Source organism: Loxodonta africana, chromosome 24 (assembly GCF_030014295.1).
Source record: "Loxodonta africana isolate mLoxAfr1 chromosome 24, mLoxAfr1.hap2, whole genome shotgun sequence".
Lineage (NCBI taxonomy): Eukaryota > Metazoa > Chordata > Mammalia > Proboscidea > Elephantidae > Loxodonta > Loxodonta africana.
Window position 1 is genome coordinate 16,031,219 of NC_087365.1, and position 72,089 is coordinate 16,103,307.

At 43.3% G+C, this 72,089-nt stretch overlaps 1 protein-coding gene across 1 annotated transcript; it reads right to left on the reverse strand.

Moving 5' to 3' along the window:
• Window positions 1-492: 492 nt before the first annotated feature.
• ISM1 (isthmin 1) lies at window positions 493-37,672 on the reverse strand. Its single transcript, XM_023549903.2, has 7 exons — window positions 37,612-37,672; window positions 36,231-36,454; window positions 30,107-30,346; window positions 20,040-20,304; window positions 14,699-14,842; window positions 11,485-11,574; window positions 493-2,283 (listed from the first exon to the last, which is right to left on the reverse strand). The coding sequence occupies exons 1-7, from the start codon at window positions 37,670-37,672 to the stop codon at window positions 1,766-1,768; spliced, it is 1,542 nt and encodes a 513-aa protein (XP_023405671.1). The 3' UTR covers window positions 493-1,765.
• Window positions 37,673-72,089: the final 34,417 nt, after the last annotated feature.

Genomic DNA, 72,089 nt, shown 5'->3' on the forward strand with positions numbered 1-72,089 from the left:
AAGAATACCAAAGACACCAGGAATATGAGGACACCAAAAATGTAGTAGAAAGAGCACTGGGCTAGGAAATGAAAGATGAGTTTCAATGTGATTTATGTTCTCTCAGCCTTGGTTTTCTCATCTGGAAAAGGAATAATCTGCACGATGCATAGTTTTACTTATTACCCTAATTGCAGAATTTTGTCTGGAAGTGGTCCCACTCACCTGGGCTGTCTTAAGCCTTTACTTTGGCTTCACTTTCTTAGTTCTGGGTGGGCAATGGGTCACACATGCGTCAATGGGCTCCAGCCTCTTTGGTGGATGCTCTTTGTGCCAAAGATGCTATGACCTACACCACCCACCATCATGTCAATCAATGAGTCCTTTATTCCCACCTGGTTTGAACCTTCCTTTCCCTGCCTAGAAGCCTTGCTTCATCAAGGCTATTTATGGTATTTGTGTCATAAATCAAGGATGCAGGCAACACATTTTATTATGAGTTTATTATATATTCTCTTTTCCTGGAGTTTTGCAAGTAAAATATTGAATAAGAACCAACTCTTTATTTGCCCCACGTTCCACGCTACAGAACCAGGTCATATTACAACTGCTTGATGCACAAGACCCAATGATTCAATAAATACTTTATAAAAATAATGCAGCTTTCTTCTTTCTTAAAACATAAAAAAAAATTAGGATTTCCCAGACTTTAGTCTTCCCTCCCCTTTTTATAGCATTTACTAGGAATATATCGGTGAAGGGAAAATTGTTACGATGGTATTAAAATAAAATAGATGAAATGAGGTCTAATTCTTTCTTTTTTCCTTTGGAAAAGTGCTATTCCCTGTTCTTATGCCTGAACTTTCTGTTGTTTTCTGAGCCTACATGAACAGAAATTCTGCCATTTTGCAGTTTTTTAGTAGAATCATAGCATTATGCAAATAAGAAATATTGCTCTTTTATTCTAAAGCCTTTTAATATGATTACAAAAACCAGACCTCAGATTTGCCCCTAAATTACTCATTTGCTCCCAAACCCTACCCAGTCGGGGGAAAAAAAAAAAAAAAAAGAGCCCCTTGCCATTGAGTCAATTCCAACTCATCGTGACCCAGTCTGAGGCAAGGGAATTTTGGATGGTCGAGACTTCAGCAAGGTGCCTTATGACTAAATAACCTTTGGTTTACAGTGGCTTTTTTGTTTGTTTGTTTGTTTCGCTACATTTCCATTGAGTTTCTTTTTTTTTAAAAGAACTCATTACTAAATTCCCTTTCTCTTCCACTTTTCTAAGCCCCTTCCTCTCTGTTTTCTCAGAGAAGTGATTAAATAGTTTCACAATAACAACTCCAGAGAAAAGTTTGCACTTAAGTCACATTCATATTAAATAAGTTATATATAAAAATTGCTGATAACGTTTACACCTTCAGTCTCTTGCCCACTTAGCTTCTCTTAGAAACACTGGATCAGGTGTGAATTGAGTCCCACCCACTATCCCCTCCAGGTCCTTTTGGCTGCTTTGCTGTCCCATGCACCTGCCTGCATTGTCCTAACAGGATATCCAAAAAGTCTGTAGGCATCTCAGAGGGTAAGCGTGGCTTCAGATGGCAGTCACCTGGGCTTGGCGCACACCTCTCATGTAATTTATGGAAAATGTTCGTGTAGTATATACAAATATACACATATGCAGGTAACGAGGATTCTGCTCCAGGTGAGTAGACCAGTGCAGCGTGTCTGTGTTACAAATGCCAGAGGTGGCACCCCCATCTCTGTCCACCTTATCCCCAGCCTCTTAATATTCCCTGGCCTCTTGGAACTGCTTGAAGTAATCTTCGTCTGAAGGGCTCTCTGTGCACTTCTGTCCATTGTTGGGAGGCCGAGCCTCATTATACCTGCTCCAGTCACCCTTGCAGATAATCCAGGGCAGAATGTCCACTTTGTAATGGAGCTCTGCAGAGAACTCAGTGCTGATGAGGTTGGGCGTCCCAGCCCCTTTGCCCCTGGTGATGAGCTGCATGTTGTCACCATAGCAACAGTGCTGGGCAGCCAGTGTGGTGCTCTCTAGTGACAGCATGGACCGGATGCAGTATCGGGCCGTTGGCTTGTAGATCTCCAACTTCTCCTTGGGCCCGCTGGCGTCCTTCCAGCGGAAGTCCTTCTGCTTGATGTGGTCAAAGATGTCTGCTGTGCTGTAGGCCACTTCGGTAGGATAGAAGCAGGGGCAGCTGGGCAGGTCGTTCATTACTTTGTGCATGTACTTCTTTAAGAACTCACTTTTGCAGCTCATCCATCGCTCACAACTGTCCATGTCTGAAAAAGGCCACAGAGACACCCTCTCACCATGTGCAAAACTAGTCTATGTTACAGTCAATACCTCCCTCCTTGAGCCCCAGTCCCCCACAGCTGCCTGGAGCCCCCAAACCACAGATGGCCACTCTCGTCTCTCTTGGACTTGGAGATGACTGAGAGTTTCTTTGTCCATAGGCTCCCCTCCCCCTTATATTATGAAAAAATTTAAATACATATAAAAGTAGAGAGAATAATACTTATATGACTGCCTATATACCATCATCTGGATTTAACCATCATTATATGGGGTTTTTATATTTGCTTCATCTTTTGTCTTTAATTTTGTGAAACTATGAAAAAAAATTTTTTTTATATGATATTATGACTCCTAAATTTAACTAGGAATCTATAAAAATACATAAACAAATAAAAGAGATTTTTCCTAGGTAATTATAATCTCATGAACACCCTTAACAAAATTAACAATAATTCACAGGACCATTCTGAATCGCCTCTCTAAACAAGGGGTGAGGCGGTAGAAATGCCTCTGAAAAACATTCAAAGGACTAAGTTTTATTTTGCCACTCGGTTTCTGGTTTAAACTAGGGCTAGTCTTTTAGCCTCTTAACCGTAGATGTGGTTTAGAGCTAGGAATGACTGCTAACCAAAAGGTCGGCAGTTGGAATCCACCAGCCGCTCCTTGGAAACACTATGGGGCAGTTCTACCCTGTTCTATAGGGTTGCTATGAGTCAGAACTGACTCAAAGGCAACAGACAACAACAAACAAGATAACAACCTTAGATATTTATCAATCATTGTATGTAAATCTATATAAAATGCCTCAGTGAGGAAAGGGAGGGGTGGTCCCTCCTTTTGGGGGACTTAACATTTAGGCTGGAGTCCCTGGGTGGTGCAAATGGCTAACGCATTTGACTGCTAACTGAAAGGTTGGAGGCTGGAGTCCACCCAGAGGTGCCTCAGAAAAAAAGGCTGGTAATCTACCTCTGAAAAACCAGCCATTGAACACCCTGACTCACAGGAGGTTGCCAAGAGTTGGAATGGACTCAATGACAACTTTTTTTGTTGTTGTTGTTAACATTTAGGCTAGAGGTCACTGGCCAGAATTTACCTGAGGAGATGTTCTGTTTAGTTATTACAGTAATAAAAAATTTTGAATTAGTTGTCAACATTTAAAAATAGGCAATTTCACTTATAAATGGGGATTCCTGGCTTCATTTGAAAAACCCAAAGATGTGTCTACACTGGTCCTGCATTTCTCCATGGGAACCACTGGCTGCTGTGAATAGGTGAACAGGGACCACTTCTTGGACAATGGTGCAGGTTCTCCAGACCACCCCAGTCCCTGCTGAGCCACCTGATTCATAGGCTTTTTTTGTCATCTGAGTTTGGGACCTCTGATTTACTTAATATCTTAGTTGGGGTACTCCCAGAAGTAGACCCTGAGATGAAGATTCCAGTGAAAATGGTTCTTTGGGTGATGATTCTAAAAAATGCCAGTAGGGAAGCAAGGAAGTGAGATAGGGAAGGAAGGCAGTCAATATAGAACCAAAAAAAAAAAAAAAACCAATCCAGTTGTAGTCAAGTTGACTTAGACTCATGGTGACCACAAGTGTGTCAGAGTAGAACTGTGCTCCACAGGGTTTTCAATGGCTGAGAGATCACCAGGCCTTTCCTCTGAGGCACCTCTAGATGGACTTGAACAGCCAACCTTCCATTAGCAGACGAATGTATTAGCTATTTGCACCACCCAGGGATTGCGGGCCAATATAGGGTGCATATTAAATAGGTTTTTTTTTTTTTAATTATTATTAAATAGATAATCACTTTTAACAGCTGGAGCTCATCTCTGTTGGGGAAACAGTGCAGAGGACACACCTCAGAGCTTTCCCATTCAAGGGGTGATGGATCTGGTTATTTACCCAACAGCTCCACACAACAACTGAAGGAGTGCTGCTTTTGGACTTTCCTGGCTGAGTCACTTCCAGCCACCACGCATTCATGGGCCTGTGAGCTCTGGAGACCAGAAAAAGCCTTCAGCAAAGAAACACAGGGGCCTCCATGTGGCGGTCGAGCTGGTGTGCAGGGACTTGGTGGGGACAAGGGGACATGGGCAGAGCAACCACAGCATCTGCCTCAGTGTGTTGCAGCGGATAAGCCAAGGTACACACCCTCTAAGGAAGCCAGCTGTGGTGGAATGTGGGGTGCAGTAAAGGAGGCAAAGGCAAAATGACCATGGGTGGGTGATGAAAAATTTTGGAAGTAGATGGTGGTGATGGTTATACCACATTGTAAATTAATGCCACTGAATCGGTTAAAATGGCAAACTTCATATTATATATACATTACCCAATAAAATAAAAATTATAAAGAAAAAAGCCTTGTGGATGTTCAAAAACACAATGCCATTTCCAGCAGGGATGTCAGGTGGGCTTCAAGAAGCATGTGACAACCACGCTGGCCCTAAGGCATGGTAGGGCGGTGTGGTGGCTGCTCTCAGCCAATGACTCAGCAAGGTGGGGGTATGGGAGTCAGTGCATTCCTACCCAATGCAGGACTCCTCCTACCAGTAGCCTGTGCTGGGGGTTCCTCACCACATGGTTGAGACTCTCCCAGAGGTATCCTGGGCTCTTCATTCCCGATCCTTCTTCCTTCCCTCTTCCTTCCACAGCAGTCAGACCTTCACCTCAGTCTGGAAGCTCTCCCTGCCTAGTCCTGCTCCCTTCCCCTTTATCCTTCACAGGCATTCCCCCAACAAATTGCAGGTCTATTCCCACCTGGGTACTTGCTTCTTGGAGGACGTGAACTGACATAGGCTGCAATAGCAGAGATGGGGGCAGGGTCAAGGGAGGGCATTCAAGGAAAATGTGAAGTGTGCAAACCAAAGTTTAGCAGAAAGACTCTGGTGGGGATGTTTAGGGGCTGGGGACTTGTTGAGTTTAACTGGAGCAGAGGATAGAGGGAAATAAGGTTGTTGGTGTCATATCATGGACGTCTCCAAAGCAGCTCAGGCTTATTAAGAAGGCACTGGGCAGACACTGAAGGTTTTTGAGTCATAGTGGATTATTACTCTTTTCCTGCTACTTATTTTTCAATTTTATTGTGTTTTCTTTGAAGGTTTGCACAGCAGTTTAGGTTCCCATTCAACAACTTCTACACAAGTTACTCAGTGACATTGGTTACATTCTTTACAATGTGTGAACATTCTCATTCTTTACATTCTGGTTGTTCTGATTCCATTAATCTGGTTTCCCTGCCCTCTTTACATTCTCATCTTTGTTTGAAAGTAATTGTTGACCTTTTGGTCTCATAGAAGTGGTTTTTTAAAGGTGCACAGTACTTATGGGTGATATTATTTTCTCAGCTGATTTGTTATTTAGGTAAAAGGTGACCTCAGGGGTTAGTTTTCATTCACGATTTGAAGAGTATCTCAGGGTTATGGTCTTGAGGAGTCTCAACCAGTCTAGTAGGTCTAGTTTTTTTTAAGGAATTTATGGTTCTGTTCCACATTATTCTCCCATTCTATTAGGGTCCATCTATTGTGGCCCTGATTAGAATGGTTGGTGGTAGTAGTTGGGTACCATCTACTTCTTCTGGTCTCAGGGTAGATGAGGCTGTGGTTCATGTAGACTATGTGTCTTGTAGATGATAGTAGGTTATTAACTGATTTTTATAGTAAGAAAGTGAATTCAGCACTGATAACAGAATGGAAGGTCGTAGAGAACAATTAGAGCTACTTGTAAAGGGTCCAGGTGAGATACTCTGGGAAGGGAAAGCATGTAGGACCAAAAGTAGTCAGAGAGTTAGAGCTGCCAGGTCTTGGTGGTTGGTGAACATAGGGGTAAAGAGAGGAAGCTATGAGAAGTGACTCAGACTCTGATCATGGCGTCTGGGGGGCTGGTGATGCCATAGTTGAAATCAGGAAGAGGAGCATCTTGGAGGAGGGCTCAGGTGGACCCACCAGGAGGACTCAGGAAAATGAGGAACAGAGAAACAGGGCATCTCCAGTGAGCTCAGAAAGGCCTGGCGTAAGGTTGAAAGCTTGGGATCTGGTGCTAGACTGCCTGTGATTGTATCCCAACTCAACTATTTATTAACTCTGTGACCTTCAAGTTACCTCACCATACCGTGCTTCAGTTTTCTCATCTCCAAACTGGGGGTAAAATGGGGCCTATCTCAGAACACTGAGGAAGATTAAATGGGAGCAAATCTAGCAAGTGCTCAAAACAGTGTCCGGTGTCCTGGCAGCTGGAATAATGTCTAAGGCTCCTTTCAGCTCTAAGTTCTTTGATTCCACGGCTACAATCACTGACTAGACAGTTACTGAGAAAATGGAAGTTGGATCTTGGGCAGTTGTATCTGCAAAGTCTAAGGGATCTCCCTCAGGAGGCAAGATCTTCAGAAACAAAATTCCATGGGATGTTGAAGCCCAGAAAATGGCTCTGTATGTTCCCTCCAGGGTGCAGTGTTTATGTAGCTGCAGAGCATCCACTGACTTGTTTTTTTTTATTATTATTATTAACTTTTATTGAGCTTCAAGTGAACGTTTACAAATCAAGTCAGTCTGTCACGTGTAAGTTAATATACATCTTACTCCTTACTCCCACTTGCTCTCCCCCTAATGAGTCAGCCCTTCCAGTCTCTCCTTTCGTGAAAACTTTGCCAGCCTCCAACTCTCTCTATCCTCCCATCCCCCCTCCAGACAGGAGATGCCAACACAGTCTCAAGTGTCCACCTGATATAATTAGCTCACTCTTCATCAGCATTTCTCTCCCACCCACTGTCCAGTCCCTTTCATGTCTGATGAATTGTCTTCGGGGATGGTTCCCGTCCTGTGCCAACAGAAGGTTTTGGGGACCATGACCGCCGGCATTCCTCTAGTCACAGTCAGACCATTAAGTATGGTCTCTTTATGAGAATTTGGGGTCTGCATCCCACTGATCTCCTGCTCCCTCAGGGGTTCTCTATTGTGCTCCCTGTGAGGGCAGTCATCGATTGTGGCGAGGCACCATCTCATTCTTCTGGTCTCAGGATAATGTAGGTCTCTGGTTCATGTGGCCCTTTCTGTCTCTTTGGCTCTTAATTGTCGTGTGACCTTGGTGGTCTTCATTCTCCTTTGCTCCAGGTGGGTTGAGACCAATTGATGCATCTTAGATGGCCGCTTGTTAGCATTTAAGACCCCAGACACCACATTTCAAAGTGGGATGCAGAATGTTTTCATAATAGAATGATTTTGCCAATTGACTTAGAAGTCCCCTTAAACCATGGTTCCCAAACCCCCGCCCTTGCTCCGCTGACCTTTGAAGTATTCAGTTTATCCCGGAAACTTCTTTGCTTTTGGTCCAGTCCAGTCCAGTCCAATTGAGCTGACCTTCCATGTATTGAGTATTGTCCTTCCCTTCACCTAAAGCAGTTCTTATCTGCTAATTAATCAGTAAAAAACCCTCTCCCTCCCTCCCTCCCTCCCCCCTCGCAACCACAAAAGTATGTGTTCTTCTCAGTTTATACTATTTCTCAAGATCTTATAATAGTGGTCTTATACAATATTTGTCCTTTTGCCTCTGACTGATTTCGCTCAGCATAATGCCTTCCAGGTTCCCCCATGTTATGAAATGTTTCACAGATTCCTCGCTGTTCTTTATCGATGCGTAGCATTCCATTGTGTGAATATACCACAATTTATTTACCCATTCATCCGTTGATGGACACCTTGGTTGCTTCCAGCTTTTTGCTTTTGTGAACAGAGCTGCAATAAACATGGGTGTGCATATACCTGTTTGTGTGAAGGCTCTTGTTTCTCTAGGGTATATTCCGAGGAGTGGGATTTCTGGGTTGTATGGTAGTTCTATTTCTAACTGTTTAAGATAATGTCAGATAGATTTCCAAAGTGGTTGTACCATTTTACATTCCCACCAGCAGTGCATAAGAGTTCCAATCTCTCCGCAGCCTCTCCAACATTTATTATTTTGTGTTTTTTGGATTAATGCCAGCCTTGTTGGAGTGAGATGGAATCTCATCGTAGTTTTAATTTGCATTTCTCTAATGGCTAATGATCGAGAGCATTTTCTCACGTATCTGTTAGCTGCCTGAATATCTTCTTTAGTGAAGTGTGTGTTCATATCCTTTGCCCACTTCTTGATTGGGTTGTTTGTCTTTTTGTGGTTGAGTTTTGACAGAATCATGTAGATTTTAGAGATCAGGCGCTGGTCGGAGATGTCAGAGCTGAAAATTCTTTCCCAGTCTGTCACTGACTTGTTTTTATGGTTCATTTATCAAACTTATATAGTGCTTTCATTATGATGGGCATGCTCTAAGTGCCTTACAGATATCAACTCACTTGATTTTACAATAACTCTATGAACTAGGCACTATCACCTCATACCATTTTACAGACCAGGAAACTGAGGCAGGACTAAGAAAAGTAACGATGTTGTGCAAGTCATTCTTTCTCATCTCTGCTGGGCATCTTCCGTTTGTCCTTCTCTATCCCCATCCCAATCTTCTCCTTGCCCTGGAAGGATGACCTGTGTGGACTTTGTCAACAGGCTTCTTGACCCCTGGTTTCCAGTTGGGTTCAGCCAATGGGAGAACTTGGCAAGAGGCTCGAGGGAGAGAGGAGAGTGATGTCAGAGTATTTATCCACTTGGCTCCTCCTTCAGTGGTGCAGGCTGGCTGCATTCTTCTGGGGAAGCATTGCTGTCAGGTGGCCTCTGCAGACACTTACTCCCTCTGGGTTCCAGTGACCACTCGTTTCTCTGGCCCCTTTAGGCCAAGGGGTGGTAAGCGCTCCCACTACTGCCAGGCCTGGGGTTCTGCACAAGCCCTGGTTGATTTCCCCCCATCCTTCTCATAGCTTTGCAAACAGTTCCACCATCAAATGCTCCTCACTTACATATTTTGAGTGAGCTATGTCCTTTCCTACCAGGACTTGACTGGTCTACCAGGCCTCCTTACCCCTCTGAGCCCTTGGCCACACACAGGGTGAGGTCTTGTGCATCTGACTGGTTCTCTGCAAAAGCGAGGGAGGTTGCCAGCCTGTGGAGTATGATGTGAGAAGACTGGTGAAACTCTTTACCCAAAAGGTTCTCCTTTACTGCTCTACCATTTCATGTAAAATTCCTACCTTTAAAGTCATTCCTTAGTTCTAATGTACTGTATTTTCAGAAGGCTCCTGTTAAAATGTAGTTCTGCTGGGTCTGTGAAGGGATTGGGGATAAAGTCAGACCCCGGGTGATCCAGAATTTGCATACTGCCTTCAGTTTGGCTCAGAGACATGTCAGGTTTTTCAAAAAATGCATTATTATCAAGTGTTTAAAAAATTGAGAGATGTTCTGCCGAAACCTAGATTTCTGGCCTCTTTTAGAAAACCAGAATCCCTGGCAAAACTGGATCTGTATTCTTTGAGGGCCATGAGGGCAGATTCCATGGTGGCTTGCACCCGTCCTATGGACTGATTCGTCGCTAAAGGAAGAGAGTGGCTCCTGCCTGTCTATTGTCGTGGAGGCTGTTTAGCAAGCAGGGTGCGATCTTCTTCAACAAAGATTACAGCCAAGAAATCCCTATGGGGCAGGTCTACTCTGTTACCTGGGGTCACTATGAGTTGGAACTGACTCAACAGTGCCCAAGAACAAAACAACAACAACATTTAGTAGATTGGCTATCAAACAGCAGAGATGTGAAAAATTGGAACTTAGGACTGTTAACTTTTAATTAAAAAATAATTTTATTTATTTTTATTGTTGAAAATACACACAGCAGAACATACACCAAATCAGTAATTTCTACTCGTACAATTCAGTAACACTGATAACATTCTTCAAGTTGTCCAACCATTTTCACCCTCCCTTTGCAAATTGTTTCTCCACATTAACAAAAACTCATTGTCTCCAAGCTTCCTATCTAACCTTTAGAGTTGCTGTTGTCAGTTTGGTCCCAAATAGACAGTTCTTTAGAAGAGCACAATGCTCAAGGCAGACATCCTTTACTAATTAAGCTAAACTATTTGGTTTAAGGGAAACCCTGGTGGCATAGTGGCTAAGTGCTACAGCTGCTAACCAAAAGGGTTGGCAGTTCGAATCCGCCAGGCGCTCCTTGGAAACTCTGTGGGGCAGTTCTACTCTGTCCTATAGGGTCGCTATGAGTCAGAATCGACTCGATGGCACTGGGTTTGGTTTGGTTATTTGATTTAAAGAAGGTTTCAGGGGATATTTTTGGTTTAAGTTTTAAAGATTATCTCAGGCAATAGTTCTGGAGGTTTATCCAGCCTTAATGACTCCAGATAATCTGGATTCCATGAGAATTTGAAACCCTGTTCTATATTTTCCCCCCTTTTGATTAGTATTCTTCTGTAGAATCTCTGATCCATGGCCTTAAACCTCCAAACCAAGAAAACAAATCCTATGAGGTGTTTGGTTTTACATAAGCAGCCTTAGCAGCTCCTCTTTTTTTTGTTGTAAAAGTGTAAATAACACAACATTTGTCAATTAAATTTTTTATAGGCGTACAACTTAGTGACATCGATTACATTAAATGGCTGTGTGACCATTACCTTTAATCAAGGTGAATTTTCCATCACCGTAAACAGGAACTCAGTGCTCCATAACTTTTAACTTAGGCAGTAGGTTAGACGTGTGAAGAGGCTAAGAAAGAATTTTTGGGTAGCAAAAGGAATACAGCAGAAGGAGTCCTTACCCTTCTACAATATAGAATTACATCCAGAAACACACAAATATCAGACAAGTAGTAGCGGGGTGTACCAAAGGCTTATGAAAAATTCATGGGGGGCATAATATTGAAAATACTCCCCCTCTCCTCCCTCTGCTGAAGAACTGAGATCATCATTTCTCGATTTCGTTGGGGACAGCCTGGCTGTCAGCAGATTTCATGGCGGCTTGCGCCCTTCCTGTGGACTGATTCATTGCTAAGGGAAGGGAGTGGTCCCTGCCTGCCCATTGCCGTGGCAGCTGCATAGCAAGCAGGGTGGACATAAGAGTGTTACTGGGCTCTGTCTGGTGCAGGAAAAATGGGATTGCTCATGTTGCTTGGAGTGTGTTCAGTGAACAAGAAATATGCTGAGAGAATTGGACCCCATCAGAGGAAAATGAAACTTTTAAATAGATCCAAGGATGGCATTGCAAAGGCAAAAGGGATCTCCAAAGCACTAAATCAATATTTGGATAAAGAAGAAAAAAAAATCTTCTTACCAACTTCAAACAGTTTGGTGGCATTAAACTCCTCGCTTCCCGCAAGCAGGCTCACTTCAGTGGCAGCTGTCCTGAAGGTGTCTTCAATTCCTGTACATAGACAAGAGCTCATTTTTCCCTAGTTATGCGGAAAAAGTCAGCACCCTCCCCCCTAAAACTTAAAATAAAAAAAAAAAAAAATACACCTGAACAAAGCCTTTTTTTGTATTCATTACCACTCACTGGCAGAAACTTGCCAGCAGAGGAAACAGTAAAAAGCAGGTAGTACAACATAAAATATATGAAAACTCCAGATACCATTTGCAGCATGAAATCAGATCCAAATGTGCCTGAGTGAGTCCTAAGGAACTCCCTTGGTAGGTCTGGGGATGGGGTCTTGGCAATGGGGGACATGTGGCAGGATGATTGGTGGTCTCAGAGTGACAAACTAGAGACAGTTGAGTGTAGCTGTTAATACCTTGTCTTTGGGGACTGGCTGCCAGAGTTCAAATCGTACTATCTGTATGACCCTAGATATGCCACTTAACCAATCTGTGTGCCTCAGTTTCCACATCTCTAAAATGGGAAGAACAAAATAAAGAAGTTCACGGGGTTGCTGAATGAATTAAATGAGTTCTGTGTCAAGAAAGAAAGTGGTCAGTGTTATGTGATATTTTTCCCTTGATATTTGTCTGGCTCATTTTGAGGATGCAGCAGTCCATAGGCAAAGACCAGATGTCCCATGTTCTAGGACTCAGCATTGCCCTGATGCTCCAGAACGAATAAATAAGGTGGGCTTGCCATTACTTGTTCTGAGGAACTGGCTTCAGCTTGCCTCAACACCTCCTTCTGCCACCAAACTACCACCCCCACCCAGCTTTCTTTACAAATAGGAATCTTGTGAAAACTAATGCAAAGAGGAAGGGTTGATGGAAGCCAGGGCCTTTGTTGTCGAACTTTGGTCTCCCTGCTGGGCATGACTTGATTTCTTTTAAGGGGCTCTCTCTGACTTTATTTAAGACATTGCAAACTTATTTTTAGAGTTGACATAGGGGATATACTTTTTACAGTGAAATCTCTGCCAGGCCAGTGAGACCTTGTCTGCCCCATGATTCTTTCTAGTAAGGCTGAGAATCAACAAAGCCCAACAAGGAAAAAGATGCCCCAAATGGAAATCCTTCATGCTCCAAGGGAGCCCTGAAAAGCTGGAACTGTCAGGAACAGAGGCAGACAGGATGGAAGGAGAGCAAGGACAGGGGAGAGGAACATGCATGAACAGGGCTGCTGGCCACATTGCTCTTAGTGGTGAGAGAAAACGAGAATGAAACATTCAAAATGGCAGCAGAGAAGAGCCTCCCTCGAGAAGATACCTAAATCCACCACGCTGGGTCTAGGTGTCAGCTCTGGAAGAAGACACAAGGGAAGCCTCAAACACTCTGACATTAAATGCTGTCTGTATCCATATGTGGCAAAACCCCAATACCCTTCCTTCTTTCTGATGGAGGGGGAACAGCTTAATGGTTAAGAACATGGACCCCGGAATCAGATCTCCTGGCTTCACACTGATAACTTGCTACCTATGTGGCTCTAATCAAGTTAACCCTCTGTACTTGAGTTTCCACAGTTGTCAAATGGATACAATAATAATACTCCTTTCATGAGTCTACCATGAGGATTGAATGAATAACATCCTTAGAAATGTACTTGATATATAAATACTCCAAAATCTTATTCTTCATGATCTCCTTATCATCAACTTTTTTATTTCCTTCTTCTCATTCTCCTCCCTCTCCTCTTCTTCCTTATTCTTTGTATTCTCCCTCCCCTCCTTCTTCATTTTCTTCTTGCCTCCTCTTTCTCCTCCTATTATTATTATTGATTGATTTCTATCTACCCAAATCCCAACCATCCCACCAGATCCCATAATGACCTCAGCTTCATCATGATGAGCATGAGAAAGATGAGGAAAAGCACCTTGATGATTGCTCCACTTCTTGAGATCTTTTTGCATGGATGACATGGAGCCAGGATGACCACTTCTTATATTTTACCTCCACTTTCCACATATGCCCCTTCTGCTAACATACACATCCATACCAATCTGACCCTTTCTCTTTTTCCTCAGGGACCCCTTTGCTCTTCCACTTCTTTTTAGTTTCAAATCTTGGCCTTATGGTTTGGAATCAGAGGGTCTAGAGGGTAGGAAAAGGAAGTCTGGGGTGGAGGGTCAAATTTTCTGTCTGAAATTTCCTTCTGATGAAGTCATTTGGAATGTGTGGTTTTTTGGATGAGCCAAAGATAATATTTTAGGCTGGTATTCTACCTGGCAACGGGGGACATATAGCAAATGTAAATGATCAGATAGTAAATATCTCAGAGTTTGGGGATCACACATGGTTTTGGCTGCGTATTCTCCTTCTTTTTGGTTCTCAACAACTCTTTAAAAATGTGTGGGCCGTACAAAAACAGGCCACAGGCCGGACTTGGCTAATGGGTCATAGTCTGACAACCCTTGCTATTAAGAAAAACAAAAAGTTGCTGTCCAGTCGATTTTGACCCATGGCAACTGTACAGGACAGAGTATAACTGCCTCATAGGGATTCCAAGGAGCAGCTGGTGGATTTGAACTGCTGACCTTTTTGTTAGCAGCCCAATGCCTAACCATGACAGTCACAATTATTTTTTACCCCTACTGTGACCTTTCAACAAGTTTGCAATTAGTTTTAAAAAAGAAAAAAAAAAAAACAACTGACAATGGAGTATAAAGTAATAAATAATTGCCAAGGTCCTAGTTTGCTCTCTTGGGAGTCTCTGGCAACTTTCAGACTTTGTAGGCAGGATTAATGCGTAATTTTTCTGTAGATGGCTGTCAAACCTCTTGTCCTAGCTTCCTTGTCAGGCTGTTAATGTCGAGTTTACTGTCCTCTTCAAGACACAAACTAATGTACTTCAAAGGCCCAAATTAACCAGATCCCTTCTTTAAATCCAATAAGTGGCGTTTGGACTTGTCCCCTAGGTCATGGCCACTACAACTGTGCATAAAACTAAAATAAGACTCAGAAAATTCATCTTTTTATCCATTCAGCTCATTAATTGTCTCTTGTCTCACTCTGGTCAGAAGTCTTGTTTAGGGAAAAGGTTGTCATTTAAAAAGTCAATTTTAATATTAATAACTTTTAAATATAAACTAAGAGCTTCCTCTTGAACTTAGAGCCACACCCCTGCATAAGCCCACCTGGGCAGTTTGGACGGTCACACGTCCTCGATTCTGTTGCGGTACACGCGTAGCCACAAGACCGGGTGCGTTTCTGGTTGCCATTCCCACAGGTGACGCTGCAGACAGACCAGAGACTCCAATCACCCTCACCGTCCGTGGAATCTGGAAGGGAGACAGGGAGATAGTCAACAACCTTGCCCAAAGAGTCCCCCGTCTCTCTCGTCAAGCAGCTTACCAGTTATCCACTTCCATCGTCTCACTGTTGGAGGCGGCCAGATGCCAGGTGGAGCCATAAGGCTTACAGCTCCAGGGCTCATCTTAGTGATCAGCTTCACTAGGGCAGAGACTTTGTCCTGTAGTGTGGTGATCAGTACATGGCCAATACCTGACCCCTAGAAGGTACCCAGTAAATACTGAGAGTGACTATATCTGCAGAGCATGGGACCGTGGAATAATATGGTGGGTAGTTGCCAAAGATGGCTACCACCAGTTCCTTCCTGTGCATACATCCACCTATTAACAGTTGGGTTTATTTCCCCTTCCTAGAATCTGGACTGGCCTCCTGACTTGCTCTGACTAATAGAATGCAATGGAAGTGCTGCTGTGCACGTTCTGAGCCTTGGCCTTGAGAGGCCTGCCAGCTTTTAGCTTTTCCTCTAGGGAATCTTGTCATTGTGCAAGAAGCTCAAGCTAGACCTGTGAATTATAGGACATTACAAGGAAGGAAAGACACATGAAGAACTGAGGCACCAGCCATGTGTGTGAAGCCTTCTTGAACCTTCCAGTCCTCTACAACGACAGTTGAATGCAGCTGAATGAGCGACCCAGCCAATGCCAGCAGGAACAGAGGGGCCACTCAGCAGATTCCTGTCTGAAATCCTGAGACACAGAGCCATACCAAAAAACCAGAATCATAGACATACTAGATTGCTGTTGCTTTAAGGCCTCAAATTTTGGGGTGGTTTGTCACCTAGCAGTAGAAAATTGATACATAACATTAAAGCTAGAAATAGCCCTTTGTAGTCATTGCTCTACACCTATACATTTGAGCCTCTATTACTTGAAAGGTTAATGGTTCAAGTCCACCCAGAGGTACCTTGAAAGAAAGACCTGGTGATCTACTTCTGAAAAATCAGCCATTGAAACCCTACGGAGCACGGTTCTATTCTGACACACACGGGGTCACCATGAGTTGGAACTGATTCAATAGCAAATGGTTTTTTTCGTTTTTATTTTTAACTATATTCAAGGCACAATTTTACGTATATGGGGTATATCATTAAATAATAGTTCCAAAGATCCTTGCCCTGGGGAAACTAACATTTTAGTGGAAAGAGACAGACAATAATCAATAAACATAATGAACAAGTAAATTACATAGTATGTTAGAAGTTGATGAGTGGTATAGGAAAAGGAAACATAGACTAGGCTAATGGGGCCTGGGAGGGTGAAAGGTGTAGGAAAGGTTGGTATATTATGAAGACCTGGAATAGTTGGGTGACTTGACCAAGGTCATACAGTTAACAGAACGGAAAGCTTGGGTTATAGTGCTAAGCCCTCCATCTCTAAAGCATTGCTGTTTCTGCAGCTCCTCCACTGTGTAATCATTTCTCCTGGTCCACCCAAATGCTTCTATGGCCCTGGGGCCTCTTTTGGTGCCAAGCACAGAGCAACAGGCATGTGCCTTGCAGGGAAGGGTGGCCTCATTCTTAACAGGTTGTGTGATTGTTATTATGTAGGCCCGGCAAGAATGCTGTCCACACATGTTTCTACCTGAACTGTGGGCCCATGCCAGCCTTACAGCCCGTTGTTTACATGGCGTTCACTCAGAACACCCTTCAGGCAAACATGGCAGTGAAGCCTCCTCAGCCCATTAAGGAGAGTCCGAAGGAGATTCATGGCTGTATCCTATTCCCTGAGCCTGAGGGGAAAGTTTGTCTCCTGCCCGCCTCCACCCAGGAGTCCTATCCCTCTCTCTTCCCTCCCCAAAAAAAGAATTTTTCCAAACTTTGATTTTCTTTTAAGAAATGATTTTTCCAACAATACAGCCAAAGCAGATGTTTGAAACCATTGCCTTATGTGAGGGAGTTGGGGCTGCTTGTCCAGCTTCAGCCTCCTTCACCTCTTTATCATTTCTTACTCGGCATCAGGAAACCCTGATGGTATAATGGTTAAATGCTATGGCTGCTAGCCAAAAGGTTGGCAGTTCAAATCCACCAGGTGCTCCCTGGAAACTCTAGGGGGCAGTTCTACTCTGCCTTATAGGGTTGCTATGAGTCGGAATCGACTCGATGGCAATAGGTTTTTTTTTGGGTACTAGGCATCAACACAGCAGAACTGCAGAGACAAGTTGCTTCCAGAGAAAAAAGCCACTGAGTTAGGGGTAGTGGCTTTTTTCTCTGAAACCTGCACAGTCTTAGGCCCAGCCAGTGATCTCCCCAAGGACCCCAGAGATGTGGCTGGAGCAACCTCATAGTCACACCTTTGTCAGCGGGAGCATCCAGCTACTGTGGGCTCACACACACACTCAGCCATATCCTGCACACACCACCAAGGCCAGGTTTTGTTCAAGGGAATAGCAATGACCAAAAGAGTCACAAGTTAAAATTATAATGTTTTTAGATCCATAAAAAGGGGGGAGTGAGTAAGTCAGAAAAAGCTCATTAAATCACATTTAAGTAGAGTTCACGTCACCTGTGAGGCAGGTACCAGCGTAAAAAATAATCCAATTATGCCGAGTCATGCCCTGCTGGGCTCAGCAAGAGCAACGGGGCCTCAACCATCCAGAAATCGCCTGCAGGCTTTCCTCCCTGTTACACTAATGTAGAGAACAAATTTTGGGAAATACCATCCCCCAAATTTGAGATTTTAACATTAAGCTATAAATCCAGATGAGGCTTACATTGGAATCTTTGCATGAAGTAGTTTCTTGGAACTAAATTATTCGATGTTAATACTGGGGCAGATTGTTTGAAAAATGACTTCCACAATTCCCCTCCCCATATCCCTACCCCCTTGGTTACTGCCCTTTCGTGCTGATATTAGGCTGCCAGCCCTCTACCTCCCGTGACTGGCTTTGACCAGTGGGACAATAGCAAACCTAATGCAAGCTGCTCATCATGGTCTGTACTGTCGTGCTGTTGGGGACACTTCCTCCACTGTGTGAAAAGCCTGGTGGCATAATGGTTAAGAGCTCTGCTGCAAACCAAAAGGTCTGCAGCTGGAATCCACCAGCCACTCCTTGGAATCCCTATGGGGAGTTCTACTCTGTCCTATAGGGTTGCCATGAGTTGGAATTGACTTGACAGCAATGGGTTTGTTTTCATTTTTTTTTGGAGCCTCCTGGAGGGTGAGGAGCCATGTGGGGGAGGCCCCAGCCAACTCAACATTGCAGCTGAGGCCCCATCAGTGTGAGTGAGGCCAGCCTAGACCATACAGCCCCAGCCAAACCAGCCTAGACCAGCAGAACCGTTCAGACCACCCACAGAATCACAAGAGAGATTCCATTTGCTGTTTTAAGCCACTAAATTTTGGAGTGGTTGCTTAGCAGCAAAAGCTAACTGTTACAAACATACTAGGTAATACTCCTTAAAATTAGCTCTCTTAATGGGGAACAGACTCAGTGACTATTAAGGGTTTGTCATCCCATTAAGTAGCCTTTGCCATGTCTTTGTTTTAAATGCTCACAAATATTTTTTATATGAATACCTAAAAGCTAGGCACAGAACATCTATACAGTTATGTGGCAAATCATTTGTATTGAAGCTAGTAATGACGCTACCTAGGAAAAACTGTGTATGTCAGCTTACTGCCCAGAAGCCTCAGTGAATGTCCAGGCAGAGATGCCCCTCTTGGAGAACTTCTATGTGTTAATGTGCTCAAAGGACAGAAAGGGAACTTCTGAGTGTGTGACAAGGCTTTGAGGGCAATATTGCTTTATGCCGTAATAAGCTTGTTCTCATTCACCTGCCTACCAGGGAGCATTGCTCAGAGCAGAAAATTAATGTTAACAACAGTCATGGCAAAGATAACAACCAGAGTAAAAAGCAGTTCCTGTGAACATTTATATGGTGCTTTGACAGCCCCTATTGGAGACATCAAAGACCCCAGAGAGGGAAGAAAACAATCATCATGCATTGGGCTGAGAGCTGGATTCTGTAGACGCCACTTAGAATTTTAAACTAGTCCTCATATAGTTTCAGGGAACTAGAGTTCTGCGGGGGAGTTAGAGTGTCAGGGAATCTGAAGTGACTGGAGTCTTGGCTCAGCCCCCAGGCAAGCCTCCATCATTTCTCCTAGATGATAATGGCTACCATTGAGTGAGAGCCCACTCTATACAGGTGCTCTGTATATACCCACTGAATGAATTCCTACAATAACCCTGTCAGTAAGCAGAAACATCCTTCTTTCAGTACCTGTGAACATTTAGATAGTGCTTTGACAGATGCTTGCCAAACTTCTTTCTGGACACACAGAATCCATTTCCTAGCCTTCCTTGCAACCAAGTGAGGCCATACTACTTGGTCTTCACCACAGAATTTGAATGGATGTGATGTGTCACTTCTGGCTGAGGTGGTTAAGAGTGTGTGTGTGTCTTCTCTAGATTCCCTCTCTTTCCTTGGCTACCGATTGGACTCTCAGGCCCAAAAAGTTGGTGGAGCTCTTAGATGGAAGGATCCTGGGTCCCTGAATGACTGAGTGGAGTTGAGATCCTCCCACCCTATCTCCCATCCAAATTCAGGTGAGAAGTAAACCTTTACGATTTTATGTCACTGAATTTGGAAGTTGTTTGCTGCCTCAGCTATCCTACTATAACTACTGGGAAATGAAAAGTCCTGGCTCAGGCTCTCAAAATGTAGTAGGGGGTGTCCTTACTTTGACACTCCATGATACACATGTCCATGTGTATTCCTAAGGGATCCACTTCTCCATCTCCTATCAATGCCAAGCATAACACAGTGCCTGGTTAAAGGAAACAGCTGGGTGTGTCTCTTTAACTGAATTGATCTTCAGTATGAATTTTTACGGTAAGAAACTCAAGCAAGTTAATTCTGTTATCTCTTCATTTTTAGAAAAAGAACTAATTTCTGTTTTTTAAAGGCAGAACTCCAAAGACCCCTAAAAAAAATCATCTCCTAAGATAATCGTTATGATTTTAAAATTATATTCTTTCCGGAAAAATGTAGCTGTTGGTGCCTCTTTGGGGCTTCTGTGGAATAGAGCCTTTATGAGGTATGCTTCACAGAAGACCAAAAGCCACATACTGTAAACCGGGTTTTGCTTGGCTCCATGCCCTTTAGGCTTCATCATCCTCTTTTATTCTCCCCACTAATTTTATAATACTGGGTGGTAAACTCACCATATTCTGGCTGCTCTTTGGTTTCAAAAGTCCGGTGGCCTGGGGCCGGACGGTCCCACCCCCTGGGAGGGTTGAGGAAGTTGGTGTCATCTGAGGTACTGTCGTACTTGTAGTCCTGATCCCCGCTGTTCACCCTTGCCAAAGACAAGGACCTCTGCCACCAGGCCCGCCAGTCCGGGGATGGGACTGACCAGCTGGGCTTATTCTCTGGATGCTGGTCTTTATCTGCTTCAGAGTCAGGACCGTCGACCACTTCTATGGTGACCTGAAGAATTCAGAACATGCCAGGGTCAATAAGAGCCAACAGCATCCAAGCTGCATGACCCTTTCAAGAAAATCTGACAGAGCAGAGGGAATGATGGATGCACCCCTCATGAAAGAAAGCTGAGATTGCATGGTGACACAGAATAGGAAACACTCAGGGATGGCCCAAATGAGTTCCATGACTAGATAAAACTGATATACACGGGCCTTGGATTGGGAGTAGATATTTTTTCATCATGCCCCTGGCTTACTGATGACTAAGTTATTGGGAACCTTATAATTCAAGGAGTAAATGTAGTGGAAGTGACACTATGTGACAGGCCTTATGAGGCCTTGCAGCTTTCATTTTCAATCTCTTGGAAACATAAGGAAACCTAGCCTAGACTACTACATGCACAGAGAGAGGCCACATGGATAAGGACTTGGGCACCTTAGCTAACAGTCAGCTCTGATGCCGTAGCCATGTGGGTGGGGTCATCTCGGTTCTTCCAGTCCCAATTGCGTCAAACTTGTCATACAGCCAATATCACATGAGACAGAGATATGCTCTCCCAGATGAACCCTGCTCAAATTCCTGACCCACAAAATCATGAGCAATCAAATGGTCTTTTCTTCAAGCTATTAAGTTTTGGGGTGGCTGTTAGCAACAGACAGCTTGTTACAGACAGGTGAAACTGGAGCACAGACAAGTTAATAACTCGCTCCAAGTCACAGAGCTGGTACGTGGCAGGCTCAAGTGGTCTTGTTTCAGAGCCCATGCTCTTACCAACTTTGCCACACTGCCTCTCAAAAAGGTAATAATAGAGGTTCTGTTCCCTCATGAAACTGAGGGAACAAATGGTCACAGATACAGCTGTGGAGCTGGAGAGTTCCCTGTAGGGGCTGATGCCACATGGTGTGGAAACACAAGTTCCTCAAGATCCAGGTTTTCACAGCTGTGATTTTCATTCATCTTATAGCCCAGGCCAGACCCAGAATGGCGGACTCATTAACTGCACCCTCAGGGTCAGAGCAGATAGTCCCCTAGCCAAGGTTAGAACTTGCTCTCAGATTTATGAAACCCAATTTTGAAGTCTGGTACATGGTTGGAAGCATGCAGCTTCTTGGCTCTGAGAGACAATCAACTAAGAGAAACTTGTTTAAAAAATATAATAAAAGACTCACTGGACTAATTTGGCCTTCACATAGCTCTTGCAATACCCCCTGGATGAGTTATGTGTAAATGAATCAGAAACAAGCGCTCCAAGTAATCAGTGCAAGATGTACTGGACAGATGCATTTCCAGTTTTGCCCCAACCTGACATCTGAGAGTTGTTGAGATGCTTTGCCAAATTGCAATGGGGTGTGCCCATCCCAGAGACAAACAGCCCCTTCCTTTTATGTTAGGAAACAGGAGGCTGTAATCCTCCTCGCTTTGACAGTCAAGGAAGTCACCCAGCTGAGGGTGGATATAGGCTGTTGTCTTTTGTGGCCCAGGCCAAGGTCAAGTGTGTGGTCTTCAATCCCAGAATATACTCAGACCACAGAAGGCCAAGCACATCTTTCTCCTCTAGCATGCAATGCCTACAAGGGCACCCTAAGCTTTATCCCACGCCACCACCATTATCTCAGTCTTGTAAGCATCCCTCGCATATTTTATAAATAATTATAGAACTTCTTAGTCATCCCCCAAAAGATAAAAGGATGAGGAAGCAAAGGGATACATCTTGCATCACTGTTGTTTGCTGGAATGGATGCTGGTTGCAGAGAGATGGTGACTGGCTCCCACTTGCAACTCTGGAAGGACAAGTGCAGAAGGAGTGCCCAGCTGGGCAGTGACAAGGCATAACCTTCCTCTGTGCAGGCTTGTCCCCCTCTGCCTGCATACGGAACAACGGAGCTGCAATAATGTCTGCAAAGCTATTAAGAGTCTCGGAGGGGAGAGGTTACGAAGATCCAGGCAAGCCTTCAATTATGGTAATGAAATCAGTCCCTGGGTAGGAGATAAGAGAACGTGCCCAACAGTTTTGGTATTCTGCTTGTATTCAGACTGGAGTCAAAGGCATTGCCTAAACAAAACATGGGCTGCAATTTCTCCAACCTGGGAATAAAAACAATTTCATGTTTCAAGCTATTACCGTCAATACAATTTTTTAAATTTTTTTCAAACTGCTGCTCAGATCCAAACAAAATAGATTTGTTGCCTGGCGAAGCAGTGAGTAGCAAAATAAGAATTTACTCCAAAAGCTATATCAATGACTACATCTCAACAGCTTAGAGGTTTCTTTTTTCCCTTTAATTTTTATCTGCTGCCCCAACTGAATTAAAAAAGAACAATAACAAAAAAACCTTCAGCTCCACCCTTTCCTAGAATTAACAATGTGGAAACCTTAAACTGCTATCAAAAGAAGAAATCTAATCTCGAATCTGAAATTTCATAGGCATCCAATTAAAAAGACTTAATGAGTATGATCAATGACTTCTAAAATGATGGGGATTAGTTTTATATTTCCTGTTGCTCTCATTCTAGTTCCATGTTCTTTAGAGTCAAGGGATTCTTTTATTAAGATGTCTTGAGCTATAATTGTTGTGATGAGCTGAAGGTGTGCGTGTGAGCAAACCACATCTCCAAACTGATGAAGACCCTAGATCTTACATGCTTTCTCATACTTAAGACCTATAATTGAAGCGTCTTAGTGCACTTGTTTCTTCCAGACTTTTCAACACTATGAATAAAGACAGTAAAAGAAAAGAGACTGTCAAAAGCCTCAAGTCCAACTTCTTGCAAAGTTTTCCCAGCTCCAAGAAACAAAGTCCAAAATTGATACCAACAAGGAGAGAAATCTGTTGAAAAGCATGGAATGAGGATAGGATCTTAGGCAATTTTACCAGCTTCTTTCCTTCTCTTGATAATTAAGACATTTACTGGAAACAAACTCTTCACCTCTTGTTCTGAGAAGCACTTTCCATAGGGAAACAAATACAATTCTCACTGTAACTGATAATAAACTAATGGCAGTAAGAATCTGGAAGCCATGCATGTTCCTCGGAAGCCTACCAAGCCCTTGTGAGCAGTGGCAATAGGTGTTTGTTGGTTGATATTTCCCAGAAAGGAAAATTCGTACCAAAAGGTGAGGTGATTTGCTCAGGAGCACACTGCCTCCTGGGACTAGAAGACAGTCTCCTGATAAGATTTTGGCCTCAGGTTATATAACCCCTTCTTCCTTGGCAGTTGGATTAGGAAGATGGACTCTCCTCCTCTCAGACCCACCAATGCTATAAAAACAACAGTGGCAACACAGATAACTGTGGTTTGAACCTGGCAGCGTACTTTCCCAAAACATGATTGCTCTTTCTACACAATTGAGTCCCAATTTTCAGGTATAGAAACTAGACCAGAGAATTAAGTTCCCGAGGCGTACAGCAAAGCAGAAATAGAGTCCCATAACTAGGTCTTCTGATTGCCAGTTATTTCCTACATGTTTTCTCTGTCACCTTTATCCCTGTTATTCTCATCAACCAACTCCTAACAGTTTTGGGAAGCTCACTTTGTTTCTGACCCTGTGCTAACAGTTTCACAGAGGTTTTCTCATTTAATGCCCACAGACAACCATATAGGTGGTAGTATGATCATTCTGGAGCCCTGGTTGCTCAGTGGTTAAGAGCTTGGCTGCTAACCAAAAGCTCAGCAGTTCAAGCTCACAAGCTGCTCCTTGAAAACCCTATGATGCATTTCTACTCCGTCCTAAAGGGTTGCCATGAGTCAGAATCAACTCAACGGCAATGGGTTTGGTTTTATGGTCATTCTAGGGAGGTCCTGGGTGGCTCAACAGTTAAGGGTATATCTACTAGCTGAAAGGTTGGTGGTTTGAACCCATCTAGAGGTGCCTCAGAAGAAAGGCACAGCTATGTGCTTCTGAAAGGTCACTGCCTTGAAAACCCTATGGAGTGTGCAGTTCCACTCTGCAACAGATAGGGTTGTCATGAGTCAGAATATACTCAATGAAAGCTGGTATAAGACCATTCTAACTTTAAAGACAAGGAAACTGTAGCACAGAGATGTGGAGTAATCTATATGAGGCCACGGAGGTCAAGCCTGGCCCACTATATGGTGGTGTCAGATCCCAAATACATTTCAATCTGACTCCCTAGCTCATGTGTTGACAGCAGTGCCCCAAGAGAATCTGAGCAGACCAGGAGTAGTCGGTCCCCATGGGTGTGTGGGCCAGTGTCCTGGGCACTGAAATTTCTTGGTTCTTACTCAGCCAGACCTGCTATTCCAAATTATTTTAGAGAAAAAGGAGGGAAGGAATATGAAGAAGCAGCACATACGCCATGTGTAGCCCTGGCCAACTCATCTGATGGTATCTTGTGATATCTAAGAGGGGAAAAGGGCCTTCAGATAACTGTTTTTAAAGTCTCATTCAGTGGAAGAAGAGACATATGTACATTGGTTGAAATGAATACAAATCTCAGCTTGATCCAGAAAAGAGAACTACTTGGGTGTGAATAGCTACTGTAGCAATGAATTGATGCAGTAAGCCTAATAATGAGTTTATTTTAGAGATTTCTGTCTTTGCTATCTGGCCATCGGCTGTAGCCCAAAAACCCAGACAATGATACTATACTAAAATTCAAGTCTAACTCGTCCTGTGGGATTTATTTTCTTTCCTGAATAATTTTTTTTTTTTTTTAAACAAAACCCAACACCCAGTATTGTAGATTTAATATGGAGATTTGGCTCAGGAGTTTGAGACTGTATCTTTATATTTTGTGCAAAGTTTTTTTTGTTCCCACTCACTTCTACAACCTGCAGCCAGTCTTAAATGGGAGAGTCTGATAAACTTGAGAGAGAGGCCGGGGGTCAAAAAACTTCGCAGAAGCAGATGCTGTGCCTTACTTTAAAAGCCATAAGGCCAAAGAGGGATGTGCCCCTCGCATGGGCTCAGCAATGTCACCGGGGAAGGTGTGGGCTGTTTCTTGGGACCCCAACCCTGGAGCGTGGGAAATGATTCCAGAGACTGGCAGGGCTGGGGGTGGGGGTGGCAGTTCAGAGAGAGGGGTGTCAAATTCCTGTTCAGCTCCCAGCTCCAGCCGAAGTGAGAACTAGGTAGGGGGTGGGGAGCAGGTTGCCAGGAGAGGGGGAGACACGGCCAGCCGCAGTTGGCAGCGGAAGCTGACCCACTGATGCGCCCTTTCACCTGTCTTCACTCTGCTACCCAGAGAGTAAAAGTGCTTTGACTGGGCCTGCACTGACCAGCGGGGCTGTCTGCTCTGCTGAATCGGCCCTGTGTCAAACCAGTGGATTTCAACAAAGGAGCACTGCCAACGAGGAAATCATCGCCCCCTTTTGGGGAACACCTCATCTTTTAAAGGACCACCAAGGAACTGGTTTACTGAAGTGCAGTGGTGCATGGGCCTACAGTGGGCAGTGCTCTGCGTGTGTGAGTGTGTATGTGAGTGTGTTTGTGTGCACTTACATACAAAAACAGGCCTGAGGCTCCCAGGGGCAGCAGCTGCTTCATTCTTTCTTTGAACATCTTTCCGAGTGGCCAGCACTAAACTTTTGTGGTCTTCCAGAAGCAGAAGGCCAGAAATGATGATCAATTTTTCTTTTCTTTAGGACCACCAGGTCATCGGATTAATACTTGCGCCCATATCTCCACCCCCTCCGACCGCCTGTGGAAGGTTCACAGGCACAGGGACTGTATAAAAGCAGAAATGAAATGACCCCACTGGGTGATGGGCAAAAAGGCAGTGTTGGGCTAGTCTTTTCAGGTTTTGACTTTAACTGTATCTGGGTTGTAGCTGAACTAGTTTCTGATATCTAGCACCAATATTTGAAGCTTTAGAAAAGCTGTCCCTATACAAATGAAAATCTATATTCTTGGGATCTGTGGTGGTCTTTGCTGTTAGAAGGGTAACTCAAGAAGAATATGGGGACCTCATAGAAGTGACCCGTCCCCCTTCCCACCCAGGGCTCGAAAGCTCAATTTTGGAAGGACCATCTGGAGGTAAACTTCTTGTTCCCATGCTGGGGTAGGGGTAAGAGGAAGTGGAAGACAGAGCAGTGATTCTTACTTTCCACTTGTTATATAAGTCTACATAAGCACACAGCTTCGGGTATCAGAAAAGATGTTAGTTGCTGTCATGGCAACCCATGCACAACAGAACAAAATACTGGTTGGTTCTGTATCATTCTCATGTTAGCCGGCATGCTTAAGTCCATTGTGGCAGCTACTGCATAGTGCCTTCCAAGCTCGGGGGCTCATCTTCCAGCACTATACCAGACCATATTCTGCTGTGATCCACAGTGTTTTCATGCGCTAATTTTTGGAAGGAGACTGCCAGACTTTTCTTCCTAATCTGTCTTAGTCTGGAAGCTCTGCTGAAATTTGTCCACCATGGGTGACCCTGCTGGTATTTGAAATACCAGTGGTATAGCTTCCAGCATAACAGCCACACATGAGCCACCACAGTGTGACAAACTGGCAGATGGGTGGGTGGATCAGAGAAAATGAGGGCAAATTATTTCCACTTGTAGCATACTTGGAGCCCCAGCTTTGTGACAGCATTTGGGTAAGCTGAATTTTATAAAAGTCCAACTGGCAGCCAGAGAGACTCCAGGCTTTGAGCAGCCATCACCTAGTACGGCCTTGTTATACCTCTCCCTGCGTTTATCCTCTGGTCCCTTGTTACACTCTAGTTCTTTCATGCCCAGCAAGTCCAGCGTCCCCCTTCCCCACCAGGAAGCTAGGCCCAACTCTTGCAAAGCATGCTTTACTTCCCATTCAGCTAAAAACAGCCCAGCTTATTATGATGAAAAATGAATTGCAATCCTGCTGCTCTACTGAGTTCACGCAAAAATCCATCATGGAGCTGGCAGTGGGGTTGGCACTTCATGGTTTCCCGTTCCTTTTTTTTGGAAAAGAAAGCTGGGCTCCCAACCTTGTGGATCCCAACTGTTTTTGTATCTTTGTTCTTTCCTAACATTTAGGTAATAGTTTTAAAAGACCCAAGTGGGATCTGAGCTGGGTATGGGGATATTTAGATGGATTGGATCATCTGGGAGAAAAAAAAGGGATCCTGAGAAATTCTCAAAATTTGGTTCTTAGGTATAGCACTACACATTCAGTGATGTTTCAGCAAGGACCCACTCTCCCTACAGCCTTTCCATGCCTCTGCATCTAGGCACTTTTTGGTAAACTTACACTGCAAGCAACCAGTCAGCTGCCATTGAGTCAGCTCTGACTCATGGTGACCCGGTATGCGTCAGAGTAGAACTGTGCTCCATAGGGTTTTCAATGGCTGGTTTTTCAGAAGTAGATCACCAGGCCTTTCTTTACATCAGTAATTGTTAAATCAACTGCACTAATAGCTCGGTCCTCAACATTAAGCCCTACAGTGACATGTCCCTCCTCTGGGAAAAAAATGCTAGCTACAGAAAACCCATGTTGTTTAGGGCATGGCTTAAGCACCCTTGGGGTGAGGGCTATCAGGTCCTGGAACCACAGAATCTATTAACAATGATAAATTACTTCCTGCAGATGAAGCCATGATTGGGAGAAGGTTGAGCAACAGGATGGAGATGTTTGAAGCCTTTTTTGGCCATCTGCACCTCCCCCAAGTCGATCCTTTGTTCTTTATCAGAGAGCTACATGAAGAAAGCACACTGGGGCAAGAGGTCCATTTTTTTAATTAATCAATTAGAACAACACAAGACTCATCAGAAATATTAATTGGGGCATGCACTGATTTCTGCATATGGATTATTAAAGATGCCCTCTAAAACACTTTCCATTTCTGCACGTTTTGTCACTGTCCTGCCCTCCTTGGCTATTCACGCACAAACCTATTAGGTGGATGAGATCTGCCCACTATGGAAAACAGGCTTGTTCCTCTTTTCCCCATGCTCCCTCTGGCACTGTCTTATATAGTACCAGAATCTTTACACCTTTGGCATTTCCTCCCTTGGCCTATGAGTTACTGGAGGGAAAAGGCCTTACGTTTCTCAGTTTCCCATGATCTAACAGTGTCTTCTGTGTAGTAGGTGCAGGTCAGTGTATTCTAACTGAGTTGTGCTTTCAGTGACATCCATCAGCTCTCCTGACACTAGTGTTATGAGCAAACAGCTGTGATCAAAGAAACCTGATCTAAAACTGTGTCATGCAGAGGGCTTTAGTCTTGAGAGAGAGACAGTTAACTTAATTAAGCATCAATTGCTCTGAGGTCAAGTTCAGGAACTTTCTGCCCTGTAAGCTAATTTGGCATTTGGTGCAGAAAGGAAGAATAAGGAAAAGCTGCCTTTGCACAAATGAAAAGAATTGAAAACAAAGCTAAAAAATATACCATGACCATCACCAGTTGCCATTCAGTTGATTCTACCTCATGGTGACCCCATGTGTGTCAGAGTAGAACTGTGCTCCGTAGGGTTTTCAATGCCTGATTTTTCAGAAGCAGATTGCCAAAACTTTCTTCCCAAATGTCTCTGGATGGGCTCAAACTTCCAAACTCGGCTGGCAACTGAGCATGTTAACAGTTTATATCACTTAGGGACTCCACTAAAAAGTACAGGAGCAGGCAAATGAGGACAGGAGCTGGGCAGGGGCTAGACTGCCTGGGGTGGGCATGAGCCTCCCTCAGTCATCATGGGACCATCTTTGGGGAGAGACAGAGGGAGGTACAAACCCAATTCAAAAGTAAGAGTTTGTCTCTGCAACACAGATTGGTGGATAAGTGTTCTTGGAAGCTGAGAACCTGGATTTGAGGCCCACGACTACTGTGTACTAGCCATGTGACCTTGGGTAAACCAGATTATAACTTCCTAAGTACCTGTTGTATCCTTTATAATATTGAAAGAATGACATGTGCTCCATCTCCTTTATGAGGGTATTGGGAAGGTCAAGTCAGATCAGCATTTGCTTTGTAATGCTGTTAGTTGCCGTTGAGTCAATTCCAACTCATGGCAACCACATGTGTGCAGGGCAGAACTGCTCCATAGGGCTTTCAGAGCCGTAATCTTTCAGAAGCAGATCACCAGGCCTGACTTCTGAGGTGCTCTGGATGGGTTCGAACCACTAACGTTTGAGCTACTGGTAGAGCACTTAACAATTGGCGCCACCCAGAAACTACTCAATGTATAGAGTGCTATTTCGGTAGATGGGTGTTATTAACTTTAACGCTAGGCACCCCTTTCCCTAACCTCCCATTTCCCTGTGCTTTGGCCATCCCAGTTTATTAGTATGTACTCATCTCTCCCCAGAAACTCCTGTTCTCACCTTCTTTCCTCTTGGCAGAATTTTTTTTTGTCAGTCATTTACACTTTAGAGTAACTAAAGCTTTGTCACCTACTGAAGGAATTTCTGGTGTCCAAGTCAAGCTGGAGAAGTATTTGAGAGAGAAGTTGGCCTTTCCTGAGTGCTTTTGAAGTCATACTATGATTTGCCTAGACTATTCATGTTAGATTGCCCTTTCCTATGGCTAACATATTGCCATATTTCATCAATTTCAGTATATATATATATATATATATATATATATAGTCTCTGGAATCAGAATATGTCTTATAATCAACAGTTTATCATAATTCAGTTAGCTTTTTCTTCATGTATAGTTCATAAAATAATGGAACGTCTTACAATCAAAGATACTAGATTAGACGAAGTGCAGTACTGTTCTTATTAGAAACACCATGATCATACACAGGACTCATCAATGGGATAAGAAGAAAAGTGGAGTAAGACAGAAGTTGTTCTGGGATCAAATCATGAAAGAAAGAGATGGCCTGCTGCATTTTCTTCCACCATCCAGCTGCCAAACATTACCTGAATATTTGGATTCTGTCCATTGATATCGGCTTTGGAAAGATCTGGAAAATTTGGTAGATCGAAGAGAAAGGACCTGGGGCCATCTCTTTGCAACGAAGGGTGCCCAGTCTCCTGACGGAATCGCTGTCTGGGGAAGGGTCTGTGTGCGACCTGATGATCTGAAGGCTCCCCAGGCTCTTCTCTGGAGACGGTAAAGCTGGTTTCTGATGTGGAATCACTTTCCACATTGAGGTTATTCTAAAACAAACAAATAGGAGACATATGATTTAAAAACAATGCCACCCTTAACAATCCATCAAAGTCAAGAGCAAGAATGTTCCAGCAGCTGAAATTAAGCCAGGATAATATTCCCAATTCATTTGCCTTCCCTATGGTTTAGTTTCTCTATCTTCAAAAAGCCTAATCATTAGGAAATTTCTTCCAGCCCACTCCTTGGGAATATTATGAGGGTTAATGAGTTAAGGGGTATTTATTAAGCCTCAAAGCACATCAAAACAAAGTGCTGTTTTGAAGGAGAATAGGTGCTCATTTAGAACTGGAATCAAATTATGGTTTCTTTCTCATAGCTTTAATCTACTAACCACCCTGGCTTTAGCTGTGGCCCCAGTGTCCAGGGTTTGTTTCTTTGGTATAGGCCATGGAGTAAATGTCTGACCAAACTGGATAAAATACTGAAGCCAAATCATTGATTCGATTGATCGATCCATCCATCGATCCATCCATCCATCGATCCATCCATCCATCGATCCATCCATCTATCGATCCATCGATCCACCTACCCAACCACCCACCCACCCATCCATCCATCCATCCATCCATCCATCCATCCATCCATCCATCCATCCATCCATCCATCCATCCATCCACCCATCCATCCAATCAACAAATGCCAACCACATGCTAGGCACAGTGGATACAGTCAAGAACAAGACAGGCATGAACCCTATTTTCTTGTAGTGTATATCTAGTTGGGGGTGGTGTAAATAAACAATATATACATGAATAAATAAATAAGACCAGATCAGAGCATGGTGACTGCTAAGAAGAAAAGAAACAAGAAGAAGGTACTAGAGAGCGGCTAGGGACAATAGTAGGTAGATGGCTAGGGAAAACCTTTCCAAGAAAGTGACAAATGAATAAAAGAAGGAGGCACCCTGCAAGGATTTGGGGGAAGAACATTCTAGCAGAGGGAATAGTAAGTAAAACAGCTCTGAGATGAGGATGAGCTTGGTTTGTTTAAGAACAGAAAGGCCAGTGAGGCTGGTTTGGAGTGAATGAGGGAAGAAAAGATTGGCACAGCCAATCAAAAGGGACAAAACAACATTCTGAAATGGAATGCCTTTACTCTAAAAGAAAATTGCAAGTCTGTTGTTCTTCACAACTAGCAGAAATGTCTCTATTTAGCACTCACTGGGGGACAATTTTTCTAATGATTGAAGAGTGTAGAAGCTGCTGGATTCCTTTCTCAAACCAGCCCTTCTTTTGCTCCTCTCATTCTCCCTGGCTCTCTCACCCAAAAGGCTTCCTCCATTCCTTTGGGGATTGTGTATTCACGTTTACTAGTGGAGAGAGCTGTGGAGATAGAATTTCGCCAGCGTTTGGATCAGTGGTGAATGCCCTTGTTATTCTTGGGCATGTTTTGGGGTTTTGGAGTGTCTATTCCAGTACAGTGTCTCCACACACACTCCCTGGCCCCCACTACAGCGCCTTTGGCCCAGCCAAGGGGTTACATCTGGTATCAAAACACTCCTGACTCTGAAAATCCAAGGTCAAGAGTGGCCTGAGGATAAAACACATGCAACAGACAAATAACTTCTTAGAGAGCTAGCATGAGGGCTCTTAGAAGAATGGAGTTTAACATGCTGCTTTAAACAGGAATGGGGCTGAAGAAAACACTTACTGGTGCAGAGACCACCTGTGTGAATCTGTGAAGAGGCCAAGAGGAGGAACAAGACAGGAAACATGTCTGACTCCTCTTTAAGAGGTGCAGTTACAGAGGGAAAAGCTGGCTGCCCTTCTTCATGTTTTTGCTTGCCCTTCCTTTCTGTGCAGGAAATGTGGCTGGGGGCAGAGTCTTTGTTCACCTTTCCAGCCATTTCTCTGCCATGGGTTTTCTCCTGGCACATCCTTGCAGAGGGAGTTGCCCTGGCATTCTGAGGCATTGCTAAATGCAATGGAGTCCAAATGTATTACTCTGAGATTGAGCCCAACAGAGAGAGAGAGAGGACAAGGACAAGGGAGAGGAAGGAGTAGAGACAAGGGAGGGAGAGAAAGAGAGAGAAGGGAAGAGGAGGGAGGAGAGATGAGAGAGAAGAAGAAAACACTCTATGTCTTCCCTCAACATAAGAGCTTTCTATCACAGCCCAAGGAAAAAGAAATGAACAATTGTTATCTTACTTTTCTCCCAAACCTTAGGACTTTCTCAACAGCATTAGTGACGACAGTGGATTCTCATGGAAAGCCTACTGCACAGGACTTGGGTAGATAAGTCTCAGGAGGGGACCAGGATTTGCTTCCCAATTGCTTCAGGATTCCCTATCAAATTAAGCTCTAACTTCATTGTGGCAACTTGGACATACTGCTTAATTGGGTGAAAAATGGGGTTTGAAGCCAACTCTATCTTTCCCCTGTGATGAACTACTCTTTCTACAACTAAAACTTATGGTTTATAAAAGAAGAGCTAGGAATTGTAGTTTTGCTATTTGGCATTTCACTTAGATGGTTAAAAAAAGAAAAAAAAAAAAAAAAGGCCTGAATCCAAGTGGTTTCTTGACCTGACTCTTGAATATTTTCTGGTAGGAGATACAACTTCGCAGAGTGATCTTGGCTCTGCCACTGACCAAGCAACTCATTTAAACTCTGTGTGGTTCACAGAGCCTCCATGTAACTGAGCAGATAATAAGGACAGCCCTGTCCTCTCCCAGCAGGACAATTAAGATAACTTGGGCTGTGTCTACACATGAAAAGGGAAGTGCAGAGTTAGGGCAATTGCTGGTCAATTCAGGCCACAAGCGCATCTGCCAGGACTATTCCGGTTACTGGGGCTAATAATGTATGTTTTGGCTTGAGTTACGCCCACAATTGTGATATTTCTCCATATCCCCCCTTCTCTCCAGCTCAGGCTCAGTGTTTATAAAGCACTTGGAAGATGGGAAGTAATAAGAAAATGCTAATCACAATGTCCGAATATTTGAACTACTCTTGCACCTTTGCCAAGACATATTTAACAAGAAGCCTTGGGTCCCTGCAATGGAATACCCCAAACTGCTCAGAAACTAAGAGTCCTGTGCTAGATGAAGAGGTTTCAAGAGTGGTCCCGATAAAATGAAACTCCATGTAACTCAATCAGTTTAACAAGATTCTAGACTAGACATTATTTTGGTGATCTAGATTTTAAATCCTGGGTGAAAGACAGCAGACAGGGTCTTGTAAAAATGTAGGACGGAGCCTTTTCTTCATACTCCTCCTTTCTCAAAGGGGCACACGGCACATTTCCTTACAGAACCCCAGTCAGCGGTTCTGGGTGGTGGACATTCACTCCGGTTATCACCAGCACTCACCAACCTTGCCCATGAAGTGTCTTCCTTAAATTACTCTAGCCGAGTAAAGAGTCTCAGGAAGAGTGGATCTCAAAATGAGGATTAAAGTAGTTTGTGCTTTATTCCGTGAAGGTGATAGCATAGGGAAGTCCAGGAATTTAAGAAGAGAAAGGTCATCCTTCTTTCCAAGGTGCTGTAGGATTTATTTTGCCTGAATTAAAGTGACAAGAGGGGGCCTGCTCAGCTTGGGAAGATGTCTTTTTACCCAGAGCACGTCTGAGCTATATTCAATCTGTGAGTTAACAGTGACAACTCCGCAATGCCCCTAGAAATGTGCCCTCTTGTGACTTCAATCTTAGAGTGGTGGCTACCCGTAAAAAGAACTAAAGCTATTTATTACATGGTTTATACACATACCCACACCAACTGCTAAGGCAGGTGATCCATGCTGCTACTGCTTGGTGCTTCCCACCTGTGGGCACAGTGCCTGTCCCCTCATTATTTTACAACTTGTTCTTATCTAAAGCATGAATAATAATAAAAATGCCAGGCTCATGCAACCTAGTATTTTCCCTTAGATGGCAGTACCATGGCAGCCATTACATTGCCTACCTGATATCCCTTCCTCTCTTTGTTACCTACTGTTGGAAACCCTCTTGGTATAGTGGTTAAGTGCTACAGCTGCTAACCAAAAGGTCAGCAGTTCAAATTCACCAGGCGCTCCTTAGAAACTCTATGGGGCAGTTCTACTCTGTTCTACAGGGTCGCTATGAATTGGAATCGACTTAACGGCAATGGTTTAGTTCCGTTGTTTGGTTGTTTGTTTCAGGTGGCAACGGACCTGACAAAAACTACATTTCCCAGCATTCATTGCAGCCAGGGTGGCCATGTGACACAATTCTGCTCAATGATATAAAAGTAGGAGGTGATGGTGGGACTGCTCCCAAGGAGGCAGATTCAACTTTGCCTTTTGTCCTTCTCTTTTCCACTTTCTTCTGCCTGGAAATTGTGCTTGAAGTGAAGTGAGGTAGCTGGCAGCCATGAAGATGAAGACCACACTCTAAGGATGGCTGAAAGCAAAGGTGGAGCGTTCCTAGGTCCCTGATAATTGTGTCAGGCCATCATATCCACCCTGGAATTCTGACCTCAGACCTTCTTTCATCTGAGAAAAATAAAAGCCCTATTTGTCTGAAGTTCTCTAACTTGAGTTTTCTGTTCCTTGCAGTTGAACACAATCCCCAACTGATGGAAGTGCCTACGGGGCATTTAGTGAAACGTAACGGTTGAACTTCACAATAGCACCAAAGCTAGGAATGCTCTGCTGCTTGTTGTTGTTGTTGTTGTTAGGTGCCATCGGGTCATTCCAACTTACAGCGACACGATGTACAACAGAACAAAACACTGCCCAGTCCTGTGCCATTCTCACAATCATTGTTATGCTTGAGCCCACTGTTGCAGCCACTGTGTCAATCCATCTCTTTGAAGGTCTTCCTCTTTTTCATTGACTCTGTACTTTACCAAGAATGATGTCCGTCTCCAGGGACTGATCCCTCCTGATAACATGTATGTGAGATGTAGTCTCACCATCCTTGCTCTAAGAAACATTCTGGTTATACTCAGCAGCTCTGCTGATAACTGTCCTGAATATTCTATTCCACATCTGCCATCTACACCTTTCTCCATATGTTTACAGAATCTTTTCATCGTTTAAACATCTATAAATTACATTCTGCAAATCAGTTATTCACTGTCTTAAAATACTGCCACTAAATTTCAAGGGGTTTGTCTTCACTAAAAGGAACCAGGGCTCCTTGGACAAATGGCTGATTTCAGAGCTTGTGTTGGGAAGGTAGAGGGATTTTGAGATACTTTGCTGTACCCGAACACAAGGAAGCTTTCAATGATCAGGGTCCTCTTTAAAGAACACAGAAGCAAAGTGCAAAGGGTTGCCATCACTCAAAGATTAGGCAACCTAGATGTCAAAAGTTGTGAAAAGCCAAGCTCCTACGATGATGCCCAAAGAAGAGAGAAAGCCAGAAGAAACTTTACTGTCTCTCTTTGAGGTAGTTATTATAAAACTCCTTACTTTGAAAATTAGTATTAAGGAGAAAGAGAGGCTTGCCTGAGAAAGTAATGCTTTAGCTGAGATAAAAAAGACAATTTCAGCAGGTGAAGAAAACAGGGCAGAGGGAGGAGGTGGGCCAGGTAAAACTGCAATCCTGGAGAAGGAAACGGCAGGTGCAGATTCCCTGAGGCCTCCTAGAGCGTGACTGGTGTATTGATCCCAAGGATTTCAGGGCTGGGATGGAATGGATGTTACAGTCTGGGCCATTCTACTGTTTTCTTTAGAGATTACTGATGGAACAACAAAATCGCCAGAGCTAGCACCCAGGGGTCTGGACACTCAGCCTTTGGGTTGAGGGTGTTCTATCACAGTGTGTTGTGACTTTTCCACTAGACCATCGTGTCCCTGGCAGCACTCTCTGGGTCATTTGGAGGCTTGCCGAAGCTGTGTTGGCTCTGAATTCCCCTGGCCCTGAGAAAGCTCTGCCAAGATGAATGTAGAAGAACAAATCTCTCACGTGCAGGCTGGATATGATGTCTGAGATGTGAGCCTGTTGCTTTATCATTGGTGTCCTTTCTGCCGAGTACATCACTGGCCCAAGATGAAGGATACCCAGCCACCGACCCCAACCACTGCATGGCTGGAGCTGCTCATTTTGGCTGTCCTGGTGACTAAGGTGAATTGCCAGAGCCACAACAGGAATAAAGTGGTCACAATGGTCAGAGTCCCCTAGCTGTTCAGCTGGCACAGGCAGAGAAATACAAGGGAGAGAATGAGGTTTTTACAGAATCACACCACAGAGAAAATTAGGGTGATCACCTGAGTGGGAAGATCAAGGTGTGGAAATGGGAAATCGGGTCCACCTTTGGAAAAAATGTGCTAAGCATCGATGTCCCAGTCTAAAATAGTCACCTTCCCTGTTCTGCAAACAGTAACAAAAGGCGGCAAGTGAAAGAAAAGGCTGATTTGACCACTCCCAGAACCTTCGGAGGAGGCCCAAACTGGTACCAAATTGTGTGGCCAGCTAGGACAGTTTTAGTACTTTTTTTCTTTTTAAGGCTGTGGTAACTATTCTCAGATTAACACAACCAGGCCTACTTCTTGGAGGCAGACTGGATGGCAAGTTTCTGGAGGGCAGAGAACAAGTCGTATCTGCAATCTCCAAACCCCATTCCCCCAATTCCACAAGCTCAAGGGGCACCCAATAAGTACTAGTTGAAGATAAAGATGGCTACGTGCCTAGTTATATTTTGTTTTAACTAGGCTCAGTCTACAGGCCTCATTACCCCTAATGTGGCTTTTATGTGGGATTTTAAAGAAAGAGAAAAATCCAGGAATGTTCTATTGAAGATATTAAAGAAGACATTATTAGCAATGCTTTTGGTCTCAGACTTTGAACAACAAACAACAGAGATTATAATTAACGTCACTGCAGCCTTTCTCTTTAAAAGAGGCTAACAATATAGCTAATTAGCAATATGTCTTCATTTGGGGCCGGACATCTGCATATTATTATCGACAATGCTTGTTTCCTTTTTCAGATTAAAGGGAGCCGTACTGTACACAGGCGTATGGCAGTGCTCCTTCCACATTAAAACCCTGGGCTGCTTCTTCCCATTACCCACGAGAGCCACACTCAGGGTTTTATCTGTGGTGGGCATCAATTTTTGTCTGGAACAAATCCGCACATCTAAAAATAAGTTCAAGAACGCCACCGGTGGTATTTCAAAGGGAAGAGCAAAAGTTTCCCCGTTTGCAAGAAAAGGACACACTGATTATCTTTACACATGGTTGAGAAGCAACTGCTCCTCGGAAGAGAAGCCAAGGGGAAGGAGCAACGCGAGTTTCAGACCGTAAAATCTGCACACTTGTCCCCAAGGGGGCGCACTTGTGCTTACCCCTGGAGACCACCATCACAAGAGTGGCAGTAGGGGGTGGTGGAGGCTTGTTCTGTGACATGTTGGAAAGGAGGAACCAGGATCTGTCACGACACCTTTTGCTCTCACTCCACCCATGTGTGATTGTAATGCTTTCCCTTCAGGCGGTGAGAACAGAGCGGCTAACCATGGCCCTGTTTTATTGCAAAAGGTCCTGGGTGGTGTGAATGGTTAGTGCTCAGGGTGGCAAAATGGTTAATCACTTGACTACTAGCTGAAAAGTTGGTGGTTTGAGCCCACCCTGAGGTGCTTCAGAAGACAAGCCCAGCAATTTGCTTCCAAAAAGTCACAGCCTTCAAAACCCGGTAGAGTAGTTCTACTGTGCACATGTGGAGTCGCCAGAGGTGGGACTGACTCAATGACAGCTGACAAGAGTGACGGAAAGGTTGGCGGTTTGAACCCACCCAGCGGCGCTGTGGAAGAAAGGCCTGGCGATTTGCTTCTGTAAAGATTACAGCCAAGAAAACCTTATGGAGCAGTTCTACTGTGCACCATATGTGGTCACCATGAGTCAGAATAGACGGCAACATGTTTTTTTTTAGTTTTATTTTATACTAAGCATGAAAATGCAATGTATCTCTAGGATCCATCCCAGGCAGAAAGGAGCTGGCCAGAAACTCGGCTTCAATCTTTGCTGTAGGACCCTGAAGATAACCCTGGGAGCTAGTGACACAGACACACTAAGCTTCAGGAACACAGGAGTGTTGCAGTCCTGGTTGGGAACAGAGCCTTCTGTTGAAAGGCTGACTAATAGCTGAGGAACCTCTCATTCTGGTGGCAGAATGGATGTTTACTTTAGGGCTTGGAAGTGACCTCGTATATGATCTTGGGTGACACTTTAGACGAAATGAAGACTGGTCAGTTTGTTGCACTTGGGCAGAGAGCTAGCTCCATGGGAGACAGGACCACTCCTGTGGGCTGCCCACTCCTGTGCATCTTTCTTAAAGGAAGGCTGCTGGGGCAGGCTGAAAAAATGGAAGTCAGTACCCCAGTGTTTCACCTTGAACACTTCCGTAAATGGCTTTGACCTTGAAATTGTGTGGATATTCAGTGAATTTTCAAGTTATGCTTTCCCACTGCTGGCAAAGAAAACAGAGTGATAACTTTCCAAGGCCCATTTCCTTTATGTCCTGTTAGGCTAAAGATTGAACAGAAATGAAACATGAAGTATTCCTGTAAGTCTAAGGGAATATGTAAGAAGTAGGGTAAGGTGTAAATCCAGTTTGGCCAAAGAAACTTTCACCCATCCTGTAAAACATCTTTGCAAATGTAAGGAGATGGAGAAATTGTATTTACCAGAAGCAAGCCTTCTCAGGGGAATGCTGGACTTGGCCTAGAAGGGACACTTTTGTCTACTGAGCAGGGTATTCAAGGCCAGAGCTAAATTGCTTAGGGCTATCGACTCCATGGTAACTAACAGCAACAACAACACTGAAGACACGGGGTGGTGCAGACGGTTGCTCAGCTGCTAACTGGAAGGTCGGAGGCTTCAGTCTACCCAGGGCTATCTCAGGAGGAAAGCAATCGAAATCCCTGTGAAGCACAATTCTACACAGACACACATGGAGTCACCCTGAGTTGGAATGGCCTCTACTTCAACTGATTTTATAGAAGCAGGCCACGGCTGGCCACCAGAGGGCTTCAGTCTCTGCTCTTCCCCTATGGAGAGCTCAGCCTCCCCTCTAAGTCAAATTCTGAGCAAATATTTAATGAACATGGGATTGGTGAGGCACCGAATTAGTGTGCCTGAGAGGCCCAGCTACCTGAGTCCTCTTTGACTAGGAGGATGTAGAGCAGGACAAGGAGACAAATGTCCCTTATAGGGATTCTGTGTCTCTCCACACGGAATGGGAGCCCCGAGACCCAGGCCAAGGCTGGTGTTACGCCATTGGGAGGCAGAACTCTGGAAGGCAAGCCGGAGTATGGGATGGCAGAGGCTGAGGCTGTGGGTGGGACAGTTCGCCGGCTTGTTATTCTGACTAAGGAGATGGATTCCTTTTAAAGCCCAACATCAAGACCACTAATGGAAAACTACCACAAATCTCTCTGCTCCAAGTGCCTCTGAAATAGGTTCTAAGGATACTGGACCATATACTTGGAATTCTGGAAAAGAGCTCATGATACTGCGGAGGGGGCTCGGGTCAGGAGTTATGAGGCCTGGCTTTTGGTCCTAGCACTCCCCCTACCTACCTTTGTAAGCTTGGGGAAGTTACCATACCTTTGCACTTGTGGTAAATTCATTTGCAAAAATGTCACAAATTCTTCTCGTTGACTAGCTACTCACACCTTGGGTAGCTGCTTCCCACACTGAGCTTGGCCATGTGACTTACTTTGGCCAATCAGACAGCAGTAAGCAGAGATTTGAAAAGTACTTGTGCACTGCAGTTTATCTGTTCTTGTTGCTCTTTGGAATCCACCATGTGCAGAAGCCTAGGCTAGCCTGTCGGATGACGAGAGACGAGTGGAACTGAGGCAATCTATCCCAAACCAATCAGTCTACCAATGGCCGATGACATGAATGAGACCATCCTAGGCTACCCCACCCCAACTGAGCCAACCCAGACTGGCAGAGCCACCCAGCTGACTCAGAATCATGAGAAATATAAATGTTTGTGTCTTTAAGCTAACGAATCAGGGCGGTTTGTTACACAACAAAAGCTAACTGATGCTGGACCTCAGTTATTTCTTCTGCGAAATGGGTATGGGGAGGTAAGATGGGGATTGCAGAAAACCTCTCAGCCCATCCAGTTCTGACATCCTAGAAAGAGAATAATAATCCTGAAAAGATGCTTAAGAAATCATTTTCCAAAACTTAAAAAAAAAAAAAAAAACTTACCCAAGTGCTGAAAACATCAAATTGAAAGCAGGAAAATTAAAAAACAAACAAACAAAAAAATCATGGTTCTAAACGTGTAAAATATAAATACTGTCTTCATGACTAGAGCACCTTCTCCTCTCTCCTATCCTTCTACCTGCTTACTCAGAGCTGGGTAAAATCTGTTGGAAAGTTCCAGCCCCCTGCCTACTTCTTCCTTCATTTACATGTGTTTCCTTGTTAACGGCCTCATTGCCAGTTATTTCAAAGATTTGGATCTGAGGCTTAACAGTTCTCCCTTGCACTTTCATGATGCACCTGTACAGCTCTGTGGGTTGCCAGAAACTAGTAATGCTCATTTACTAGGTAACCCCCACTGACACTATAAAGTGATTATGGCGCTATCACAGACCAAATATGGCCTGAGGTAAAGAGAAAGCTATATACCACCAGGGCTGGTTCCCCTTCCCACCTGCCTATACAGATTGTTCTTATTTGGACTGCTGTTATGTTCTCCTTCAGGGAAACTGTTTGATCCCTGCTTCGAAAACCAGCAGCCAATGCAATTATGGGCCATTGACTTGGCCAACCCTTCTCTATAAGTGGCTGGGGCATTTGTTCCTTTCATGGGTTCATTCAGCAAACGCTGAGCATCTACTATGTGCCAGGTACCATGCTGGGGTGAGACAGTTCAACACACATGGTTTGTTAAGATAAATTATCCTACACTTGGACATACCATAAAAACAAAAGGATGACTGCAAGTCATTCACTTTATACTAGGTCACAGTCTAACAAACCTTCCTGTGAATGATTTAATTCTCTAGAAGAATGTTCCTTTGTTTGGCCTACTATTTACTACTGATTAGGGTCCAGATTAAAAGTTACATGTTACCTTATAGATTTTCATACTGTAGAAATGCCAATGTATTCTGTCTGGTAGAAACAGTAACTCAAAAGCTTGTTTTATTGACCCATAGAACATTAACCAGTCTTATTTCTAATTTACAAATTTACTTCAGCATAATTTTCCTGACTAACTTCACAAATCTCTGTTCCTCAAGTTGGAAACCCTGGTGGTGTAGTGGTTAAGAGCTATGGCTGCTAACCACAAGGTCGGCAGTTTGAATCCACCTGGCGCTCCTTGGAAACTCCACGTGGCAGTTCTACTCTGTACTATAAGTCGCTATGAGTCGGAATCGACTCGACAGCAATGTTTTTTTTTTTTTTTTTCAGTTCCTCAAATGCTCTAAACTAGCATTAGCATCTTTTTTTAGTTCCCTCATTAATCAATTAAATAAATCTTTGACATGTGTTTGTTCTATATTCATGTAAGACTTATGTTTTTAATATTTTGAAAACTATATTTGGATAGGCTTTTGTCTTCAAGGAGTTCAGACTCTATTGAGGGACTTAAACCCTTACATGCATATAAAATGCAAGGCAGAAAGTGGGAAATTCTTAAGGAGTGGAAGTTTTCAATGTAAAAAAACAAACTAAAACTGTGGCCATTGAGTTGATGTCGACTCATGGCAACCACATGTGTTATAGAGTAGAACTGCTCCAGATGGTTTTCTTGGCTGTAATCTTTATGGAAGCAAATCACCAGGCTTATCTTCCACAGTGCTGCTGGGTGGGTTCAAGCTGCCAACCTTTAGGTTAACAGTGGATCGCAAACCATTTCTGACTCCTAATTATGAGCCCAGTGACGCTGTGACTTACCACCTGTGGAATCCTCGATATCACCATATTTTGTTCTTTAATTTTCTGTAAAAGACCCCTATCTGGATACTGGTCCAATGAACTAACAGGTTGTAACAAGTGATGAGGGACATGGCTTGTGAACAGGAACTGCCCCTGGTATCTCCCCACATGAGGAGCCCTGGGGGAAGGCAGAAGGCAAAGCATCAGGTAGCAGAGGGCACCCACTTTACTTTCAACTATATTATTACCTTCCTATCCCATACAAGTCCCTGGGTGGTACAAACAGCTAACACGCTTGCCTACTAACTAAAAGATTGGAGTTTAGAGTCTACCCGGAAGTACCTAGGAAGAAAAGCTTGGAGATCTACTTCTGAAAAACCAGCCATAGAAAATCCTATGAAGTACAGTTCTACTCTGACACACATGAAGTTGCCATGAGCCAGAGTCAACTCAATGGCAACTGGTTATCCCCATACAAGTCACTACTCTGACGCTAGAGAGACAAAGTGTCTCTTAGTGTTATTCTCATCAAAGGTAATTCACCCATTAGAACTCATTCTGTTAGCTGTTAGCCTCTCAGAGGCTTTCTGTTCAAGGTGGTCGTGAGGAGGATGCAGCAGAGAACATGGTTATGTTTTCTATTCTCCCCAGTATGAATATCATGGCAATAGAATGTATCAGTTTGGGTCTGGGCAGGAAATGGATGACACCCTCAAACTGATTAACCGGGAAGAGCTTAATAAAGGAACAATTTATAGATGTCTGGGCAGAGTATCCTAGAACAAACAGGGATGCTATAATATCCAGGGCCACTAAAGCCAAGGAGATCTAACCCCCTAGGCCTTATGAGGCAAGGAAAATAGAGGTTACTATTTACACACAGACAGACAGACAGACAGACACATACACAGAGAAAGAGAAAGTTGTGTATGTGGAGGGGAAATGGAGGGCTGCAACCTCTTTTTCCTCTTCCCCTCATCTCCTGCCATGTTTACCATTGGCCAAATCCAAACAGAGCCAAGAAGTAAGGAAGCCCATTGATTTCATATATATAGGTCAGGTGCTCAAGGCATAAATTAGGAATGGCAAAGGGTAAAGAGTGGATCTAGAGAGATGAATAGAAGATACTCGACCCACAGGACATGTCTGGAAGAAATATCAGCTAGCATACGTGCCAGGCACTGTACATTAAATCTAATCTTCACAACATCCTCTTGAGGTAGACGAGTCACTCTATCACATGGATGAGGAAATTGAGGCTAAGGGGACTCAACTAGTAAGTGGACTCCAGTGTTCTTTCCACTGTACCCTGATGCCCTAATTTCTTGCCTAGAGGTGTTATCTAGTGTAAGAGGGTCTACAGCTACCCTGAATTCCCCATCATCCCCCAGCTATGGCCCTATCTAGAGTTAGGGGTCTACGATGCCTGGCTCAAGAACACTAACCTGCAGCACATCATTGATTTCACCCTGAACACTGCTCCCCTTTGTACGGCAGGGGAAGTCCTAGCCTCATTTTCCTAGGAAAACTCACATCTAGATACAGTCCATATCAACACCGCTTGACTTGTGCAGTCCGGTGAATTCACGGGGTTCATTAGATCAGGTCAACAAAAGCAGAAGATATAATGAGTATGTAAGAGAAATGACAGGACTAACTTGTGAAAGGAGAAGGTGGGAGTGAAACAGCACCTGGTAATTTATGCAAGCATTGTGAGACCTATTCAATGGACTGAGTGAGGCAGAGAATAGAGAAAGTGAGGTCCCAAAAAGCCAGGGCCTAAATACTGTTTTGGATATCACCATGTTATTCCTTAGACCTAGTAAACATTTGGGATGAACTTTAAAATTGACAGGGGCCCAAATGACCATCGAAGTGGAATGTGTAAGTAAATACTCACACAGTGGAATACTATACAGCAATACAGTGACAAACTATAACCATGTCCACCAGCACTGATGAATTTCACAATATTGAATGAAGGGAGCCAGATACAAAAGGACATATCACTTATGACTCTATTTATACAAAGTTCAGAAGCAGACAAAACCAATCAATGCTGCTAGAAATCAGGACAGTGGTGACCCTGGATTGCTACAGGTTGGAAGGAAGTGCTCCTGATTCTTCCAGGACATCACCACATTCTGTTTCTTGATCTGGGAGCTACTTACATGGATGTGTTCACCCTGTGAAAATTCACTGAGCAATACGTGTATGATTTGTACTTTTTTCTGTATGTTATTTACATTTAACCCCATGGCGTGTTGCTGTGATGCTGGAAACGATGCCACCCGTATTCAGATACCAGCAGAGTCACCCATGGAGGACAGATTTCAGCTGAGCTTACAGACTAAGACAGACCAGGAGGAAGGACCTGGCAGTCTACTTCTGAAAAGAACTAGCCAGTGAATACCTTATGAATAGCAGCAGAACATTGTCTGATATAGTGCTGGAAGATGAGCCCCCCAGGTTGGAAGGCACTCAGAAGATGACTGGGGAAGAGCTGCCTCTTCAAAGTAGTATGGAGGAGTAGACGTGGATGGAGTCAAGCTTTCAGGACCTTCATTTGCTGATGTGGCATGACTCAAAATGAGAAGAAACAGTTGCAAACATCCACTAATAATTGGAAACGGAAATGTATGAAGCATGACTCTAGGGAAATTGGAAATTGTGAAAAATGAAATGGAAGGCACAAACATCGTCATCCTAGGCATTAGTGGGCCGAAATGGACTGGTATTGGCCATCTTGAATCAGACACTCATATGGTCTACTATGCCAGGAATGACAACTTGAAGAGGAATAGCATTGCACTCATCTTCAAAAAAAACATTTCAAAATCTATCCTAAAGTAGAACGCTGTCAGTGATAGGATAATACCCATATACCTACAAGGAAGACAGTTAGTATGACTATTATTCAAATTTATGCAATGACCACTAAGGCCAAAGGTGAAGAAATTAAAGATTTTTACCAACTTCTGCAGTCTGAAATTGATCAAACATGCAATCAGGATGCATTGATAATTACTGGTGATTGGAATGGGAAAGTTGGAAACTAAGAAGGATCAGTAGTTAGAAAATATGGCCTTGGTGACAGAAACAATGTCGGAGATAGCATGATAGAATTTTGCAAGACCAACAACTTCACTGGAAATACCTTTTTCACCAACATAAATGGTGACTATACACATAGACCTCACCAGATGGAATACACAGGAAACAGACTGACTACATCTGTGGGAAGAGACAATGGAAAAGCTCAATATGATCAGTCAGAACAAGGCCAGGGCTGACTGCAGCTCATATGCAAGTTCAAGTTAAAACTGAAGAAAATTAGAACAAGTCCATGAGAGCCAAAGTATGGCCTTGAGTATATCCTACCTAAATTTAGAGACCAACTCAAGAATAGATTTGATGCGTTGAATACTAATGACTGAAGACCAGACAAGTGTGGAATGACATCAAGGTCATCAAACATGAAGAAAGCAAGAAGTCGTTAAAAAGGCAGGAAAGAAAGAAAAGACCAAAATGGATGTCAGAAGAGATTCTGAAACTTGCTTTTGAACGTCAAGTAGCCAAAGGAAAAGGAAGAAATGATGAAGTAAAAGAATTGAACAGAAGATTTCAAAGGGCGGCTCGAGAAGACAAAGTATCATAATGACACATGCAAAGAGCTGGAGATAGAAAACCAAAAGGGAAGAACATGCTCCATATTTTTCAAGCTGAAAGAACTGAAGGAAAAATTCAAGCCTCAAGTTGCAATAGTGAAGGATTCCATGGCGAAATATTAAACGATGCAGGAAGCATCAAAAGAAGATGGAGGAAATACAGAGTCATTATACCAAAATGAACTGGTCAATAGTCAACCATTTCAGGAGGTACCAATGATTAAGAACCGATGGTACTAAAGGAAGAAGTCCAAACTGCACAGAAGGCATTGGCAAAAAACAAGGCTCCAGGAATTGAAGGAATATCAACTGAGATATTTCAACAAATGCAGGCAGTGCTGGAAGTGCTCACTTGTCTATGCCAAGGAATTTGGAAGACAGCTACCTGGCCAACTGACTGGAAGAGATCCATATTTTTGCCTATTCCCAAGAAAGGTGATCCAACTGAATGCGGAAATTATTGAGCAATATCATTAGTATCACACGCAAGTAAAATTTACTGAAGACCATTTAAAAGTAGCTGTAGCAGTATATCAACAGGGAACTGCCAGAAATTCAGGCCAAATTCAGAAGAGGACATGGAACCAGGGATATCATTGCTGATGTCAGATGCATCTTGGCTGAAAGCAGAGAATATCAGAAAGATGTTTATCTGTGTTTTATTGACTACACAAAGGCATTCAACTGTGTGGGTCATAACAAATAACGGATAACATTGTCAAGAATGAGAATTACAGAACACTTAATTGTGCGCATGAGGAACCTGTACATAGATCAAGAGGCAGCTGTTCGGACAGAACAAGGGGATACTGAGTGGTTTAAAGTCAGGAAAGGTGTGTGTCAGGGTTGTATCCTTTCACCATACCTATTCAATCTGTGGAAACCCTGGTGGCGTAGTGGTTAAGTGCTATGGCTGCTAACCCAAGAGTCAGCAGCTTGAATCTGCCAGGCGCTCCTTGGAAACTCTATGGGGCAGTGCTACTCTGTCCTATAAGGTCAGTATGAGTTGGAATTGACTCAACGGCACTGGGTTTGGTTTTTGGTTATTCAATCTGTATGCTGAGGAAATAATCTCAGAAGCTGGGCTATGTGAAGAAGAACAGGGTATCAGGATTGGTGGAAGACTCATTAGCAACCTGTGTTATGCAGATGACACAAGCTTGCTTGCTGAAAGTGAAGAGGACTTGAAGCACTTACTGATGAAGATCAAAGACCACAGCCTTCAGACCACACCTCGACATAAAACAAAAATCCTCAGAACTGGACCAATAAGCAAAATCATGATAAACGGAAAAAAGATTGAAGTTGTTAAGGACTTCATTTTGCTTGGATCCACAATCAACATCCATGGAAGCAGCAGTCAAGAAAACAAAAGACGCATTGCATTGGGCAAATCTGCTACAAAACATCTCATGAGAGTGTTGAAAAGCAAAGATGTCACCTTAAAGACTAAGGCGTGCCTGACTCAAGTCATGGTATTTTCAATTGAATCATATGTATGTGAAAGCCAAACAATAAATTAGGAAGACAGAAGAATTGACGCCTTCGAATTGCGGTATTAGCGAAGAGTATTGAATATACCATGGACTGTCAAAAGAATGAACAAGTCTGTCTTGGAAGAAGTACAACTAGAATGCTCCTTAGAAGCAAGGATGGCAAGACTACGTCTTACATATTTTGGACGTCCTGTCAGGAGAGATCAGTCCCTGGAGAAGGACTTCATGCTTGGTAAAGAACAGAATCAATGAAAAAGAGGAAGACTCTCAACGAAATGGATTGACACAGTGGCTTCAACAATGGGCTCAAGCATAACAATGACTGTGGGCATGGCGCAGGACTGGGCATTGTTTTGTTCTATAGTACATAGGGTCACTAGGGGTCGGAACCGACTCGACAGCATCTAACAACAACAATCACCACCACAATGTTTACATATAGTACTTCCCTAACTACAAAAATAAAAAGGAAAGAAAGAAAGAAAAACAAAAGAGAAGAAACTAGAAATGAAATAGAAATGGCAATTGGCAAGGTAAGGTCATAGATATTTCTTAAAGAAGATAAGTTTCTCTGTCACTGTTATTTATTTCCTGAACAATAAATAGTGCAGGAAAATACAGTATTAAAAGAGGGGATCCACCTTGGGTACTTTATTTAATCTCTCTGTGGCTCAGTTCTCTCACTTGTAAAATGGGAAGCATCTTGACGGTAAAAGCACTTTTTTTCTCCCCTTTTTCATTCCCTTCTCTCATTTGCCTTTTCTAGTACTCATTCTTATATTGTCCCCTTTTCTCTTAAACGCTTTTCCCCCTCAGGCCCAGCTCTTGTCTTCCTCAATCATAACCACACCACCACCTCCTCCATCTTTTCTGAGTGTCTTTGTGCTGGGTAGATCCAAACATCTTCATGCATTATCTCAATAAATCTCCCCCAAAGCTCTCCACCAGACAGGTACAATTACCATCACCCCTACTTAACAAGTGAGGAAACTGAAGTTTAGAATTACACCAAAGTCACCCAGCTCATAAAGGGTCCAGTTGGGGCTCAGTAAGACCTGTGGAATCCTCCTACCTTGCAGGGAGCTGCCAGTGTTAAAGCTGGGCCAGATGAGAGATGGACACCAGCCTGTGTTGTCTGATGCCACAAGGAGAGTGCTAACAACTTTTCTAAACCACCCCGTGTAAAGAGAGTGGCTACAACACTGAGAAGGACCTAGACCACCAGGTGGCAGCCTCCCCAAAAAAGGCTTATCTTTGGCGGGGGCACTGCTTTAGTCTTTTGGCTTTTAAAGCCACTTCCATTTCTACTACACAATTCCCTATTTGGAGTATTATTCAGTCATAAAAGACGGATGAAGTTCTGAAGCATGCTACAATGTGGATAAAACTTAAAAAAAAACGTTGTGCTGAGCAAGAGAAGTCAGATGCAAAAGGTCACATATTGTATGATTCAAAAATAAATAAATAAGTGTTGCTGTCAAGTTGATCCTGACTCATGGAGACTGTATGCGTGCTGAGTAGAACTGTTCCATAGGGTTTTCAAGACTATGACCTTTTGGATTTCCAGGGCTTTCTTCCAAAGTACCTCTGGGTGGGTTTGTACCAGCAACCTTTTGGTTAGTAGTTGAGCATTTAACCAATCGTGTCACCCAGGGAGATATGAAATGTCCCGAATAGGTAAATCCATAGAGACAGAATGTACGTTAGTGGTTGCCTGAGGTCGGGGGGAGTGCGGAATAGGGAGTAACTGCTAATGGGTACAGGATTTCTTTTTTGGATGGTGAAATGTTCTGGAATTAGAGAGCGGTTATTGATAGTTTTTTTTTTTTTTAATATTTTTGGTATTGATGGTTGCACAACTCTGTGAATACACTAAAAATCACTGAATTGTACACTTTCAATGGGTAAACTGTATGGTGTGTGAATTATATCTCACTAAAGTTTTTATACCAATAAATAAATAAAATGGTTCCTTCCAGCTTTGAGGAAAAAAAAAAATCCCTCTTAAAACTCAGCTATGCTGAGAATGGAGTCCCTGGGTGGTGCAAATGGTTAATTGCTTGGCTGTTAACCGGAAGGTTGGTGGTTCAAGTCCACCCAGAGGTGCCTTGGAAGAAAGGCCTGGTGATCCACTTCTGAAGAAGCAGCCATTGAAAACCTTATGGAGTACAGTTTTACTCTACACACATGGGGTCGACATGAGTCAGAACTGACTCAATGAAACTGTTTATTTTTTATTTTTTTTACACTGAGAATAGACAGACCAGATCTGCCTGGGAGAAGCATGGCCCAGGAGGATCTCAGGTTCTAATTCCCTATTTTTGTAGCAAGTGATCCAATCCAGATTTCCAGAAATGATCCAGAGGATCATCAGGCAGGGGTGGGAGTAGGGAGGTGGCACATGAAAATGTATCTGTGTCTCAGTCATCTAGCGCTGCTCTAACAGAAATACTACCAGTGGATGGCTTTAACAAAGAGGAGTTTACTCTCTCACAGTCCAGTAGGCTAGAAGCCTGAATTCAGGGCACCAGCCCAGGAGATGGCTTTCTCTCTCTGTTGGCTCTGGAGGAAGGTCCTTGTCATCAGTCTTCCCTTGGTCTGGGAGCATCTCAGCGCAGGAACCTCAGGTCCAAAGGTCAAACTCTGCTCCCGGCACTGCTTTCTTGGTGGTATGAGATCTCCATGTCTCTCTGCTCACTTCTCTCTCTTTTATATTTCAAAAGAGACTGGCTTAAGATACTATCTAATCTTGTAGTTCTCATCAATATATATATATATTTTAATATAACTGCCACTAAATAATCTCATTATATCATAGTGATAGGATTTACAACACATAGGGAAATCTCATCAAATTACAAAATGGTGGAAATCGCACGATACGGAATCATGGCCCAACCAAGTCAACACAAATTTTGGGGAGACACAATTCAATCCATGACAATCTGGACGGCCTGAGCCCAGAATACAGGGTTCAGATGCCCAGCCTAGTGCTCTTCCTGTTAAATTGGGCTGCTTCAACGGCACTGCTGGTTTCCCTTCACAGTTTTCCAAGATGGAATCACAAAAACTTAGTCTTTCCCTCCTTATAATCGCAGTTTCGTCAAAAAATCTGGGTTTCTTTGTGGTTTCATTTAGGGCTAGGACGTAAGCTGTAGCATTTGTGCATAGCACAAAGATGTCAGGTAAGAGGGTCGGTAGGGGTTGAAATTCAGACTGGAGGAAGGGTTATAGTCTGCCCAGAGGAAGGCCTTTGATTCCTAGAGAAGCTAATAGGTGCTTATGGATAGCCCTAGTTTATGCCTCTTTCTGTCCCTTCTACCTATAAAGCTTTTCCTTTCCCTAGCCAAACAGGAAACTCCTATGCATCCTTTAAAACCCTGTTTACATATTGCTTTCCCTGTGAAAGTTTTTCTAATCTTCAACGGAATTAATCCCTCCTTGCTCCGCATTACTTCTATACCTTACATATACTTCTTCTATTGTATTTACATACATTAAAAAAAACTAGACTTTTATTCCTTTTTGTCCAGTTCCTAGCTAATAAAGGCCCACAAACAGTAATTGAACTGTAAACTCAACTGCACCTAGGGGGTAAAACATTAGCCATGTTACCTTCTTCAAGTCCATTCATATCTGCTGACAACAAAAAGGAGCATTTTGTCCACTTCTCACATTCTTCTGGCATCATCCTAGTTCAATCCACCATCATCACTGTCTCTTCTATGTTTCAAGTCTCAGCTTAAATGTCGCCCCCAGAAAGGGAGGAATCCTTGATCATCTTAAATAAGTAGTGCTCCTCCCCCCATAGGTCCTCTCAATCATCTGTTTATTTCCTTTATAGTACGATCTCAAGTGGACATTATTCTATTCATATGCTTCTTTGCTGTCAGCCCCGACCAGATGTCGGCAACTTGAGGTATGGACTATGTCTGTTCTGTCACTTCTGTATCCTCAACACCTAGCGCAGAGCCTGGCACATGGGAGCACCTCACTAAATACCCTTTGGATGAATCAATGGATGGATGAGTGAATGAATGTATAGATGGATGAATAAATGGATGGACGGATAGATGGGTGAATAAATGAACAAAAGAATAGGATTTCAAAGTCTCAAAAGTTTGGGACATGTAAGCACCTGCAGGTCCTGGGATGTGGAACAATGACCAGAAGCTCTGGCAGAGGCAGAGAAACGTCCCCCTGGCAAAGTTCCTGCTTAGTCCACTTGTCTCTTGACGCTGAGTCCTGTCACAACAGCCATGGCACAGACATCTGCCTCCGAATGATGTCATGAGCAAGGCCAAGCCTTGCCTTTGCCTAGGCAGAGAATACAGAGACTGTGTTGCAGGGACCAACCATTGCAGACACCTGTGCGTGACCAATTCACAACACCCCACAAATGCACCAAGGAGCAGCCCTGCTGGAGCAAAATGGGACCCTAGAGATTTGGGAAGCAGGTCAGGAAAGGAGGTAAGTTGCCTGAGGCAGGCATTTTGCTCTCTTGAATTCAATTCTGATTCTGAATACTTTCTGAATCTGCTTGCTTCTCTTCAATGTCAAATAAAAATTCAAAAATACCAATATACATGTGTGTATATACACAAATACATACATATGAGTGTGTGTGTTTAAGATACCCCAACCATCCCATCCCTTTCTAACTAAGCTCACAGAAAAGCTGACAATAATGCTAAGTTAGCACCTTAACCCAGTGGTTCTCAAAGTGTGGTCCCCATTCCAAGCAGCATCACCATCACCTGGAAACTTGTTAAAAAAGCTGTCTAAGGCCCCACCCCTCAACCGACGAAATCAGAGTCTCCGGGGGTTGGGACTAGCAATCTGTGTTTTAACAGTTCTCCTAGGTGGTTCTGGTGCTAGCTAACATCTGAGAACCTTGGCTCTAACTAGGAGAAGATGAATGGCAGGTGGCTGAGTAGTAGTTAAGGAACTCTTACTCTGAGGGTCACTTTAGAAAGGGAAAAGATTTCTACGACATGAAGGGCTCTCGGTTGGTGTGCTTCCACCTCAGGGGAATGCAATGAGATAAACAGCAAATGCACTGCAAGGCATCCAGTCTGTATGGAGAGGCCCTCTGAGCCATTGCCCACTTGCCCCTCCACCTTGGATGGAACACTGTGAGGCAAGGGCCAAGCTCCTTAAGCTCCTGCCTCCCTGGGTGATTGAGCTGAAGGAGGATGCCAGCTAAGCCAAGTGACGTTAAAGGTCAACACACAAGGTGAAAAGATAGATGGAGGGTAAACATATCACTTGACTCATTTTCTGTTTTTCCCTGGCATAAATATATCATAGTCTTGCCAGGATTGCTTAGACAGCAAGTGCCCCCAAATGGGGAAGCAAATGGCCTCTAAATGGCTTTTCCATCATTGTGCATCTCCTAAGTAAGCCACAGGTCCAGGGCTAGCTTGGGTCCAGATTGGCTCCTGCTAGGATAAACTTTTCTAGCCCAGAAGAATAAGCAAGACCTGAGAGGGGACCTAGGGGCCCAGGAAGGCCTAAGAGAGAGGAGAAACAGTATATTAAAAAAGTGTGAAGAAAGGAGGTGTTTTGAAGATTGATCCTCTTCAAATCCAAGAGCACCATGGTGTCCAAACAGCCTACTCAAGACAAACTTATCAGCAGGGACGAACCTCAGACAGTTCAACAGCTCACTTGAAGTTTTCCAGATTAAAGGAATGATTCATGGATGAAGTTGAAGAAGTAAAATCTACTCTGTTTCCAGAGGCCAAACCTTGCCTACTCAAAAGAAAAAAAAAATCCCTGGGAAGCATTCATCACCAGCTTCTCTGGACACTTGTATCTTATTTTTCCAGGGAGATCTTCCGGAAAACAGAGGCCCAGTGGATCCACCCATATCTGTGTGTCTGAAGGTTCTGCAGACAGGGCCAACTGCTGCCAAGAATTCAACCCAAGAAAATGCTCATCTTTAAATAAGCTGCACAGGCCCCAACTGGAAAGGCTCGTGTCGCAACGCAGCTGCACTTTCCTCCAGCAAATTTGTAACTTGTCCTGTGAAAACACCTTTGCTTGCTTCAGCTTGGTCTCTCCCGCTCACCCCCAAAATCTTCAGATATAATGACTGGCTTTTTAGATTTAGCCAAACTCGTTTTTTACCAAAGTCCTGGCTATTCAGTTACTAAGAGCCCAGCTCTCCGATCCCAATGCGCGCTCTCCCAGTGGTCTACAGAAAAGTCGCATGGTAAGCCAAAAGTCCTCCAACACAGCATGGTATACAGACTTATGAATGATTTCTTTCAAAATCCTGACTTCTGAAATGCAGGCTTGAGAAGGTCAGAAGATAGAGTTTGTTACAAGTGGATTTATTCGCTATCTGACCAAAGGAAATAATGTTTGTAGCTTTTCAAAAGACACAAAAAGGGTCTCACGATGCCTCCCTCCCACAGCCCCACCGCTGGTCCCCCCATGCCCGCGCGCCTCACTTTTCGTCATGCCAGATCATGATCTCAGGTCCGAGCTGGACTAACAAGGATCGTATTCCCCAGAATGTCTGACACCCCCCTCCCTGAAAGCAGAATTTCCCCTGCTCCAGATCTTGAACAAAGCCTCCACGACGCATGTTTGATCTCTTCACGCTCCATTTTCGTTAGTCTTTCACACTCTCCATCACTTGGAAAAATACAAACAGCATGGTTCAGTTTTAAGGTTAAGAACTGACAGTCTCCATAAACAGTTTTACAATAAAAGCTGACTTATCCCCTGCCAGGGTTTGGTGTCTGGGAGGTGGGGGTGGGGGTGGCATGGGAAGGAGGCCGGGAGTGGGAAGTGCAAATCTGTAACTACAGAACAAGTGCTGCCCATTGAACCATTGGGGGGAAGGCACCCGCACAGCGCTGCAGGCAAAGAACTGGTTGATCTACCTCCAAAGAATTCAGCTATTACAGGGAGGGGTGAGGAAACCAGAGGAGCAGACAGCTCAGGCATAAATTCCTGACTTTTGGAGAATATAAAGCAATCAAGGGTCATTGGTTATGAAACTGCCAGGTCACGATTATTAAAAATGTTTCATGAAACCCTCATCCATTGCTGGTGGGATTGTAAAATGGTGCAACCGCTGTAGAAAACAGTTTGGTGATTCCTAAAAAAGTTAAACATAGAAATACCATATGATCCAGCAATTCCACACCTAGGTATATCCCCAAAAGAATTCAAAGCAGAAGTGCAAACAGATACTTATATACCCATGCTCACTGTAGCACTATTCACAACAGTCAGAGGGTGGAAACAGCCTAAATGTCCATCAACAGATGCATGGATAAACAAAACGTGGTGTGTCTGCCATAAAGAGAAATGAAGACCTGATACATGCTACAACATGGATGAAACTTGAAAACATCATGCTGAGTGAAACAAGTTAGTCACGAAAGGACAAATATTGTGTGAGCCCACTTACATTAAATATCTAAAAAGGGCAAGTGTATAGAGATCAAAGTTTAGTCATGGTTATCAGGGGCTGGTGGGAGGGAGGCGGAAAGGAAGACACAATGCTTAGGGGACCCTGAGCTTCTGTCAAGGATGATGGAAAAATTTGGTTAATGGTGATGGTTGAACAACATGATCACTGAGCTGTACATGAGAAGATTGTCGAAACAGCAATGTTTTGTTATCTACACATTAAATGCAATAAAAAAAAAAAGTGAAAGAAAAATGTTCCATGAAGAGGCTATAAAATCATTCCCTGGTTGTTTTAACTTGAGAGAAGTGGAGGTAAAAATATATGGGAGCAAGAAAGGAGGACCTAGAACTTATGCTACATGCTACCCTAAACTACCCAAAATATTTGAGAGCTGAAATCACCTAATGAGCTGGGATTTATTTGATTGTGTGGGCAGATGTGTTTCCAGGCCTTTATTCATTTAGTTATTCAACATATAATTACTGAGACCCAATTATTCTGTTCCAAGTGCTGAGAATACAATGGCGAACAAGACAGACTTGGTACCTGCTCTCAGGGACCTTATAGTCCACAGCAGGGATTCCCAAATTTATCAGCATACCCGATGTTCAGGTCACATCCCAAGGCATCTAAATCAAGATGTCTGCGATAGAATTCAGGCAACAGTTCTTAAAAACTCACCGGTGATTTCAACGTGCATTGAAGTTTGGGCAACCACTTAGGGGTCTTAATTGTGTTGCCATCATTTGGTGAACTGACAAGCACTGAACCCTTGCCCGTTACTGTTAGCAGTAACTGCTCTGCTATTTAAAACTCAATACACCCAGGAAGATCTCGCTCTAATGTCATCAGTAATAGTGTGAAATTCTCTGGCAGTTTAATCCATTCTGAGTCCTTTCAAGGGATTTTCCTAAAATTACATAGCCACATCATTAAAAGCTGGTAAAACCTCCTTTTTCCAAGTCCCAAATTGGGACACATTACCCGGCACCTAATCTGATCATGGTATAAAATATTTGAAACACAGGCTATCCCAGAAAATCTAAGCCTCCCAGCTGCCATATCAACAAGGTCATTTCATGGCATGAGTCCTGGGAACGGACTTCTGGGCAGGTTTTAATTGCCAGATTTTTTTGTTTAGGTGGAAAAAGAAAACTTGCTCCATGGCCCTTCCCCTCGGCTCTCTCTGAGCTTCTTCGTACCAATTCCCCTTCAAGCCGTCAATGGAAATCCATTATAGACATTCTTGGGCTCACTCCTGGATTTGCAACAATTTAGAAAGGAAACATTACATTAAGCCTTTTTCTGGAAGGTCCCAGGAATTTTAAAAATTGAGAATAAAAGAAAAGAGGAAGAAAAGAAAAAAAAGAGTCTGCTTTGAAGTTGCAACAAACACTCCAAAAAAAAAAGGCCATGGATCCTGAGAAAAATGTTTTAGGAGAAGTACTTTACCTTGCCTCCCATTGTGTGTTCTGAAAGGTGAAGTGGTCTCCACTCAGAGACCACCAGAGCCTGCCAGTTGGCCTACCCAGCAGCATTCCATTACAGAGATTAAAACCAACTTTATGATTGTGGTGCAAATAATAAAGAGCTTGGCAGGGTTTCCTTCCAAAATGAAAGCTCATTTATTTTCTGAGGTGTATAATTTGCTTGTAAATGTTTCCTTTGGGCCAAATCATCCCAGATTGGGGTTTTGCCTGAAATACATCACTGCTTTGCTAGGGAAGAGTGGACTCCATGTACTCCCACCACGTCCATCCACTCAGGGCATGGAGGGGGTCAAGCTGGCCTGTTGGTCTTTATGTCTGGCTATGGCAGCCTGCTGGGCAGAGGCAGGGATGGAGAGGCAGGAGGCGCTGGGACTGGACTGGCTGCATTAGCCCCTGATTCCTGGTGCATCTGTGTAATGGGAAGGCTTTCTGCTGGTCCTCACTCCTGGCCTGGTTTGGAGTAGCTCTCACTGGTAGGGAGAGTGAAAGGGCATTGAGATCCTCCCTCCTTGTGAAATTTGGCTTTCCTTCCAGGTCTTTGTGTCCTTATTTTATTTATCTTTTTGAAAATCATCCTACAAAAATCCACCCAGCAATGACTAATATTTGGATAAAGGCAAAGCCAGATTCTTTTCAGAGCTCATAGGCTGACCACATGTACTTGGGGCCCAAATTTGGCCCATGGTGTTAACCCAGTCCCACCCAAACATAAACAGCTTTTTTCCCCCTCTATATAAGCATCTTAAGAAATAACAGCCCTTTCTACTATTCTCATGTTTATCAACTCTTTTACTTACATCATATGCTTTTACCCTAAGCCTTCCATTTGCATCTTCAATGTTAAGTTCAAAGCCAATGCTATGCTTTGTAGATAAAAATATATTTATTCCACTGTGCTTTTTTTTTTTTTTTTTTCCTTTCCCCAAACAGCTTGGTAATGCAGAGTATGGAAATATCTCATGGGATCAAGGGACCGGCATGAAAAGTAATCATGTGACTTCCCTTCAGCATATCTGAAGTTGTCACTCTAACGTAGGAATTGGGAGGAAGGAGAGGAAAAGAAGGGTAATGGAAGAGGAAACAAAATTAGCTCAGCTAACCAAGGGCACCTGAGATGAACACCGGTAGAAATTAGTGTTATATGACCTGGTTCAAGGGGTGGAATTCAATGTTCTCATTTATTAAGAAGTCACCTGCTGAGAGACGATGAAGCGTGCTTTTGCTAACTTGGAGATCAGTATGTCAGATTTTGCCCATAAAAAAACCCAGCTTCCTGCAGAATGTAGACATCTTACTGCCAAGATGAATGGTCCAAGAACTTGTCATGATTATATCAAAATTTCCAGTCAATTATGGACCCTCTGAGACAGTCCACACTCAGCCCTTTGGATAATCACTTGCTGCTGGACACAAGACCCTGAATTCTAGGAGATGAATTAGAAATGTTCCAAAAGGAGAATCAAGTGGAGAAATGCTAGAGAATAAAGGTGGGAGGAAAGGGGAAAGAAAGATACAACGTTTAGGGGACCCTGAGCTTCTGTCAAGGGTGATGGAAAAATTTGGAAACGGTTAATGGTGATGGTTGAACAACATGACTACTCAACTGTACATGAGAAAATTGTTGAAATAGCAATGTTTTGTTACCTATATATTTAACACACACACACACACACACACAAAAGCGAAAGAAAAATGTTCCATGAAGAGGCTATAAAATCATTCCCTGGTTGTTTTAACTACGGAGAAGTGCTAGAGAGTAAAGGTTCTTGCCAATTTGTGTACAGAGAAATGAATCAGACAGCCATAGCCCCAGTCTCCAAGTAAAATGGTGGCTCTAGCTAATTCCTTCAGCACTTTCGGCTGTTACAGTCACCCACACAGCCCACCTGGAATCTGAAAAATCAGGCTCACACAGTATTTGAAAACCATAATACTAACACACGATGAACAAGTCATATGTGAAATTCTGACTTTCTTCTGTATCCGACAAAAGCACGGGATTCAGACCACTCCTGTTACCTAAATGTCACTTCTGCACTGTGGTTAGAGGGTTTGATTCTAGGACACACACATTACACTGAGATAAAAGAGAAACCAAGATCCAACTTCTTTTTGAGCAGTAATTCTTTCCTACACAACTACCTTATGTCAATAAGGCTGAGCCTTCAGGCTGTAAGTCACTTCCTGTCGTGGACAAGTTTCATCTCCTTTATGAAGTTTTCAATACTTCTCACAGTTTCCAGGTGCAAACATGACTTAGCTGAAAATCAGAAATACTGCCTACAGAGATCTGGACAGTGGATTTTGAGAAATAATTAATTCTCACACCTTAGTCTCCCTTTTAAGTTGTTCTTCCTTCTACACACACACACACACACACAGACACCCCGCTTTGATGAAATGCCTGTGATTCCAGCTGCAGCATCTAGCTGGGTCACTAGAATGCTCTTGAACCGGGCAAGCTACAAGCTACATGACAACATCATCGCCACAGTCGGAAGTTAATCACGGGACAGCAAGAGACACATAAGGTGACATTTCAAATCATGTTTTCTGATGCTGCTCTTTTGGGTAAGCTGAAAATGTTAATTCACAGAGGAACAAAATATCATAGACCCAAGCCCTCTTCTTGCCCCTGAAGTTCTATTTTATCTCTGCCCCATTCCCTCCCTTCTCTTGGAGTGGTTTAAAAAAAGGTTAAGAAAAGATCCTTCAGAGAGAAGGGCATTTACTACAATGCAGGGGTTGTTGAGTTTCTCTGAATCTTTCCATTCAAAATCAGGTCAAGTTAGGTGGTTTCACATTTAAAAGATGAAGAAAAAGAAATATGAATGGAAAACTCCAAATTAGTCACTTCCTTCTAAATGGTCAAGACATTGGGGGTTTGGACCAGGGCTAGGGACTTGGGATTTTAACCAGGGTTCTGCTGTCAGTCAAGCATGTGACCTTTCTGGGTCTCAGTTTTCTTATCTATAAAATTGGCATAACAATATCTGCTCTGTCTTCCTAAATGTGGCAAAGGCATTTTGGAAAGTACAACACTCACCCACATATCAGACTTTACTCAGCCCTTGATATATGCATGAGGCTACATTAAATGCCACGGGTATAAAAGAGAAGGAAGATGCTATTCTCTCAAGACCCCTACTGTATTTTGATAGAGTGGAAAGTAGGGATGATCCCTTCCTCCCTCCCTCCCTCCCTCCCTCCCTCCCTCCCTCCCTCCCTCCCTCCCTCCCTCCCTCCCTCCTTCTCCCTCTTTCCTTCCTTCCTATCTATCATCTATCTATGTATCTATCTATCTAATCTATCTACGTATCTACCTATCATCTATATCTATCTACCTACGTACGCACCTACCTACCTACATACCTACCTACCTACTTACCTACCTACCTGTCTATCTATCTGCCTACCTGCCTATCTACTTATCTGTATGTGGACATATATGTATGTATGACAAAGGATGTAATAGATTTAATGGATGTTCAGATGTTCATAATGAGCCCATTTCCACCTTGGCAGTTCACAGAAAAGCTTTTGTGGCATGTCCAGAGTTTTCTCAGCTGGAAATGGGGAGGAAGGCTTTATTAGCCAGGGGAACAGCATGAGCAGAGAGAAAAAAAGAGCATAGAGAGGACACAAAAATGCTAAGAGTCCAATCTGGCTGCAAATATAGCCTATAAGGTGGTGATGAATGGAGGGCAGGAAAGGTTGGTGAATTCCAGATAGGGAGTTCTGCAATACCCGTCATGAGGTGAGGGATGAGGAACCACTGGACGGCAACATTTTTAAGAAACTGAATCTGGGTATTATATTCTAAGTGGAAACGACAAGAGGGAAACTAGAATTGAAATTAAGGGAATCTGGGAAAATAAGGATCCAGCTAACCACACCAGACGGTGAAGGGAAACTGTCATCTTTGGGGTTGACAGGAGTGAGCAGGTACCCAGTACACATGAAGGACAGTATGGTAGGCAGCTTCTGAAATGGCTCTCAATGGTCCCTGCCTTCTAGAATTCAGATCCTATGCAATTCCCTCCCTTTGAGTGTGGACTGGACCTGGTGACTTGCTTCTAATCAATACCAGTTGCCATCAAAGTCGATTCCGACTCACGGCGACCCTGTGTATCTAAGAGCAGAACTGTGCTTCACAGGGTTTGCAATGTTTGTGACCTTTCAGAAGTATATCACCAGACTTTCTTCTGAGATTTCTGAGTGCTTAACCATTTGCACAACCCAGGGACCCACAGAATATGGCAAAAGTGATTGGAAGTCACTTTTGACAACAGGTTACAAGAGACTATGATTTTCATTTTGCTCCCCCTCTCTCTGGCTCTTCTCATTTGTTTGCTCTAATGAAGCCAGTGGCCATCTCGTTAGCCACCATATGGTGAAGCCCCCCATGGCAAGAAACTGAGGGTACCCTCTGGCCAACAGGCCACACAAAACCGAATCCTGCTGCAAAACAATTGAGTAAGCTTGGAAATCCTCCTCCACTTAAGACTCGTGATGACTGCAGCCCTGTCTGATCCCTTTTTCACATCCTACGAGAGACCCTGAGCCGGAGGTGCCCGTATAAACTGTGCCTGAATTCCTGCTCCGTGCAAACTATGAGATAATAAACACGTTCATTTCAACTGATACGTCTTGTAGTCATTTGTTACACAGCAACAGATAACTAATACATGGAGGGAGATGCTTAACTAACATGGGAAGGGCAGGGGACAAATGCTCTTTGGGATTAAAATCCCAGACTCTGAGCATCATCATCCGAAGTCATGCATCCCTCTTTCTTCTAGGCTGAGTTGTTGTTAGGCACTTTTCATAAAATGAAAGCTCACCACCACCCCTTCTTTCACAGTTTCCTAGAGATGATTAAAGAAACAGGTCTTGATTTTCAATTTCAAACGACCCAGGGGGATGCATTCCGATAGAACAAGGGCAGGAAATTAATGCCATACGCAGAGGCAAGGCAGATGCTTCTGAATCTGACACTTAGGGGGAAACACACGTTTTCTTTTTACAATGTCTTACTCTGATTTTGCATTGGTTTTTTGGGGGGGGGGTAGGTGAGAAAGGGAAAATATTCTCTCAATATAAAACAAGTCACTCTGCAAATGCATTAAAAAAAAAAAGAAGAAAAGCTGCTGTCGAGTTGATTCTGATTCATGGCATCCCCATGTGTGTCAGAGTAGAACTGTGTTCCATAGGGTTTTCAATGGGTGATTTTTCAGAAGTAGATCACCAAGCCTTTCTTCCAAGGTGCCTCTGACTGGACTCAAACTTCCAAACTTTTGGTTAGCAGCCAAGCACCATAACCATTTGTACAAACCAGGGACTCCACAAATGCATTAAAAAACCAAACCAAAACCCACTGCCATGGGGTCATTTCCAACTTCATAGTGACCCTATAGGACAAAGCAAAACTGCCCCCTAGAGTTTCCAAGGAGTGCCTGGTGGATTTGAACTGCCGATCTTTTGGTTAGCAGCCATAACACTTAACCACTATACCACCAGAGCACCAAAATACCTGAACAACAGTTAAGAGAAAATCTAGCCAAGGGATTTCATTGATGTTTGAGTTATGGTCATATATAGCAAAGCCAATGACTGTCAACTGTGGAATAAAGCCTCCATGCTAAACCTCTTTAATATGTTTTTACATGAAACATGATTTTAGCTAAATTCTTTTTGCTGGTATTCTTGCTTTGAGAAAAAATTACAAAACTGACTTTGTACATAACTTGTAGGACTTAAGAACATACAATGTCAAGAGACAAGTAACTATGCTCTATTTTTTACTAGCTAAGGCTGGGTTTTATACACAGCATCTTCCACGGTTGCAGTAAAATCCTCTGTATTTCAGCTTGACCTGTGTAAGACTGTGGTCATCTTTGTGGAGACAGACAGCCACCTCTGCTCAAGTGCAAACCAGTCAGAGATGAGCTATTGTGAACCAAGTCATCTGCTCTTCTGTACTTTTCATTCAAGGAATACCAAAATACACTGGGTTTATCAACAAGTATTTTCGCTCCAAACTGGCTAATGGTGTCGCTCTCTATCACCTGCGGGTAAATCAGCTCTTCCACATTGCAGTTGTGGCAATAGATAAACATTCCCTTCTCCCATGAGAGCTGAGGTCTGTCTTGTTTTCACCAAGACAAATGTGTTATCTGGATAATGAGAAACTAAGTCCATCTTCTCTTCAGATATCTATTTCAGGAAACTAACTGCACTAACTGCAGAGATACTGCAAACCTCTAAGTTCTGTGTTCTATCACAAATGGGTTGTAGCAACTCCTACCTAAACTATGTTCTGCTTATTAGTTTCTAGATAAATATTCACAGTGCCAATAAATGCTTAAATATGATGAACATGGCTTGAAATTCTAATTTAATTTCTTGCTTGGGTATCATCACTGGGAAAGGACTAAGTTATATCTTGTATTCTAAGAAGTGACGGGCTACGTGGCAGCTAATAGTGTTCAGGTGATCAGTGATTGCTTAGTGATGTGCAATATCTAGAGGTCAGGTAGGAAGAAGACAAACAGCCAAGGGCACAGGCTCAAGAGCTGTACCGAGCAGCGTGCACACAGAGTCCTGTATGCATCCTTCAGGACAGTGGATATTCCAACTCTGAAGCTGGACACTCTATGGAGCTTCTGCTCTCTCCCTCATTCACTGAAAATTTAAGTTTCTGGCTCTTAGTTCTCTTCACCAAACACCCCCTGTTATCCTTTTTGGTGACTTCAACATGCAGGTGGATGACCCTTCCAACTCCTTGGCCTCGCAGTTCCTTGATCAACAATCTTTCTACCCCATTTTACCTCAGCGACTCATTTCCCCAGACCTTTTCCTCAGCAAACATTCCACATTCTGATTCTTCCTGTCCTTTTAGCTCATTTATACAGTTTTTCAAACTCATTGAGATTACTAATCCACCATTTTCTCACCAGTGATCGATCAGCCTTCTCTTGCCTTTGCTTCCCTTCTTATTCAGCATGTGTTCCCTATGATAATCATATAATATAAACCCTTGCAACTTTCCTTAACTCTCCTAGCTCTCTTCTTACTGATCTATTTGACCAGCAAAACCTAAATTTTGGTTGACCCAATGTTACAACTTCCCTAGGTTAGCATCCAAGCAGCTGGATGATGGGAAAAATAAAATTGCCCAGCTTGACAAATTTGCTTCATTTCAGATTCATATTCACAAATCTCAAATGGGTACCCAGTACTGTTCCAAAATCCTACTGCCTTCTCTTATAATCTTACCTCCAGCATCTGAGATAACTATTTCATGCCTTCTCTTCTCAAATCCCCTATGCCTTCTCATTGACTTCAATTTAGGATTCACTGAATGAACAAGAGCCATTGGATGATGACTCCCATTCCCACTCTATCCACATGTGTGTCTGCATCGCTTTTGTTGTCTCTCTTTCCAATTGTTACATGGATGGAGCTTCACTGCATTTACCAAAGGCCAATTCCCGAGACAACTGGATTTCCAAATACAAAAGAATGAAGTTGGACCCCTACCTCTCACCAAATACAAAAATTAACTCTAAGTGGATCTATGACCTAAAACTATAAAGTTGTTAGAAAAAAATACAGGGGTGATCCTTCAAGACCTTGTATTTGACACTAGTTTTTAATATGGCAATGAAAGAAAAAAATAGATAAATTGGACTGCATCAAAACTATAAACTTTCATACATCAAAGGACATTATTAAGAAAGTGAAAAGGCAACTGTCTTGGACTGAATTGTGTCCCCCCAAAATATGTGTCAACTTGGTTAGGCCATGATTCCCAGTATTGTGTGGTTGTCCTCCATTTTGTGATCGTAATTTTATGTTAAAGAGGATTAGGATAGGATTACGATGCCTTTATTAAGGTCACATTCCTGATCCAATGTAAAGGGGGTTTCCCTAGAGTGTGGTCTGTACCACCTTTTATCTTATAAGAGATAAAAGGAAAGAGAAACAAGCAGAGAGTGGGAACCTCACACCACCAAGAAAGCAGCACTGGGAGCACAGCGCATCCTTTGGATCTGAGTTTCCTGCTCTGAGGTGCTCCCAGAACAAGGGAAGACTGATGACAAGGACCTTCCTCGACAGCTGACAGAGAAAGCCTTCCCCTGGAGCCAGAGCCCTGAATTTGGACTTCAAGACTCCTGGACTGTGAGAGAATAAACTGTTTGTTAAAGCCACCCACTTGTGGTATTTCTGTTATAAAAAAAAAAAAAAATAGCAGCAGTAAATAACCCAGACAGAAACCAAAAGGGAACCTAAAGAATAGGATAAAACATTTGGAAACCATATGTCTGACAAAGGTTTATATTCTGAAGGACAAACTAAAAAATGAACAAAGGACTTGAATAGACATTTCTCCAAAGAAGGTATACAAATGGCTAATAAGCACATGAAAAGATGCTGTGATGGTTAAGATTGTGTGTCAACTTGCCATGATTCTCAATGTTTATATGTGATCACCCCCATGATGAGATCTGCTGTGAGTAACCAATCAGTTGAAAGGGAATTTCCTTGAGCGTGTAACCTGCATCTGAATGTAAGTAGACATTCTGGCTTTTGCCCTCTCTGGATCCTGCAGACGCCTCTTGTTCGTCTGACCTCTCATTCTTGGAACTTGAGCTTACCTGTTGATCTTGGGATTTGTCAGTCTTCACAGCTTGTGAGCAAGAGTCCTGCTCTTTGACCTGCTGATACTGGATTCGCCAGCCCCTGCAGCTATGTGAATCAGGAGAAGCCTTGTGGTTTCGCCTGCTGATCTTGGATTCACCAGCCCCTGCAGCTACGTGAATCAGGAGAAGCCTCTATCTTGATCCATGGACTTGGGATGTTCCAGCCCCTATAACTGTGTGAGCTGTTTCCTTGGTATAAATCTCTCACTACATATATATGTGTATGCTTTACTGGTTTTGCTTCTCCAGAGAACCCAGCCTAAGACATTTGGTACTGAGAGTGATTCTAGAGAAACAAAATTATAAGGATGAATTTTCTAAATTGGCTTTAAAGTCTGGTTAGTCTTAAAAGGTGTTGATGACTCTGCTTCCAGTGGTAAAGAGGGCACTGCTAATCCAGGGTATGATGTGGCAATTCAAATATGCAAAATATTACCACCAATAGATCAGGTATTGGTGAAAGGTGAGGCTCTGGGTGATTGCATATATGATACCTTTCTACAATTTTGTTATAATGAGAAGTATAAGGAAGCTGGTTGGTTGGTCCTACTTTCACTAGACAAACTGGTGAAAGAGATGTGCTCAGGGCTTCAGAGTCAAAGCTCAAGTGCAGCATAAACAACCTCAAAGTTTCCACTTGTACTTTGAAAGAAAGCCTTATTTCTCGTAGTAACAGAGCTGATATTGCCAAAAACCAGAGTCCTATTGTAAGATTGGCTGAATTACAACACCAGCTCAATTGCCAACCTTGAGAGGTGTCTGAAGTTAAAGTGAGGGCACTGATTGTAATAAATGGGATCCTGAAACTTGGGATGGGGACATATAGGCAGATAATCAGGAAGCTGGAGATATTGAGCCCCTAAATTCCATTGAATCATTTCTGCCAACAAAACTACTCCCATCTGAAGAGATTACTTTGTTTGTCTGCTACACCACCCTGTCCAGAAAAAAACATTAGCCCCCCTCCACTTACATCTAATGAGATTAGCCCTAGCCCAGCTGCCTGTAGGAAACCCTGGTGGCATAGTGGTTAAGAGCTATGGCTGCTAACCAAAAAGTGGGCAGTTTGAATCCACCAGGTGCTCCTTGGAAACCCTATGGGGCAGCTCTATTCTGTCCTTCAGGGTCACTATGAGTCAGAATCGACTTCGTGGCAATGGAGTTACTTCTAAAGAGCCCTTGCTTGAGCCATTGCCTGGGACATCACCTGGGCCAGAAGCTTTACAAGACAATGTTGAATGTCAAAACAATTTCATACTACTGATTTTAGCTTCTAGACCTATAACTAAACTTAAGTCTCAGCGAGTCCCAAAAGGTAAAGTAAAAAGTGTGACCCAGGAGGATGTACACTACACTTCAAAAGAACTGCTTGACTTTTTAAATATGTACAAATAGAAATCTGGGGAAAAGGAAAAATAAGACTGGATACTAGCTCTGAACTGATCCTAATTCCAGGAGACCCAAAAACTCACTGTGGCCCACCAGTCAGAATGGGGGCATATGGAGGTAAGGATATTAATGGAGTCCTGGCTCATGTCCATCTCACAATAGGTCCAGGGGATCCCCCAAACCATCTTGTAGTGATTTCCCCAGTTACAGGATGCATAATTGGAATAGATACACTCAGTAACTGGCAGAACCCCCAGATTGGATCCCTGAAAAATGGAGGAAGGGCTATTACCATAGGAAAAACCAAGTGAAAGCCACTAGAACTACCGCTACCTAGTAAACCAGAAGCAATACCACATTCCGAGAGGAACTGCAGAGAATACTGCCACCATCAAGGGCTTGAAGGATTTCCACCACAACCCCATTCAACTCGTCTATTTGATCCATGCAAAAAACAGACGGATTCTGGAGAATGACAGTAGATTATCAAAAACGTAACCAGGTGGTGACTCCAATTGCAGCTGCTGTTTCAGATGCAGTTTCATTGCCTGAGAAAATTAATACATCTCCTGGTACCTGGTATGCAGCTACTGATCTGGCTAATGCGTTTTTCTCCATACCTATTTCAAAGGACCACCAGAATCAGTTTGCCTTCAGCTGGCAAGGCCAGCAATGCACCTTTAGTTGCCTGCCTCAGAGCTACATCAACTTTCCAACCCCAGGTCATAATTTAGTCTGCAAGGAACCTGATCGCCTTTCCCTTCCACAAGACATCACACTGGTCCATTATACTGATGACAATATGCTGATTGGACCTAGTAAGGAAGAAGTGTCAATGACTCTGGACTTATTGGTAAAACATTTGCATGCTAGAAGGTAAAATACTAATCCCACAAAAATTCAGGCATCTTCCACCTCAGAGAAAATTTCTAGGAGTCGAGTGGTGTGGGGCATGTCGAGATATTCCTTCTAAAGTGAAGGATAAATTATTGCATCTGGCTGCTTCCGCAACTAAAAATGAGGCACAATGCCTACCAAGCCTCTTTGGATTTTGGAGGCAACATATTCCTCATTTGGGTATGCTACTCTGGCCTATTATCAAGTGACTTGAGAAGCTGCTAGTTTTGAGTGGCGCCCAGAACAAGAAAAGGCTCTGCAACAGGTTCAGGCTGCTGTACAAGTCACTCTGCCACCTGGGCCATATGATCCAGCTGATTTAATGGTGCTCAAAGTGTCTGTGGCAGATAGAGATGCTATTTGGAGTTTTTGGCAGGCCTTAGGATTTTGGAGCAAAGCCCAGTCATCCTCTGCAGATAACTACTCTTTTGCGAAACAACTTTTGGCTTGTTGCGGGGCCTTAGTAGAGACTGAACACTTAACCATGGGACACCAAGTCACCATGCAGCCTGAGCTGTCCATCATGAACTGGGTGTTGTCTGACCCACAGAGTCATAAAGTTGGATGTGCACAGCAACACTCCATCATTAAATGGAAGTGTTATATACAAGATCAGTCCCAAGCTGGACCTGAAGGGACAGTAAGTTGCATGAGGAAGTGGCCCAAATGTCCATGGTCTCCGCTCCTGTCACATTACATTCCATCTCTCAGTCTGCACCTACGGTCTCATGGGGAGTGCCTTATGATCAGTTGACTGAAGAAGAGAAAACTCGTGCCTGGTTTACAGATGGTTCTGCATGATATGCAGGCACCACTCAGAAGTGGACAATGGCAACACTACAGCCCCTTTCTGGGACCTCCCTGGGGGACACTGGTGAAGGGAAATCCTCCCAATGGGTAGAACTTTGAGCAGTGCACCTGGTTGTTCACTTTGCTTGCAAGCAGAAATGGCCAGGGGTGCAATTGTATACTGATTCATGGGCTGTGTCCAATGGTTTGGCTGGATGGTCAGGGACTTGGCAGGAACACGATTGGAAAACTGGAGACAAGGATTTATGGGGAAGAAGTAATGTAGATAGACCTCTCTGAATGGGCCAAAGAAGTGAAGATATTTATGTCTCTTGTGAATGCTCATCAAAGGGTGACCTCAACAGAAGATGACTTTAACAATCAAGTGGATATGAGGATGTGTTCTGTGGAAACTAGTCATTCTCTTTCCCCAGCTACTCCTGTCATTGCTCAGTGAACAAAGTGGTCATGGTGGTAGGGATGGAGGTTATGCATGTACCGAACAACATGGACTTCCACTCACCAAGGCTGACTGGACTATAGCCACTACTGAGTGCCCAGTCTTCCAGCAGGAGCAACCAACACTGAGTCCCCAATATGGCACCATCCCTCGAGGTAATCAGCCAGCAACCTGGTGGCAAGTTGATTACATTGGACCACTTCCATCATGGCAAGGACAGCATTTTGTCCTTACTGGAATAGATACTTACTCTGGATATGGGTCTGCCTTCCCTGCACGTGATGCTTCTGCCAAAACTACTATCCATGGACTTACAGAATGCCTTATCCACCATCATAGTATCCCACACAGCATTGCCTCTGATCAAGAGACTCACTTCTCAGCAAATGAAGTGTGGCAGTGGGCCCATGCTGACGGAATTCACTGGTCTTACCTTGTTTTCCATCATCCTGAAGCAGCTGGCTTGATAGAACGATGGAATAGCCTCCTACGGACACAATTATGGCATCAGCTAGTTGGCAATGCCATGCAGGGTTGAGGCAATGTTCTCCAGGAGGATTTATACACTCTAAACCAGCATCCAATATATGGTGCTCTTTCTCCCATATCCAGGATTTATGGGTCTAGGAATCAAGGGGTGGAAACAGGAATGGCACCACTCACTATCATCCCTAGTGACCTACTTGCAAGGTTTTTGCTTCCTGTCCCCACATCCTTATGCTCTACAGGTCTAGAGATCTTAGTTCCAAAGGGAGGAATGCTCCCATCTGGAGACACATCACTGATTCCACTGAACTGGAAGCTAAGAATTCCATCTGGTCACTTAGGGCTCCTTATGCCTTTGTATCAACAAAGAAGGGAGTTACCATACTGACAGGTGTGACTGATCCTGATTACCAAGAGGAAATCAGATTGATATTACATAATGGAGGTAAAGAAGATGTACGGAATGCAGGAGATCCCTTAGGGTGTCTCTTAGTACTATCATGCCCTGTGATTAAAGTCAATGGAAAACTACATCAACCCAATTCTGACATGACTACTAATGGCCCAGACCCTTCAGGAATAAAGGTCTGGGTCACCCCATCAGGCAAAGAACCAGGATCTGCTGAGGTGCTTGCTGAGGGCAAAGGGAACACGGAACTGGGGGTGGAAGAAAGTAGTTAGAAATACCAGTTATGGCCATGTGACCAGTTGCAGAAATGAGGACTATAATTGTTATGAGCATTTCTCCTTTGTATGTATGCATCAAATACTTTTGTTTTCTTTAATTATAAAATATAAGACGTAAATGGGGCTAGTGCGTTTTTGGTTGTATGTGTGTTAGCTGTATCATGTTAGGCACAAGTATGACTTTGTAATTGTCTGCATTCAGAGATTATGTATGGTTTGGAGAGATGTGTACAGGTGCCATGTTGACAAGGGGTGGACTGTGATGGTTAAGATTGCATGTCAACCTGGCTGGGCCATGATTCTCAGTGTTTATATGGGATTACCCCCATGGTGGGATCTGCTGTGAGTAGCCAATCAGATGAAATGGAGTTTCCTTGGGCATGTAGCCTGCATCTGAATATAAGTAGACATTCTGGCTTTTGCCCTCTCTGAATTCTGCAGCTGCCTCTTGTTCATCTGATCTCCATTTCTTGGGACTTGAGCTAGCAGCTTATCTGGCAGTCTTGGGATTCATCGATCTTTGCAGCCTGTGAGCAAGAGTCTTGCTCTCTGACCTGCCGATCTTTACTTCACCAGCCCCCACAGCTACATGAATCAGGAGAAGCCTGCCGATCTTGGGATTCATTGATCTTCACAGCCTGTGAGCAAGAGCCCTGCTCTCTGACCTGATGATCTTGGACTCACCAGCCCCTGCAGCTACGTGAATCAGGAGAAGCCTCTATCCTGATCCATGGATTTGGGATGGTCCAGCCTCTACAATCACATGAGCTGTTTCCTTGATATAAATCTCTCTCTCTCTGTATGTATATGCTTTACTGGTTTTGCTTCTCCAGAGAACCCAGCCTAAGACAGATGCTCAACATCACTAGTCATGAGGGAAATGCAGATCAAAATTATAATGAGATAGCACTTTACCCTCACTAGGATAGCCATTAGAGAAAAACAATCAGAAAAAAAGAAGTGTTGGCAAGGATGTGAAGAAACTGAAAACCTTATACATTGCTAGCGGGTATGTAAAATGGTGCAGCCACTGTGGAACACAGCTTGACAGTTTCTCAAAAAGTTAAACATAGGACTACCATATTACCCAGTAATTCCAGTCATAAGTATTACCTCAAGGGATTAAAAGCAGAAATTCAAACAGACGCTTGTTCATTGCAGCATTATTCACAATACCTAAAAGGTGAAAACAGCTCAAGTGTCTATTAGTAGATGAATAGGTAGACAAAATGTGGTATATGCATATAAAAAAAAAAATTTTTTTTTTTTGCATATACTGGAATGTTATTCAGCCATAAAGAGAAATGAAATTCTGATACATGCTACCACATAGACCAACCTTGTAAACATTTTGCTAAGCAAAATAAGCCATACACAAAAGGGCAAATATTTTGTGATTCTACTTATATGAAATGCCCAGAACAGGCAAATTCATACAGACAGAATATAGATTTGAGTTTACCAAGGGCTTGGGTTTGGGAGAAGGAGAAGTTATAACCTACTGGGTGCAAAGTTTCTGTCTGGTGTGATGAAAAGTTTTGGAAATAGCACTGATGGATACCCAACATTGTAAAAGTAATTAATGCTGTTGAATTGTTCACCTAAAAATGGTTAAAATTGCAAATTTTATTACATATATTTTGCTACAATAAAATCCACCATGCATTTCTCAGTTTGTTGTACTGTGGTGGCTTGCGTGTTGCTGTGATGCTGGAAGCTACGTCACCAGTATTTCAAATACCAGCAGGATCACTCAGGGTGGACAGGTTTCAGCAGAGCTTCCTGACTAAGACTAGAAAGAAGGACTTGGTGCTCTACTTCTGAAAACAATTAGCCAGTGAAAACCTTATGAAGAGCAGTGGAATATTGTCTTATACAGTGCCAGAAGAAGAACCCCTCAGGTTGGAAGGCACTCAAAATACGACTGGGGAAAGAGTTGCCTCCTCAAAGTAGAGTCCATCTTAATGACGTGTATGAAATTAAGCTTTCAGAACTTCATGTGCTGATGTGGCATGACTCAAAATGAGAAGAAACACTTGTAAACATCCATTAATAATCAGAATGTGGAATGTACAAAGTATGAATCTAGGAAAATTGGAAGTCATCAAAAATGAAATGGAACACATAAAGATCAATATCCTAGGCATCAGTCAGCTGAAATGGACTGGTATTGGCCATCGTGAATCAGACAATTATATGATCTACTATGCTGGGAATAACAAATTGGAGAGCAATGGCCTCACATTCATAATCAAAAACATTTCATGATCTATCCTGATGTACAACTCTGTCATTGATAGGATAATATCCATGTGCCTGCAAGGAGGACCAGTTAATATGACTATTACTCAATTTTACACACCAAACACTAATGTCAATGATGAAGAAATTGAAGATTTTTACCAACTTCTGCAGTCTGAA

Coding starts and splice junctions, on each gene's coding strand:
- ISM1 (XM_023549903.2), bottom strand. CDS start 37,672: ATGTCACAGAACAAGCCTCCACCACCCCCTACTGCCACTCTTGTGATG. Junction 14,843..20,039: donor CAAAGAGCAGCCAGAATATG/GTGAGTTTACCA, acceptor TCTCCCTTCCAG/ATTCCACGGACGGTGAGGGT. Junction 11,575..14,698: donor TGACCGTCCAAACTGCCCAG/GTGGGCTTATGC, acceptor GTCTATGTACAG/GAATTGAAGACACCTTCAGG.